The sequence below is a fragment of the Sabethes cyaneus genome, chromosome 1 (genome assembly GCF_943734655.1).
Source record: "Sabethes cyaneus chromosome 1, idSabCyanKW18_F2, whole genome shotgun sequence".
Taxonomy (NCBI): Eukaryota; Metazoa; Arthropoda; class Insecta; order Diptera; family Culicidae; genus Sabethes; species Sabethes cyaneus.
This window is the reverse complement of record NC_071353.1, coordinates 145,698,336-145,762,584: the sequence shown is the minus strand read 5'-3', so window position 1 is coordinate 145,762,584 and position 64,249 is coordinate 145,698,336. Positions and strand designations below refer to the sequence as shown.

The 64,249-nt window shown below is 41.4% G+C and overlaps 3 protein-coding genes and 1 long non-coding RNA gene across 5 annotated transcripts; 3 read left to right on the top strand and 1 right to left on the bottom strand.

Moving 5' to 3' along the window:
- Positions 1-30,783: 30,783 nt before the first annotated feature.
- On the top strand, positions 30,784-31,749 carry LOC128745621 (uncharacterized). 2 transcript variants are annotated; one of them, XR_008412537.1, is made up of 3 exons: positions 30,784-30,914; positions 30,988-31,343; positions 31,399-31,749. It is a non-coding gene; the product is annotated as an uncharacterized LOC128745621 (long non-coding RNA). The 2 variants fall into 2 exon arrangements; XR_008412538.1 differs by having other exon boundaries at positions 30,969-31,343.
- A 3,299-nt stretch (positions 31,750-35,048) lies between these two features.
- On the top strand, positions 35,049-37,181 carry LOC128742320 (oocyte zinc finger protein XlCOF6.1-like). The gene is made up of 2 exons (XM_053838654.1): positions 35,049-35,310; positions 35,419-37,181. Exons 1-2 carry the CDS (start codon positions 35,084-35,086, stop codon positions 36,482-36,484), a joined length of 1,293 nt encoding a protein of 430 aa, XP_053694629.1. The 5' UTR covers positions 35,049-35,083; the 3' UTR covers positions 36,485-37,181.
- Positions 37,182-42,840: 5,659 nt separating this feature from the next.
- On the top strand, positions 42,841-44,382 carry LOC128742310 (gastrula zinc finger protein XlCGF46.1-like). Its single transcript, XM_053838643.1, has 2 exons — positions 42,841-43,197; positions 43,302-44,382. The coding sequence occupies exons 1-2, from the start codon at positions 42,917-42,919 to the stop codon at positions 44,362-44,364; spliced, it is 1,344 nt and encodes a 447-aa protein (XP_053694618.1). The 5' UTR covers positions 42,841-42,916; the 3' UTR covers positions 44,365-44,382.
- Positions 44,383-44,911: 529 nt separating this feature from the next.
- Positions 44,912-58,061, bottom strand: LOC128742300 (uncharacterized). Its single transcript, XM_053838632.1, has 14 exons — positions 57,708-58,061; positions 57,320-57,611; positions 56,399-57,243; positions 56,220-56,335; positions 56,114-56,161; positions 55,721-56,043; positions 54,676-55,650; positions 54,153-54,612; positions 53,838-54,088; positions 46,676-47,488; positions 46,135-46,612; positions 45,778-46,082; positions 45,078-45,723; positions 44,912-45,015 (listed from the first exon to the last, which is right to left on the bottom strand). The coding sequence occupies exons 1-13, from the start codon at positions 57,920-57,922 to the stop codon at positions 45,541-45,543; spliced, it is 5,304 nt and encodes a 1,767-aa protein (XP_053694607.1). The 5' UTR covers positions 57,923-58,061; the 3' UTR covers positions 44,912-45,015; positions 45,078-45,540.
- Positions 58,062-64,249: the final 6,188 nt, after the last annotated feature.

Here is a 64,249-nt window from a genome sequence, read left to right as displayed (position 1 = left end):
TCGGCCGGCACAGAATGTTCCGGTAGATGAAAGCGAGAACTCTGTCCTCGTGGGAGAGATTCTCAGGTTGCTCACTAACGTACAATTCTATTTTCTTCGGTCCCAGCATATCGAGAATTTGATCAACTAGTTGATATGGTACCACCAAATCCGGTCTGGGTGGCGACTCTTCAACCCCCTTTGGGGGTTTGTCACCGGTTGCTGATCCTGGTTCTGGCTGCGATTCAGATGCAATTTTAATGCATTTACTGTGCTTCTCAGCGTTCGGATTGAACGGAAACAATCCGCATGTGGAAAATGCTTTAGTTATGGCACTGGTTGTGATTGCCAGCTCAAAGGTGGTCATTAATAACGGTGCAAAATCTTTGAATTCCAGCCCATACCTGCTGTTTGCCGCTTTCCATTTTTTGACCATGTCATACCATTTGTTTTGGAGTGGTCTAAAAATGTCGACATCAGCGGGCTGTAGCATTCTGGTGGCATCAGGAAAAAGAGCAATTAAAATAATGCCCAATTGTTCACAGGCATCAGCCGCTTCTACTGCCATCTGCGACTTGTGAGAATCGACAAAATAAAGGACTGGAAACTTAACCTTTTTCTTAACCAACCAAGGATGCAGAGTTTCGGTGACATATTGTACAAAATTGGCCGAGTCCATCCAACCATTATTTGATTGACCACATCCCCAGTTTTTTACTGGAAAAGTCTTCCTTACGTCCTTTCTCGGCGCCCATTGTGGAAGTACGACGTACGGAGGGATGACACTGCCGTTAGCACCGAAAGTAAACATCACAGTAATGCTCCGGCTTCTGCTGTCCGCGGTCAGTGATGTAGCAATCACCTTGTCTGAACAGGGTTTCAGGTAGAATCCGATTTCATCTCCGTGCAATACTCTTGAGCGATCACCCAGTATATCAATCAACCCGTGATCGATCAAGTAAGCCTTCACTGTTTCGAACCAGTCACGAATATTTTTATCTGATACTTTCGCCGACGACTCCCGTGATCTAATCGTTATTTCAGGATAGCGGTGCGAAAAGCTATCGAACCAAAATCTTCCTAAAATCAAAAAAAAAATTATTCTCATTCATAAATTGGTTTCTAGCGGCCTGGTCCTACCAGGTTTGTTGTTCTTAAATGGGGTTTTCCTCGGGTTTGCCTCAAGGAACGTTGAAATCTTGTACGCTAGGGCGGCGCGAGTCATCGGAAATCCCCTTCGTTCCATAGTCTTCATCCAAGATATAAAATATCGTTCCTCTGGCGCTGCAAAGACTGGAGGCGCGCCCGCCGAACCTTTGTGTTTGTAGTTGGTGCTTAGCCGATACTGGAGTGTACCGCGTGGTACTCCAGACAGTATCGATGCTCGTCTCAAAGACAGTGTTCCACGCCGTATGCTGGCGAGCAGGTCTTGCATTTTACTTTCCATGACGGGTTTACGCTTTATTCTTTTAGCGCGTTTTTTTGGTTGACTGGATTCGGTTGAGTTGGTAGCTCTAAAAAAGAAAAAAATAGCATAAACATCGTTTTTAAAGTCATATAAGATTAGAGCGAACATAACTGGTATTCAACGAAGTATTTTTGTCCGACGAGGTCTTACTCGGAAAACTCAGCAGGCAGTAACAGCCAAACAAGCATGATCTGGACCCAATGTACCTACCTAGTTTATTAGGGGCTGAATGTTCTGATTCCATGGCATCGCTTCGCGATGCATAAAAATTCACAAACCACTGACCACTGACTTTCTAGTATTGAAAAACAAACCGGACGCGCAGGGATTTTGTTTGACTCACGGGCGAAAATTCTATCGCATCCTTGTTATTAGTAGCATAGATGGTACTATGCCGTGTACGAACTATTGTGGAACTGTGAGACCCTTCGAACCACAAACCCGTATGATAATTTTGATAAAAGCATCTTACGGCACTTCGGCGGTTTGTGGGAGGCAGCAGTTAAGAAATTCAAATACCACTTTGTTCGCGACACACTTTATACTACATTGTTTGGTGGTGCAGGGCCAGTTTATCCGCACGTAAAGCAGAAGAACACATCGCCTACGGGGCATGAAAGAGTGACCCATGTTTTATAGTGCCTTCTGTGCGTCGACAAAAGCTTGTGGTAAAATTCTTTCTCATCCTTCAAACATGTTCCTTCAGTCGGATCTCAGAATTCTTTTTTGTTTGTTCGACATAGATTTTATCACAGTGACTACATCAAATTTTGTAGACACCTGCTTTGCTTAATGTATCGATAGGATCTTTTGTGGTCCCTAATCGCGTTTGGAGCGCGTTAAAGTTAAAGTAAGATTATTGAAACATGTCAAACTACGCATCATCATATTCAATACAGTAATCTATGGGCTGGTCATTCATTACAACCTTTATGAGCAGGCCTTGTACTTATGAACCCCCGTCCACGTATTTTCAAAGCGACCATTACATTCAATAGAGAATTGAATTTGAATGTTTTCCCTTCCCTTTTAAAAATTCAATTAAATAATGGCACTAACAGATTCTTATTAACTTACATATGCCAGAAATGCAGTTTACATTAGTCCTTGATCTAATGATCTGATATAGTCCTACATCACCCTTTCGTACAACCCTTAGAGCTGTATACCTTGTGGGTATTTTGCCTATCATTGAACGATTCCAATGATTGGACAGCGTCCAACAAAACGCTAATTCTAGAATACATATATGCTCAAACCCTATCAAAGTGCACGAGTTACTCACTTTGATCAGTTGTGGATCATTTCATATAACAATAGCGTTACATAAGGCTAGATTTAATAACAAAAATTCAACATTGTCATATACAATATGGGCTATGCTATAACCATCAATTTTGTTAGCATTTCAGGTAAGAAACATGTCTCACTAATTAACGTTTAAAATAATTATATTACCATATCATGCTGTACACAGCTAATGATATTCATCTATGCACTATTTGTCAACACTTTCAAGCAAAATATTTTTTTATAGTTTTTAAAGTATTAAAATTTGACTGTTTTATCATTGGACACTAAAACAATGATTGTCCTAAGCTTGTACAAGAACTGAAATAGCATGAAAAAACCGCATTACTTCTCATTATGCATGTGTATTTGACAGTTTTGACAGGGTGGCAACTGGATACGAAAAACCAAATTCCCTGATTTTTCCAGGTTGTTCCCGGTGTTTAATAAAATTTTAGGTTTCATAGTGCGATATAATTTAAACTGAAAATGTGTTTCGATCATTGATACTTGAATTGTTTATCAATCTACGAGGTATTGAGAAAAATTTCCCCACCTACTCTATTTCCCTAGGCGAATTCTTCAATCACTTTCTCTTATTCTGCCGACAAGCAAATTACACTCCTCCCGTGAGTTTTTCATCTCTTATTTGTCCCGCGCAAGTTTATTCGCAAACTCAGGCGCAAGCGGAGTTTTAGTGCCCTGGAGTTGCAGCTAGCTCTCGAACCCGCCGTGGTGCTTTCCTGCCAGCCACGCGGAAATGTTCGTATGTTTAATTTTCGTTCTTCAAGCCATAAGCCATGCAAAAAAGCAGTTTAATTGAGCTAATTTTTAATGTCGCTTTACCACTGGTGGCTGTTCTACTTTCTGACCAACGCGGCTTATTTCACTTTGCATGGATTGATTAGGATTTACTCTTCCGGGTCCAAGATAGAGCCACAAATTCGTAACGTGGAAGGTAGGGTCGCTACACCCGCATTTCGGTTTCAACTTGTTACAACAGTATGGCAAGTTTATGTACTGCCGTGAGTCAGTGAAATTTCTCCAACATTTTTCTCGAAAACCAGTAAAAGCACTATCAGAAAAGCTGTGCTACACTACTAGGTAGATACAAATATAATTCCATAAAAAATTGCTTCATAGAACTAATGATACTATTTTTCACTCATTACCGCTTGTTTACTCTACTAAAAATGATTAACAATACTTTTGACCAACTTTTCGGCTCACTGCACATCGGAGTATTTGAGCCGAAAAGTTGGTCAAAAGTATTGTTAATCATTTTTAGTAGAGTAAACAAGCGGTAATGAGTGAAAAATAGTATCATTAGTTCTATGAAGCAATTTTTTATGGAATTATGTTTGTATCTACCTAGTAGTGTAGCACAGCTTTTCTGATAGTGCTTTTACTGATAATAGTTGAAGAATGGAAACTTTTTAGAAATTGTGTGAATAAAGAGAGAGATATATATGAGAGAGAGGTAAGATATAGAGAGGGGTGAGGGAGAGAGGTGAGATTTTAAACACTTGACTTCATTTTCCTGCGCATGCTCTCGGTCCATTATTGAATCCCTTCGATGGGTGACCCTCCGGAAATTATCACAGGAAAACCTAATCCAGATCCAGGATGTACTTATTCTTCTTACAAAACAGGCCTTTTGAATGATAACATGCTTATCGAATGGTTTGCGTAATGAAGAGATTCAAAGCAAGCCTACAAGTCCGTACAATAAACAATTAGTGGATCCTGATCGCACTGTGGACAGCACCATGGAAGCTCCCGGCCCTCCCAACCCAGTCGAGCTAATCGCAGCCTGCGCTCATCATAGTCGTCCCGGTCCTGCGGTTGGTTGTGGTGTGGGAGTCTTCCAATCGGTAGCCTCAGGCGAGTATCCTTGTAACCCAAGAAATGAACTTCCGGTACCTGATACTCCGATTTTTAGTTCGTCCAATATGCAATCAAGGCCGGACCTTGCGCGCGGTGATGGTGCCAATGGCGATGTGCTCATCTACTACCAAAACGCTGGAGGGATAAACTGCGACGTGAACGAGTACCTCCTGGCTGCATCTGATGGCTGCTACGATATCATTGTACTAACCGAAACCTGGCTCGGCTCTCGAACTCTCTCGTGTCAGGTGTTTAGTCCCGAATATGAAGTTTTTCGATGCGAGATGCGTGGGCCCAGAAATAGTCGGAAGTTAATGGGAGGTGGCGTGCTTGTCACGGTTAATCAGAGACTGAAAGCAAAACTGATCGAAAATGATCAATGGAGCAGTATTGAGCAAGTGTGGGTGTGTATCGAGTTCACTAACTGCAGGTTGTTCCTGTGTGGAATTTATATCCCCCCCGATCGAGTACGAGACGAAGGTCTGATCGACGTTCACTCCCGCTCGGTTATGTCAGTGATCGACTTGGCAACCATCCAGTAATGGTTTTCTCCATCCGGATCCCGATCACTCCATTGTGCACAGTGCAGCATTACGGCTTCTAGACTGCTACAGTTCTGCCATTTTGCGACAGATCAACTACGTGACCAACGAGAACATTCGCTGTCTGGATCTCTGCTTCACCAGCGCACAGGATGTTGCTCCAGTCGTTTCGCTCGTTCCGTCGCCACTAGTTAAGCAAGTGAGGCATCACCCTCCACTAGTGCTTACCCTCAGCAATCACCAGTCGAATCTAACAAAAACTATCCCCTCTGTTTCGTATGACTTTCGAAATGCTGATCACCGAAGCATTGCCGAATTCTTCGCCACTATCAACTGGTTTTATGTTCTCGACGGAAACGATGCCGACAATGCCGCCTTGACTCTTTCGCACATAATTGTGCACGCAATCGATCGTCACGTACCCAAGGTAGTACATTCGTCAAACAGCAAGCCCTGGTTGACATGCGAAGCTCGCGGGTTGGTCAGTTGAAGACTGAAAAAAGGGCTGCACTTAGGATATATTCCAAGTTTCGTACCCGCTCACTGCGTGATCAATAGATAAAATTAAACACCGTATACAAAAGAACCAGTCGGACATGCTTTAGACGACACTTGCAGAGAATCCAGCGCAATCTGAAGGTGAAACCAAATACGTTCTGGAAGTATGTTAGCGATCAGCGCAAGGAATCAGGCCTTCCATCAACTATGATTCTCAATGGACAGGTTGCTTCGGAGCCCCAGTATGTCTGCCAGCTCTTTGCCGATAAATTCGCCAGGACCTTTTCCGACAAAAGCATCCCGGACGACCAAATCTCCCAAGCTGCTTGCAATGTTCCACTAGTGACTATGAATACTCTGTGTACGCTCAACATCGACGAAGAAATGATCTCTCGAGCCGCATCAACGTTAAAATCATCGACTAAATCCGGCCCAGATGGTATTCCGTCTGTGCTTTTAAAGAAGCACATTGAAGACCTGTTAATCCCTCTCCAACTCGTGTTTGGTCTATCAATCACAAGCGGAGTGTTTCCGCTTGCGTGGAAAACCGCCCAAATGTTCCCTGTGCATAAAAAAGGGAATCGGAAAGATGTCAACAACTACCGAGGAATTTCGTCATTGTGTGCCATTTCCAAGTTATTTGAGCTTGTGGTCATGACTCCGCTGCTGTCGCACTGTGAACATTACTTGAGTGACGACCAACATGGATTCATCGCAGGCAGATCACCACTACAAACCTCCTTTGTCTCACAATATATGTTGCCGAAAGTCTAGCGGATCGTGCTCAAACGGATGTCATTTATACTGATTTGTCTGCGGCGTTTAACAAAATCAATCATGCTATTGCGATTGCTAAATTGGAGAGACTCGGTATCAGCGGCAGTATGTTGCATTGGTTCAGTTCGTACCTCGTAGGTCGCCAACTGATTGCGACTGTTGCAGGTTTTGAATCAAATGCGTTTCCGTCCCCATCTGGAATCCCACAAGGTAGTCATTTGGGACCGTTAATCTTCCTATTGTACTTCAATGATGTCAACTATGTACTCAGAGGTCCTCGTTTATCCTTCGCCGACGATTTGAAGATGTACTTGAAGATACGTTCCAAGGACGATGCAATTTGTCTTCAACAAGAGCTTGAGACTTTTACGAATTGGTGCAATCTGAACTGCATGCTCGTCAATCCTGAGAAGTGTTCCATTATTTCTTTTGCCCGGATCAGAGAACCCGCCATTTTTAACTACAAGCTACGCGGTACAGAAATCCAACGTGTCGACCAGGTAAAGGATCTCGGCGTTATTTTAGATAACCAGTTATCGTTTAAACGGCATATTTCTTACATTGTGGACAAGGCATCCAGAACATTAGGATTCGTCTTCCGCATTGCTAAGAGCTTCACTGACGTCTATTGCCTCAAGGCATTATAGTGTGGACTCGTCCGTTCGACTCTTGAGTACGGTTCCGTTGTCTGGCATCCATATTACCAAAGCGGGATGCAAAGGATTGAATCAGTTCAACGCCGCTTCTTACGCTTTGTTCTCCGTCGTCTACCATGGCGAAATCCGTTCCAGTTGCCGAGATATGAAAGTCGTTGCCGATTAATACATTTGGAGACACTACAGACACGAAGGAACATCGCAAGAGCTCTGTTTGCTGTCGACACGTTGCAGGGAAGAATTGATTGTCCTGCTATTCATGGGGCGATTAATCTAAACGTGCGTCCCAGGGCACTGCGGAACAACTCAATGCTGAGGGTACCTTTTCAACGCACCAACTACGGACGAAACAGCTCATTGACTGGTATACAGCGAGTTTTCAATCGGGTTGCATTCGCTTTTGATTTTAATTTGTCACGTGAAACGGTCCGTCGTAACTTCTCTGTTTTTTTCAACAAATGACGACTAAGAAAATTGTTAGTGTTTGTAATTGTATTTTCTTGACTGTGATTATTATTAGATTAAGCTACTTATCCATCATTGGGACTATAGTCTGTTGATGTCGACTTAATAAATAAATAAAGCATGCGCAAATTTGATAGAAATTAAAGAAATTTGGCGAATTTCTCTTTTAATCCTAAAATTTCTTGTTCAATTACTTTATAGAGCATTCCTCTGGTGTTTCACAAGCACAATCTTTCAAATGCTTGAAATTTCATGATAGTATAATTTATCATAAGAAAATCATAAGAAGTTGTAAACACAATTTCAATATTATTAACTAAGTAAGAACAAGTTCTTAAGGGATTTTTAGGTACATGCTAAAAGAAGGTATAGCTTAATTTAGAGACCTGCTAAAAGAAGGAATTTTACTACTAGTTCAATTTTGAAAAAAAGTAGACGTTATTTTACTCCACTGGTTTTTATTTACTCTTTTCTTGGCGTTATTTTGTTGATTTGTCAGCAGGACTTTTACTCTTTGAATACGCTTCACTTTAGGTGAAGGTAAAGAAGGCAACACATTAAATTAGCCGGTAAGTAAATTGGAATCATCGAATTTTGATTCCGCTAGATCCATATTTATATTGATTGTGTTATTCGAATGGCACTTGTTGGCTTCTTTTGAAGTGAGAGGCTCTGTGTTAGACTAGACAGGATGATCTCAGATTCAGGGATAATTTTCATTACAGGTGTACTCTATTTCGAAAAAGACACTGATGAAGCCTGCAAGTCGTAAACGAAATGCGTATCTGTCAGAATAATAAAAAAGTTAGTCAAATTCAACAGGAAAAAAGTTGGTTTTTCATTCAATATTTTTATAATCTATTAAGACACTAAACAGAAGAACTTTAGGCAATTATGAGCACTATGACGTATGGCCCTTTTACCCCGTGAAAATGGCCCGGCTTACCCCTAGTTAACAATTTACATTATTTTACTTTTATCTCTCAATCCGTACTATTTTATATACCTTTTCCGCCACACACAGAACAAGAATTGCCCAATTAAAGTCAGTGGTAAGAGAAACGACCAAATACTTAGCTTTTTTTGCTGAATAACCTTAGATTTTTTGCTGCTGAAATTATATCGCATGAAGACACTGCGAACGAAAAGTTTGTTTTGATTCTAGTTTTGACGTTGAATGCGGCCGAGTGCCACAGGTTGTCTCGAAAGTGTTTAGATAGGCTAATAAACAAAACATACTGGGGCATTTGTAGAAAATTTAAGGATTTCTTGACGAAATCGATGTGGTCCCTTTTACCCCGCCGGGCCTTCTTACCCCTTGTTCCCCTACATGATCATAAAGGCAAAGCAAGGAATATCATCTTCGATTTGAAAACTGGATACAACTCAGTTCATTTTTGACTGCCATCTAGTGGTAACAGGAACGCTTTTTACACGGAAAAAATTATACCACTTTCAATAGACCTGCCAAATATTCTGGTATAAATTAACGATGTGCGAGATAACAGGATCACCCTTGTAAAGCGGCTTGTGTTTTGTGTGAATTTTTTTTTTGTTAACGTTTATAATTTTTTTCGCACCACTACTTCAATCCTACCAAAAGCATAATGAATATACCGTGACCGCCCCTAATTCTGCGCATTTTTCTTTATATGAGTACTAGCTGACCCGACAAACTTCGTATTGCCACAAATTAGCCTGTGTTGTACATAAATCATGAATCTCGGATGATCTTTGTCACAATCTCGAGTTTTGCAAGCCCCCCAGTGGGCGGCGCTTCCGACGGCGGGTCACCGGCAACACTCGCGACCGTCTCGTCCTGTATGATCTAGTGTTACTATAGATAATTTTTGTGGTCTTGTATTGACTAATGTTTTATGGAAGAGTCTCGAATTTCTCGAGTTCGATTAGTTTTTGAGTTTCGCAAAAATTTCTGTTTTGTATGAAAGTCCATATCCCCCTACCACAGGGGTGAGAGGTCTCTAACTATCGTAAAATAAATTCAAGACTCCAAAATCTCCCACATGCCAAATTTGGTTCCATTTGCTTGATTAGTTCTCGAATTATGAGGAAATTTGAATTTCATTTGTATGGGAGCTCCCATCTTAAAAGGGGAAAGGGTCGTAATTCACCATAGAAAAAATTTCTGCCATCTAAAACTCCCACATGCCAAATTTGGTTCCATTTGATTGATTAGTTCTCGAGATAAGAGGATATTTGCATTTCATTTGTATAGGAGCCCCCCTCCCTCCTAAAGTGGGTAGGGGTAATTCATCATAGAAAAAAATTTTGTCTCCAAAAACACCCACGTGCCAAATTTGGTTCCATTTGCTTGATTAGTTCTCGAGTTATGAGGAAATTTGTATTTCGTTTGTATAGGAGCCCCCCCCCTCCTAAAGTGAGGAGGGGTCCCAGTTCATCATAGAAAAAATTTTTGTCTCCAAAAACACCCACGTGTCAAATTTGGTTCCATTTGCTTGATTAGTTCTCGAGTTATGAGGAAATTTGTATTTCGTTTGTATAGGAGCCCCCCTCTTAAAGTGGGGAGGGGTTCTAATTCACCATAGAAAATATTCATGCCCTAGAAAACTTTCACATGCCAAATTTGGTTCCATTTGCGTGATTAATTCTCGAGTTATGAGGAAATTTGTATTTCGTTTGTATAGGAGCCCTCCCTCTTAAAGTGCGGAGGGGTCCTGATTCACCATAGAATATATTCTTGCCCTCGAAAACTTTCACATGCCAAATTTGGTTTCATTTGCTTGATTAGCTCTCGAGTTATGAGGAAATTTGTATTTCATTTGTATAGGAGCCCCCCCCCCTCCTAAAGTGAGGAGGGGTCCCAGTTCATCATAGAAAAAATTTTTGTCTCCAAAAACACCCACGTGTCAAATTTGGTTCCATTTGCTTGATTAGTTCTCGAGTTATGAGGAAATTTGTATTTCGTTTGTATAGGAGCCCCCCTCTTAAAGTGGGGAGGGGTTCTAATTCACCATAGAAAATATTCATGCCCTAGAAAACTTTCACATGCCAAATTTGGTTCCATTTGCGTGATTAATTCTCGAGTTATGAGGAAATTTGCATTTCATTTGTATAGGAGCTCCCCTTCCTAAAGTGGGGAGGGGTCCCAATTCATCATAGAAAAAAATTTTGTCTCCAAAAACACCCACATGCCAAATTTTGTTCTATTTGCTTGATTAGTTCTCGAGTTATGATGAAATTTGTATTTCGTTTGTATAGGAGCCCCCCCTCTTAAAGTGGGGAGAGGTCCTTATTTACCATAGAAAATATTCTTGCCCTCGAAAACTTTCACATGCCAAATGTTGTTCCATTTGCTTGATTAATTCTTCAGTTAAGAGGAAATTTGTATTTCATGTGTATAGGAGCTCCCCTTCCTAAAACGGGGAGGGGTCCCAATTCATCATAGAAAAAATTGTTGTCTCCAAAAACACCCACATGCCAAATTTGGTTCCATTTGCTTAATTACTTCTCGAGTTATGAGGAAAATTGTGTTTCTTTGGTACAGGAGCCCCCCCTCTTAAAGTGGGGAGGGGTCCTAATTTACTATAGAAAATATTCTTGCCCTCGAAAACCTTCACATGCCAAATTTGGTTCCATTTGCTTGATTAGTACTCGAGTTATGAGGAAATTTGTATGGAAGCCCCCCCTTTTAAAGAGGAGAGGAGTTATAATTTCCATTATAAAGAGGGGAGGGGTCTCAATTTACCATAGAATAAATTCTTGTCACCGAAAACACCCACATGCCAAATTTTGTTCTATTTGCTTGATTAGTTGTCGAGTTATGCAGAAATTTGTGTTTCATTTGTATGGGAGCCCCCCCTCTTAGTGGGGGGAGGGGCTTCTAACCATCACTAAAACCTTTCCTGGCCCCAAAAAACCTCAACATGCATATTTTCATGCCGATTGGTTCAGCAGTTTTCGATTCTATAAGGAACATACGGACAGACAGACAGACAGAAATCCTTCTTTATAGGTATAGATTGCATTCAAAGTTGCTGGCCTTCAACTGAATATTTGATAGAAAAATTCAAATGACTGTTTTAACCCTGACCTGTTTTAACGGGTCGTCATGATGAAGTGAAAACCATTTCATTGACGCTGATTGAAGCCATTTTTGAAACGAAGCTTCATTGATGAAGTAATGAGTGACGATTCGTTATTTGATAGCTTCGAATAATTTAGTGGCTTTTGAATATCAAGTTATTCAAAAATAAATTAAAACAAGACTTCTGGCTCATACAATGAAACATTTTTACAGCAAAGATGCTCTACTGTGCCTTAAACGGGTTCAAGAGCTATAATTATATGACCCTCAGTTGCAGTTCTACTTCATTCCCAGTGGCCGAAGAGTCTCATCAGCATTAACACCAAGTTGTTTTTCTATCAGTTTTACAGTCTTCTATCAAACTTAGTTCTTCTTTGAATAACGAGTTTGAAAAAACTAGGATCTTAGAAAATACCGGAAATACCGGTTTTTTGCCTTACCAAAACCGGTATTTCGGTATCCAATAATTGGTCGGTATTACCGGTTTCGGTACTACCGGTACTACCGGTTAGACAGCCCTAATAATATAGCTCCAAAGCAGTTTGTAGTGGTCAGGTCCATCATGCTCACCTAATAGAATTGTTTTGTTCGTTGAATTCTCAGCCCTCTTTTCCCAAATTTTTCAGTATCAATTCAGCAGTCTAGCTTGTAGCTTGACATCTCCTATAATACATATAGCCTGGCCTACTACGTGAAATAAAAGAAAAGTGTCATCGCAATCAAGACATAACAGCTTGATGTACCCTCAGATGTAGATGTAACTTCAGATTCCTAGCGGATTTCAGCGAAGCCCCACAGATGTCACATTTGAATGGTTTCTGGTCGACGAATGTATGAGTCATATATTGCGTTCTACATGCACAAATAAAATTTAGGCGGCTGCCGAAGTGCCCGTCAAACCACCTACCCTTAGGAGAGTAAAAAATATTTGCCACAAATGTCGCTTTCAAAATTCTTTTCCCCTGCGTGCAGTGCAGCGTTCTGTGGCTGTCCAGTTGGTGTAGGAAGTGAACAAAGCTTCACTATCACAGGTCACACTTGAATAATCTTTCAGTGGTAGGATTATGACTGTTCTTGTTCTGACGCTCGCTAGAACAGAAAGAAAAGTGACTGATAGTTTGTTGAATGAAAAACGACCGCATTTCCAGTGTCTTTCCGCTCGCTAATGGAGAAATCTATTCAGTACATTTAAGGTCTCTATTTTCGGGTGGGTAGTTGAGTTTTTGATATGTATAGAATGAATAAATTGATTTTATTTTAACTAACTTAAGCAATTTACGATTTACAGCTTACATAACTATTCAACAATCTTAACACTCCTCTGTTTTACTTCTTGCTCTCTGTCTTATTTGACATTGTCCTCCGTTTTCCGTCTCAAACTCTTCATCCATTTTCATCAGTTTTACCTTCTTAAACCGCTCAACTTCGTCCTGTTGCTGGTGTGTGTTGAGAACTATTTCCTGCAACCTTTCAGCAGTAGTTTGGTCGGTTTTGGGCTCCTCTCCATCAGAACAACTACTTTCGGACGTTTTAGACATCACCCTGTCGGCGTTGTTGGAAGCAGCTGAAGTTCGGTTCGGCCGGCACAGAATGTTCCGGTAGATAAAAGAGAGAACTCTGTCCTCGTGGGAAAGATTCTCAGGTTGCCCACTTACGTACAATTCTATTTTCTTCGGTCCCAGCATATCGAGAATTTGATCGACCAGTTGATATGGTACCACCAAATCCGGTCTGGGTGGCGACTCTTCAACCCCCTTTGGAGGGTAGTCACCGGTTGCTGATCCTGGTTCTGGTTGCGATTCAGATGCAATTTTAATGCATTTGCTGTACTTCTCAGCGTTCGGATTGAACGGAAACAATCCACATGTGGAAAATGCTTTAGTTATGGCACTGGTTGTGATTGCCAACTCCATGGTGGTCATTAATAACGGTGCAAAATCTTTGAATTTCAGCCCAATGTACCTACTGTTTGCCGCTTTCCATTGTTTGACCATGTCATACCAACTGTTTTGGAGTGGTCTAAAAATGTCGACATCAGCGGGCTGTAGCATTCTGGTGGCATCAGGAAAAAGAGCAATTAAAATAATGCCCAATTGTTCACAGGCATCAGCCGCTTCCACTGCCATCCGCGACTTGTGAGAATCGACAAAATAAAGGACTGGAAACTTAACCTTTTTCTTAACCAACCAAGGATGCAGAGTTTCGGTGACATATTGTACAAAACTGGCCGAGTCCATCCAACCATTATTTGATTGACCACAGCCCCAGTTCTTTACTGGAAAAGTCTTCCTTACGTCCTTTCTCGGCGCCCATTGTGGAAGTACGACGTACGGAGGGATGACACTGCCGTTAGCACCGAAAGTAAACATCACAGTAATGCTCCGGCTTCTGCTGTCCGCGGTCAGTGATGTAGCAATCGCCTTGTCTGAACTGGGTTTCAGGTAGAATCCGATTTCATCTCCGTGCAGTACTCTTGAGCGATCACCCAGTATATCAATCAACCCGTGATCGATCAAGTAAGCCTTCACTGTCTCGAACCAGTCACGAATATTTTTTTCCGACGCCTTCGTCAACGACTCCGGTGATCTAAACGTTATTTCAGGATAGCGATGCGAAAAGCTAACGAACCAACCTTTTCCTAAAATCAAAGAAAAAAATATTCTCAGTCATAAATTGGTTTCTAGCGGCCTGGTCCTACCAGGTCTGTTGTTCTTAAATGGGGATTTCCTCGAGTTTGCCTCAAGGAACTTTGAAATCCTGTACGCTAGGGCGGCGCGAGTCATCGGAAATCCCCTTCGTTCCATAGTTTTCATCCAAGATATAAAATATCGTTCCTCTGGCGCTGCAAAGACTGGATGCGGGCCCGTCGAACCTTTGTTTTTGTATCTGGCGCTTAGCCGATACTGCAGTGTACCGCGTGGTACTCCAGACAGTATCGATGCTCGGTGCACAGACAGCGTTCCACGCTGTATGCTGGCGAGCAGGTCTTGCATTTTACTTTCCATGACGGGCTTACGCTTTATTCTTTTAGCGCGTTTTTTTGGTTGACTGGATTCGGTTGAGTTGGTAGCTCTAAAAAAAGACAAAAATAGCATAAACATCGTTTTTAAAGTCATATAAGATTAGAGCGAACGTAACTGATAGTCGGCGAACAATTTTTGTCCAACGAGGTCTTACTCGGAAAACTCAGCAGGCAGTAAACAGCAATGCATAAAAATTCACAAACCACTGACCACTAACATTTCAACTTTGGAAAACAAACCGGACGCGCAGGGGTTTTGTTTGACTCACGGGTGTTATTAGTAGCATAGATGGCACACAAATATAAAAAAAAATCTATTATTTTTGGTACAAATTTTTTGAATATTGTTTTCGTTCAGAAATCTACTATGCCGTGTACGAACTATTGTGGAACTGTGAGACCCTTCGAACCACGAACCCGTATAATTTTGATAAAAGCATTTTACCACACTTCGGCGGTTTGTGGGAGGCAGCAGTTAAGAAATTCAAATACCACTTTGTTCGCGACACACTTTATACTACATTGTTTGGTGGTGCAGGGACAGTTTTTCCGCATGTAAAGCAGACGAACACATAGCATACGGGAGCATCGTTTTTTCCTAACTTTTGTTACTTCTGAGACAGTCTCCTTCAGTCGGATCTCAAAATTCCTTTTTGCTTGTCCGACGCAGATTTTTTCAAAGTGACAACATGAAACTTTGTAGACTTCTGGCGGGACGCTCACCAGAGGTGAAGCGGAAAATTGCATTGTTTTCGTGTCTCACCATACACCTGAAGATAGTACACTCTCCGTCCACGGACGGAGCCAGTCGAGAACTCGAGCAACAGTTGTCGGAAGGTTTCACTAACGCCAACGCAAAATCGATTTTCAATCCTCCCTCAGTGCTACATATGGGAGGTTCGTGGGAGCGGTTAGTCCGTTCAATGAAAACCGCTTTAACTTGCAAGCAATTGAGCTGTCTGGTGGTTGAATTATGGCAACACTGGGTTAGGGAGTATCTTAACAATAACATGTCGCAGTAAATGGGTAGAAAAGTTTAAGCAGCTAATTAGTAGCCAGTAAACTCGCCTAATATGACTGAGGCTCTTCCGGTATTCGACTCAGAACTGCAGCAAATGGTTTTAATTTCCAATTTGGAAACAATATTGCAGTTACTTTGAAAAATTATTGAACTTATCACAACGGGTACGGGTACGTTTAAGAATTTTCGAACACATGTCTTTACTGTTTGATCGATAGTAATAGATGATACAGCAGTATGGAGAAAACGAAGATTTAGGACTATTTTATTGCGAAATATAAACTTGTCATTAACTTTAATACGTAAAACAAGAAACAATATTCAACTCAATGGTCGGTAGCTATCATGGCTGTAAACAAGATTGAGGCTCGGCGGATGTGTGGCTCCGGCTGTGGAAGCTCAGATTCCTGGCTGATTAGCACGAAAAGGCGGAGGTGTGCCCTTTCCGGTGTTTACGTAAACTACTTTCCCACTTGTAGGACGCGTGGCAGATGCCGCATCGGAACGGTCGTTCCTCGCTGTGAATCCGCATATGGCGTGCCAGCAGATAGGAAACAATGAAACTTTTCCCGCAAACGGTGCACTTGTGCGGATGATCCAGCACCGATGTGTGAGTGTTCCTGTGGGTGGTTAGACCGTTCAGTGATCTGTACGTTAGACCGCAGATCTCACATTTATGTTTTGGCTCAACGGATGAGTGGATCCGCTTGTGAACGGACAGACTGGTAGCTGACTTGTAGAATAAACCGCAGATGTCACATTTGAACGGCCGTTTATCACTGTGACTGGCCATATGCCTGGAGAGTGAATAATGAACGGATATAATTTTTTCGCAAATCGGACACTTCTGCGGGCCATTGGAGCTTATTGTGTGGATTTTCCTGTGAGCACGTAGACTTGTGTCGGACTTATACGAAACATCACAGATGTTGCATTTGAAAGCTCGTTCCTCGCTGTGAGAAAATCTGTGCCTTTGGAGGTTTCGACGAATTTTGAATCTTTTCCCACAAACCAGGCACTCATGCGGCCGATCAGCGGTGCTAGTGTGTTTTTTCCTGTGAGCGCCCAAATTACTGGACGACTTGTACGATGCACCGCAGATCTCACATTTATACAACCGCTCAACGCTGTGACAGCGCATATGCTTTTTGAGAATAGAGCGAAGTATGAAACCTTTTCCACAGATTGAGCATTTGTGCGGGTAATCTTGCGTGTGGTGTCTCATGTGGGCCTTCAGTCGTTGTTTCAGGGTAAAATTTTTGCCACATATTTTACATTCGAAGTTCTTCTCTCCTGTGTGGACTATTCTGTGGTACTTTAGTCGGTAAAGAAACACAAACGATTTCTGACAAATATCACATTTGTAGGGACGTTCATCAGGGTGACAACCGCGGCGGTGTCTACGGAGCGATTTTTTTGTTTTATATCCTTGTTCGCAAATATCGCAAATGTATTGCTGCTTGTCACCATCAACAGAGTGATCCGTTTTTGTAACGTCCACGTCACTGGAACAGACAAATAGTAACTAAGAGAATGTAGCAAAAACAGGTTCACGATTTCCGATGGATTACAACTAAAGAAACATTCAGCTAGATGCTAGTAGAGCTACCAACTTCGAGCAACACATCGCCAGCTTCCAATATCAGAAAATGGTTCAATAATCGAAAAGAATGGATGTCTCAAAAAAGAACTGCCCGCAAACATTAACACCTATATAATAACAGGGTATGTTGCTGCTTGGGCGTAATTGCCTATTCCCGTTCTATCCAACACAAATTATTAAAAATATCAGTGATTTTTATGACACACAATGCAAAATTAATTATTCCTCATTATTTTAGTTGACTGTCATACGCGATCAATCAAAGTGAGCTGAGATCTATTTAAATGCTTTTTTTTTCATTAAAAAGTTCCTAGCATCCAAATTTCCTACGTTTTTTTTTGTGCGACGAAGAAAAAAATGTCGACTAATCGTTTCAATTTCCGTTATTCATGAAATGAAAATAACTCACGCCAAGGCACCGTCGTTATTCTGCAGCCGGGGAAACTTACGTGACCAGCAGAAAATTGTGCGACGAAGAAAAAAATATCGACTAATCGTTTTAATTTCCGTTATTCATAAAAAGAACATTACTCACGCAAGGCATTGTCGTTATTCTTTGTCATGCCGTCCTACGCAAATACATGCGCACTAGCTTCGTTTGTAAACACTATTGAGATTTTTAGTTCGGACGGTGAAAAACTTTGATGGACGGATTTTAAAACGGTACGACGAATTTAAGATGTAGTATTTTTCCCCAGCAGAAACCATTTTTTCACCGACATTCAAAAGGAAATCTTATGTATTGCCCACTAATGTCATATCCCTTCAAATTATAAGTTTCGATTAAACCAGGTGTGCTGATTGGCCATAATGATCATAATCAAATAAAAATCAGTAACAATATACAACCTTCAGTTAGATTCTAAAATGTGAAACAAGAAAACAATGCTATTAAAATTACCTGGAACTGGAAGCCGCCGCTTCGCCGTCAGCTGCCGCCGTCGTCTCCAAAGGAGCCATGGTCCCTATTTGTTCATCAGCTTCATCAAAGGGGTCTTCCGTTTTTATAACAGCAGTTGCCATTATTCCATTAACCACCGGTTCGGCATCGGTGCCCGGAGCATCGACTATCGAAATCTCTTCCACTTTTATTGTAGTACAATCTTCTGGTAACATTTCCACTTCCATTTTTATCGTAACCGATTCGTCCGTTTCCATTTTCACCGGTGTGTCTGGAGGATACTTCTTTTTAAAGATACAATTTTGTAAACTTTTAACTTCTACGCGGATTTGCTTTTTGTCGATCGACGCCGCACACAAAAAAAAATGACTTCTTCAACTTTTCAACTTCAACGCGAACTGTCAAACGAAAACGCATCATGTAGGTATACACGGTAAAAACTTTTCACTCTAATACTAGGTTAAAAAACAGTACGGAATAGATTTAACACATCATTACCCAAGCAACCAAAAGTTCGAATATTACTTGACACGCGAACTCGAAAGTTCATAATTAGTTCAGTTTCAGTTCCGTGGAACTTTCTCGCTTTATTAGTAGTGTATATCAAGTATACGTGGAACTAAATGCCTTAAGAAGTGCTGCGGGTACTTCATAGATACTTCAAAGCTATTAGGATGCTACATGAAGTTCTGAAGTAACTTTAGTTGCTAACAAGTTCTGCGTGCTGCTTTTTTGTTTATATTTCTGGTGATCAAACCAGCAGAACCTGAAACTATTGGAGATTAATTATTTTTATTTCACTTGAATAAATTTAATCCTCGCACATTTCTAATTACAAATATAAATTAGAATGTAATGCTCTTCATTATTGTGTTGTGTTGTGTTGTGTAGCATATGCTGTCGGTATCTCACAACTATAGTTAATTGCCTGGTTCCAAATTTTATGTTCTATAATTAACTCGCGCTGCATAAAGCTGCTGCAAGTTCTAAAACGAACTTTTACTTAACAACTCATTGGCAAAATTCACATCGCTTGTATACGACAAAGGTGACGCAGTGGATCGGTATAGGTTTACAACGCGGAACACCCGGGTTCAAACCCAACAGCAGGCAAATGCAACGAATATAGAAGTTAGGTAGAAATATAAAAATAGAACATAGAAGTGCTGCTAAATTTGTTTTTTCTTAGTTTTTGACAGTTTATTTTGAAGCTGCTTAGCGTTCTATGCAGTGGACCCAAGACAGCTTGAAAGTTCGGTTAATTACTTAAAAGTGACGCTGCTTAGCAAGTTATAGATTGATATACATAAAGCTGTTTAACCCTTGTTAGACACCATTATTCGAACTCTTGGTTACTTGGGATAAGCCCCACACTTTTCCCAGCAGGGATTCGCGTTGACGAACGTAAGCTGCTGCCACCTCCAAAAGTTGACTGTAGGGGTGAAGCGGAATAAGAATTTCTTAAAGAGCGCAAGAGATCGAAACATTTTGGCAGATTTTCACCCACACGTACATACGAGCATTTCTATGAGTGTGCAAGGGATCGTTTAATGCCGTCAACGCGAATAGAAAGCTGAAACTTTCAGGAAAATTTTCTTTTAGGTAAACTAAGAAAAAACCGCTGTCATATATTTTTAATTTTGACCCTGTGTTCCGCAACGCTACACTGATAAAAATAGACACGGCGTTACCAAGAGATCTTACACATGAATTTCAACGTCCAAATATTGATAATCTTGTTGCATTTGTCAATCATTCGGGTATCAAAAGCGTTTCCCTTCGATTTAACGTGAAATGAAATATTTCATATGGGAAACACGTTAAACAACCATGTTTTTCCAACAAACCTTCAATCAACATGGTATAGTCACTGCTTTCGCACTGCAAATCCACGTGTTTTAGGGTAACTAACCGAATTTGGATCCCTAGAGGAAGTTTATTGGAATAAAACGTGAGGCATTTATTGGAATAAAACGTGTATTAACCTTGTTTTGCTATGCAAATCATGCAATACTCTCTTTTAGAACAACTTACCTAAAAGTGTTGTAGGATCTTCTATTTGTCGATAAAAATGAGCTACAGACATTTTTATTTAGAATGTAGTTTTCATATTTTGGACCCTCTCACTTTATTTTAGACAGTGTCCAAAATGTATTTTGGACACGGCAAATATCAACGAATATATTTTGGACACTCTAAGATGCATTCGACCAGAATACTAGTGCAGTTTATTTTTAGTATTTAAATTCATTTTAAATGAGAGGGTTAGAAGGAAAGGGGTGTAAGTGACAAAATTGAAAAAATCGAGATAATGATAGGAAACGATACTTTGAGCATGGTTTTATGCATGCTAGAAAATTCATGTCAAAATTTCACCGTTTAATGACTTTTTTAGAAACATGAAAAAAAAGAGCAAAATAAAAGTTGGGTTTCGCTTGGAAGGAAAGTGGTGTGTAAGTGCAAATAACATTTTCAAAAATATCTTATAAATCCCAAAAATTAAAATGATTTTCCAAGATTACAATAGAAATTAATAAAGTGAAGTTAACAGAACCATAGTGCGTCATTAGTTTTGTATTTTAACCTGACGAATTTTCTAGCTGACTTCTAGTTTAACTTTGGATCCGATTTTCTCGAAATTTACTTTTTGTCACTTACACCCCTTTCCTTCTGAGCCACTCAAATCAAAAATTTATCATGGGGTGGGATCAAGCAAATTTCAATATAAAGTCAATCACGACTTTATATGGTTTAAATACGTTTTTAATTTATGCTTGTTTTATATTTTCAACACAATTGGATTACTGTAGATAAAAAAACTCTCCGTTTATCATATAACATAACAGTAATCAGTCTTCATGTTTATTGATTACATCTGACGTGAGATTAAAATATACGATATAATATAGTTGGAACGTTAGAAAATATCCTCAGGCAGAGGGATAAAATATTTAATGTAAGTGAAGTCCAAATTGTTACATTCTCGGTATCGTTTTCGTCGAGAAAATCGCATCAAGTGAAGTATTTCTTCTGTGTCAGATTGAATTACTAAAAACGCTTTCAGGGAAGTTTGAGCTATAATTTGCAGCTCACTACCACTCTCGATTTGCGAATCATTCCGTTCATGAAACGGTATTTAGTAACAGGGTATCCCTTCCGAGCCATTTTCTTCACTTATTCATCAAACTCGAGTTCGTCGGCATGATCAAGTGCTAGTGCAGCTCCAGGTCTTGACCGGTTTTTATATTGATTGCTTTGCCGAAACTCGTTCGTCGGTCCTGGAATACCGATCTGGCGACAAACTGTTTTAATTTCCACACCATTTCTGACTTCCTGCAAGCACTCATCAATTGCCTCCTACGAGCGGACCACTCTACACGGTTTTATTGTATTGTGCATGATGTATTCCCTGATGAACAAAAAAAAATTGAATAATAAAATGTTTTAAATGTTTCTTCTGCTTAAAATTCAACCAATTCAACCAAAAATAGATGAACGATTTATGGGTATATTCAATTTTTTATTTCCACTGAATCTTATTAGGTAAGCAAACTGTTGTCAAAAATCCAAATTCAGGGGTGTCCAAAATCTGATGGTAAGAAAATTTTCACGATACAATTTGGACACTATTTTTTTGTGGTTTTCAATTAAAATCTTGAGAAGAAACCTTCAAAACCACATAAAATATGTCTTTCAGAATAAAACTAACTGATTTCATCAATACGAATTCATTGAATTCAGCTATTAAAACCAAATTGAAAATGTGTTGCAAATATCGTTTCGTCTTCACCTACGTCAGATTGCGAGCGGTATATGGCAGTACACTTTATGATTGTAAATTTTAGCTAAATAATAGTAATTTAAAGTGATCCGAAAATATTCAGGTTTAGCAAAGAATCCAAAGAATATTATTACGGTATCAAACCAATCGAATTTGGAGCTGCTACGTAGTAATGTGGCTAAATAAGTTGAAAGGGTCCAATTCATGTAGGGGTCCAAATCAAGTTGGTTACCCTACCATTAGATCGTATCCTGTTGCAATCCACATGAAATTAAGGTGAAAGTTTTTATAAATATTTCACTGGTTTTACACGTCGAGTTAAAGGGTAACTCTGATGAAATGTCATTCTATTTGAAATTCTCGTGGCTTTCACGATGAGTTGATGTGAATATCAGGTCATCTGAAAGTGTTTTACCCATGGTTTTAACATTGAATATGATTCATGTGTTATTCCTATGAAACTGTAATGATTGGCACCAAGAGAATATCTATGTGATCTGCACATTGAACGCGTGTATAGTTTTTTCGGTGTAGGGTATTGTCGTTATCGTCGGGCCACTGTTATGGTCGGGCCATCACGAGTTTACAGTTTTAGTAACTCATGATATCTATGATACAATCATTGTAAAACTTCTTACTGTGATAGCTAACTTTTCACAATATTGTGAGTCTCAATCGTGTATTCAAAACACCCGTACTGAATTCAGTGACGAAATTTTCCAAAAAAAAGTTTTCCACGCGCAATGAACTTTTCTTCAGGAAATGAACCATGAAATGCAATTATCGAGATAAATTTTGAAAATGTATGAAGTGTGTTGTGCTGCACACGAAGACCATAGAAAAATCGCCTCCAGTAAGGTGTTTGGGAAGGTTAAGGTGAAATACTAGAAAAGCGCTATTTGTACAGGTTGGGTCACTTGAGTAGTCATGGTTGGGCCACCACAATTTTAAGCGCAGAAGCGCATAAATCGCTAGAGAATGTCAGTCACGTAAAATGTGATGAAATGAAGCAAAATTAATACGATAAATACTTAGATTTTTGTTGTTATTTCATTGTAGTTGTACAATTCGGAAAAGGCAATTGTAGCAATACTGATTTTACAAGATCGCCAAAATTTCGCAAAAATGCAATTAAAAATAGGGTATTTGTGCATATATGAGCCGTTGTTCACGGAATTCATTCTTTTCATGCCTCTATATAGAATTTCAATACGTATGTCTTAGATTTTCTGCGGTGGCCCAAGCTGTACAACATGGCCCGACTATGACAACATTTTTTGTCTTCACGTAAATGCCTATAACTTTTTTATTTTACAAGCAATCAGTTCAAAACTTTCCGGAAATATACCTTATTCTTAGACCTTTGCAACGATGTATTTAGATTTCCAAAATTCCTTTTGAAACGAAAGTTATGGGCGAATTCCAAAACGTGGCCCAACCACGACGACACTCCCCTACGTTGCGAAAACGCAACGCTAGGCGTTAAGGGTATACCGTTTTTGCATACCTTCATTATTATGCATTAAATGCTTCATACTTCCCAGGTAACCAATAAGCATTTCCAATGCAATTTAAAAGCTAGCCAATAAGCATTTAAGATGCCTTAAATGCTACTTAAATGCTATTTTGGCAAAATATGCGGCTACTTTACTGCTAGCCCTCTTATAGTGCTGACAATGCTTATTTGCAGCTAGTTACCGACAAGAAGAATTTAAATAGAATTGTGGATGCCAATTTACAACAGTTATGCAGTCAAAAAGCTGATAAACAACAACCTGCAATATAAAACGCCAGGGATGCTAATAAACGGCTGATTTACTGCTTATTGGTTACCTGGGTTTTTAACCGTTAAATCAAATTTGGGATTTTTTTCGTGAAATTGAGTATTAATAAAGATTAAATGAACGACTTAGAGTATTACATGTTATGTTTTATGATAGATATTGAAACATTTAGGTTGGAGACCATCTTTGCACTTCACGCATAGTATGCAGTTCGAATGCTAAATGCATGCCATCGCAGATGATTAAATGCCCACCAACACGTTCCGGAAAGGCTGTAACATTAAATTTGGGTCCATGAAACTGTCGTTGCCGTCACTAAATTCGTCCAGACATTCCGGAGGCAAACGTACTTTAACAATTTTATTACGCTCTTATCACAACGGCTTCTCCATCTGCCATCAGTGTTTGAAGCTGCGAATTCAATGTTATGTAAACTTTTATAATGTTTCCGGGATATTTTTAATAAGCGAAAGATAAGATTTACATTTATTGGTTTACTAAAAAGCAACGACGTCAAATGAAACACCGCAGCGAACGAACGAAAACAAACGTTCCCACTGCAAATTTTGAATATCGTTTCTTCCTAGCGTTGCGTTTTCGCAACGCAAAGCTTAAAACCTATCTTAAAATTACAAAAATAATCAAAATTATGAAACAAAGCTTTTTTTGGCAAGCAACCGATTCTTACTAACACTGATTGATAGGTCAGTTAATAGAGGTAAATTCGAGTTTTATTAGCATTTTTCCTTAACTGTCTGAAAAATACCAAAATCTGTTATTTTGTCACAGCTGTAATTATGTTACATCTAACATCTGACCTTTGCGCAAAAACAGGATTTTTTTCCAATCTTTCTTTGTTTCTCAGGGTCCAAGTTGATATCTTAAATCGGGCCTTCTCTAGAATCGAATGAAAGTGCGTTGCGTTTTCGCAACGCTGGAAGGAAATGGGTTAACTGGTGAATCTGGCTCAGTATACATATTACGAAGCGGCATTGTATAATACGTGATAATACCTTACCACAAGAATGTTCAATAAATAATTCAATTGTTACACAAATATTTCATATAGAACAGCAGTGCAATATATAACATCGAGTTATCTACGTTAAGCAGCTATTCTTGTTTAAAGTTAATGAAAACCACCTTTAGGGCCCGTACAGAGTAAAAGCAACTGAGACGCAACGTGACTTCGCTCATAGTTCGGGTGAACGGTTGGTAAACGGCTGAATAATGCGTACCGTCGCACAGTGGGACGGATTAAAAAGAAGACGGACATCGACATTTGTGACGAAACTATTAAAGATATCACCTTACTGTCTTCTGCAAAGTATTTTAACTTTACAAGAACTTTTTTATAGTACAGTGGACTCTCGGAAAAGTTAATTGATTGGGGAATGGGTCGATTAACTTTTCCGAACTATTAATTTTTCCGAGCAGTCCTAAAATCATTGAAAATGATAAATACAAAGGTGAAAAATGCATTCCGGGATATAGGATAAACATTTTTATGTATTTGGAAGTTGTAATGGAAAGAAATATTTAGCAAGATCTTTATGAAATAATACTTAGTTCAGTAAGTCATTGTCACACTAGTTACACTAGTTTAGTTTTGTTTTTTCGTGTAGTCTGCGACTACGTTTTAATAATGTTCGCGCTTATTTTTAGTTCCTTGCTGTTCCTTCTTTTGCATTTAAAATTCAATCTGAGTTTGCGCTTTTCCAGTATGTTATCAATAATCCTGAAGTAACTATGTGCTCGTATTGAACTATTGTTGCGACAATAATTCAATTTAATTTAATCCCAGTTATGAGGCGACTCTGTTTCAAACTGTGGAAAGGCGACAATAAACCGAAAAATGAGAAATAAAGATAAAAGGTAAACACACGTGTGTGGACGTTCGACTTAGACAACCAATAAATTCAAACTCTCAGAAAAGTTAAGGCAAAAATTAACTTTTTAGAGCGTTGCATGAGAGCTGATATTCGCTTAACTTTTCTGAACAATTAACTTTTCAGAGAGTTAACTTTTCCGAGAGTCTACTGTATTAGAAAATTTGGGATTAAGGGGATAACATAACAGACAGAAAAAATAACTTTTTGGTTTCAAGCTTAACGTCTTCGATTGGTAAGAAACATTTGTAGATAATATTATTTTGAGCAACAACACTGAAGAAAGAAAGTGGCTATCTCTTAAGGGAAAAAAGTTACGGAGCGAAACTAGCGGGTACCCCCTTAATGTGGGCTTTTTCACATAGCTCTTTTATTTTATTGCCCCTTTTATGACTATTTAGACTACTGTGATTATCATTTAATGCAACGTACCGCATTTTGCACTGTTAATCTGACACTAGAGTGGCTTTTAGTATGATCTACTAATGAATTTGACTTCTTTTTCCTTCTTCTTCTTCTTTTTCATTCCATTTTCTTTGAGCGAAATCGTGTGCGAGATTCGACTGTGATAATCGTGTAAATCGGGGTAGTCTAAATAGGGGCAAATGTCGCAATAACTCCTATAAACATGAAATACTCTGCAAAGTTGTAGACAATGATAATTTGCACATTTTTGTAGAATGTGTGGAAACTCTACAATAGCCGGTTTTCAAGTTGTTTAAATTTTTTGCTTTTTTATTGTAAACTTTTGGGGATATTTTTTAAGTAGTAGCAGAATGTAGCAGCTGACTTACAATGTTTTTGGAACATCTACTCTTCATGTATAAGAATAAATGACAGCGGGATCTCATGGGTCATATGAGTAAACTGCATTTAAGTTTATCAATTTTACAGCACAAAAGAACGTTTGAAGCCCTATATATCTAATTTTACCTTAAATTAGTTGATTTCTTTTACTAAACATGTCTTATATACACAAAACCAACTTTAGGCACAAATGCCATAACCAGGGTAAAAAGTAAAATACAGCCTAGGTGCTATTTACGAAACTAGGCCCTTTGTTTTTTATTAAGAACAGACTTCACAGCCAGTAGTAGCATTCAGGACAATTGTAGGGATAGTGCTGCATTCAGGACAATTGTAGGGATCGCAGCATCTCCCAGTCGAGATTCGAACAGGCGACTATTAGTTGATATTATTTACTTTGACTCTCTAGCAAGTAACATCGAAAATAGGTACGTTCGAGCTAATGACTTTTTTCCATGTTTCCTGTGTCTCCAGCGCTGTATCTAAATATTTTTTTAAAAATCAAGTGCATTACGAAATTTAAATAAAGCGTATAAACAACTCACAAAAATGTTGAGGTCGATTAATGTGTTCTAAATGATCTTTTCTCTAGAAGTAGACGGAATAATCTTTTTACAATTCTCATGAAATCTTGGTTTTGAAAGATGATGATGATCACTCTCAAATGCATGGTCAGAATTTTGTTGAAATTCTTTTGTAAACAAACTTTTGATATTGTTCATTCAAAACAAATTTCGTATGTTGCTCTAGGAACTTAGGTCCACAGGCGGTCTTTCTCGTTGGAGGGTTAAATCTTCAAAACTGAAAAACTTAAATGCAGTTTACTCATATGGCCCATGAGATCCCACTGTCATTTATACAAATTCTTATACCTAAAGAGTGGATGTTGCAAAAACATTATAAGTCAGCTGCTACATTGTGCTACTGCACAAGAAACATCCGCTTAAAGTTTGCACTAAAAACGCAAAAAATTTAAACTTGAAAACTGACAATTGTAGAGTTTCCACACATTCTACAAAAATTTGCAAATTAGCACTGTCTATAACCAGGTTTGGCATACACTTTTCGCTTCGATTTTGCTCTTTTGATTACTGCATCTCAGCCAAGCAAAATTTGAAAAAGTGATGTGTGGGGCGTTTGTAGAATTTGTTATTATCTACAATATTGCTGAAGTAAGCGTTACTGTGCGTTTTGTATTTATGACGCTCTAAGGCTGCTACCCTCTTGGTAGCAAAAAGAGCGCTCTTTTTGCTACCAACGGCATTGCTGCGCTACATCGCCGTAAATACTAAAGATAGAACTTCACTTTCTTCAGCAATATTATAGATAATTACTTGCTCTACATATGCCCCATACACTACTTTTTCAAATTCTGCTTGGCTGAGGAGCAGTAATCAAAAGAGCAAAATCATATGCCAATATGTGTATGCCAAGCCTGTCTATAACTTTGCAGAACATTTCATGTTTATAAGAGTTGAAATAAAAGAGCTATGTAAAAAAACATATTAAGGGGGTACCTGCAAGTTTCGCTCCGTAACTTTTTTCCCTTAAGAGATAACCACTTTCTTTCTTCAGTGAAGTTGCTTAAAATAATATTACTTACAAATGTTTCTTACCAATTGAAGACGTTAAGCTTGAAACTTAAAAGTTATTTTTTCTGTTATCCCAAATTTTCTAATACTATTAAAAAGTTCTCACAAATCGAAGAAACATCGCAGAAGACAGTAAGGTGATATCTTCAGTAGTTTCGTCACAAATATCGATGTCCGTCTTCTTTTGAATCCGTCCCACTGTGCGTCGGTGCCTTGTGCAGACAAGCAGACGACCAATCCAACGCGTATGAAGGAAAGAGAAAGAATATACGCATTGCATACTTTTGGGATGACATGTATTCTAATTCACTCTGTATTCTAATTAAATCCAGCAATGCTCATACATTTCCCGCATAATAAAATCTATTGGCAGTTATTTATTGTGAACAAAAATAAAATAATTTTGGGCGAGAAAGTTTGGTTCTAACTTTTTTTTTAGCTAATACGGCTAACACAGGTTAAGTGTGTATGCTAACCGTGGCGTACGTTCACAAAGTGCAATCCTCTTCTAATCTCCACCCAAACTTTTACTTTTTCTGCAAATTCGGCTAATTCAAACCGTTAATAAACGAATCAGCTGTTAGGAAATGAATTGAAAACTTGTTAGGTACAAGTAATATCTTAAATGAAGCTATATTAATTTGTTTTTAAATTTACATTAGCGTATTTGCAAGAATATTAATCGATTTGTTGAACTCGGATGTTTAACAAAACGGATGACTGATCTGAAAGTCCATTTGACAATAAATTAACGATCCCAATCTACCTCGAGTTGGAGGACGAGGAAGCAGCAACTTTGCCGTCAGCTGCCGTTGCTACAGTAGCTTTTGTTTTGTCGTCGACTTCGTCAACGGGATTTTCCACCGTTGGCGGTTCTTCATCAATCACTTTCCGGATACAGTCGCGTATTGCTGTTGCTCCTACCGCTGTTTCGCCGGAACACACATCACTTTCATTAACTAGCACCGCTGGTTTACCTTCCGTTGCCAGAATATCACTTATCATAACTTCTTCCACTTTTATCACCGTACACAATTCCAGGTCTAGGTCCACGGCCAGCTCTTCCATTTCGATATCTGTGCCAGTAAGTGTAGGGTACAGGGAACTTTTCAAAACACAAACTTGTTCTTGTTACTGAAGAAAACGCAAATTCTCGATTTTTATTCGGCTTTACTACCTGCCGGCACCACGAAGTGATAAAAGAAAAAAAAAATCAAACTTGGTTTCGTATCGAATCAGTCAGTAGCTGATTTTATTTTACTGTGAACGCCTGAACGGCAGCCAGCAAGTAAACATTAAACTGTCAAAGGCGCCGCGGTGCGGTTCATATGATACACGCTAATAATGGATTAATGGTTAATCGAACAATATCGAACACACTGTCGAAGACCTGCGAAAAATCGGTGATGCTGAAAAGCCGCCGAAACCGACTCTCCACAGAACTCTACAAAAATGGCCAAGAACTGCTAGCAACGGCACTTCACTAGCACTGGATAACTTCAAGGTTTTGAGAGGAACAGGAACTACCGAAGGAGTGGATGGAAGGCGTAGTTTTCCCCATCTACAAAAAGGTGGTCAACGCCGCCTATAAGATGTTCTCTCCGATTTTGTTGCGTAGTCTATCCCCAGAACGTAGATGTTGAATAAAATGGAGCATTTCAATTTCAGTCCGAAAAGAGCAAAGTTTCCGGTGAGTCGTTCGCCGTTTGCTGCCAAATTACGTGCGCCCATAAACCAGCAGTAGTAATTTCGCAGCAGGAATTTTGGATTTATCCGCACGCAGGCGGACAGATTGTGTGGTGACGAAAAGACGACTCTGCAGCTGGTCAATCCGTATCGACGGAGAAATGAACAAATTTTTCGTCGGAGTTACTATAGCAAGACTAGTTCGATAATAATTGGAAATTATTCCAACCAATCACAAAGCGACAATTTCTAGTACGACCGAGTAAGAGTTATTTTCAATTTTTCAATGACGTGCATTGAAAATCAATAGTTTTCTATATTTTCAATATTTTCCAAATCGATTTTCCGATCAATTGGTGTAAATATGTTGGAAATCTATTAAAAATTGACTGAATTATAAACCGAAGCGTGAAAACGCGTTTCCACTTTGATGACGTCATTTCCAACAACCAATCACGCAGCGAGAATTCTGGTAAAACATAGGTTCATTATTTTCAATTTTTCAATAGTTCAACAGCAAGAATCCATACTTTTCCTCATTTGGGCCAATTCTTAGAAGATTTTCCAATCGATTGGTGTAAGAATATTGAAAATTGATCGGGAAACCACTAAGCTATTAGCACAGACTGAAAACCTGACCACTTTTCGAGAAAGATTTTTTGAAATGACACCCTATCCCAAACCTTGCCGAAAGACGTAGTCCTACGTAAAAAAAATTTAAACGTAATTGAAGGTAAATTAAAATATTGTGCTTTGCAGCTGTACCTGGATTAATCCAGATTATTTTCTCTAATGCCAATGTATATGACAAAACAAAACAGCAACATTGCAGTTGTCTCTCTCTCTCTCTTTCTCACTAACAGCATTCGCATTGTCAACATTCAAGAGCAACATTTCAATAGGGCCCAAGTGCAAAATATAAAAAAACTGGTTTTTTGGTTATATTTAAAGCTTTTTTAAGTATCTATAATAATACCAAACATCATAGCGATTTGAAAACTTTATGAATCTTAAAAAGCAAATTTGAAAAAGCCTTATGTGAAAACTGGCAACAAAGTTTTCATTTTGTGCTTCGGCCCTTCTGTATGAAAAAGCCTATACGCAGTTTGTGTTTTGTTTTGCATTCGGCCCTATTTTTGTTGTGAGATTTCAACGCATAGTGGCGAATAATCACTGGCCATCTCCGGTTAAGTACGTTTAGTAAGTAATAAATACTCAATTTTTGAATTTCCGCTGGTAATCAATTGTTAACAGTGCAAATTAAATATTTTAGAAACAGCCAGTTCTGCAGTTGCTGCTGCGAAGATGATCCCCGCCGTACGCGAGAGACTCGACGGACGACCGAAAAAAACTACGATGCTACCTGCATAAATAACACCACAAACTATACAGACACCACGCGTAGAACAAAAAGCTCAAAATCTAAGGTACCAGATTCATTTGAAGTGAGTGAATCTCGTCCCTTACTTAGCTCACGTATTGTGTGGCTCTCAAGACTACCTTTCTCTCTTACTCTGCTAGAAATCTAAAAATTTACTCACGATAAAACTAAGCAACCTGATAAAATTGTTTATGATTTTCTTCAGTTAATGTCTGCAAAGCTGATTCAATTATTTAGGAAATGAAAAGGTAAATAATTAATAATAAGTTTTTGAAGATAAACGTTTTTCTCGCTACTTTTTAGCTAGAGAAAACACGGTGTAGTGTTTCAAACAATATAATATCGCAGCAGTGAATCCTTAGCGATAAATTTCTATTATAGCAACACAAACATTTGGATTGCCAATTTTTTTCGTTTTACAACGACATGGTTCGGCAATTGACAAAGCTTGATCGGACTGGACCAGGATATCCATCAGCGATAAAAAGATATCAGGACATGCAAAATGGCCTAACGAATAGTGTGGATTATGACGACACACAACCAAAAACTTGGATGGGACTATCATCATCGCAAATTTCTCCTTGTCCAACTACAGCAGTGGCTGAGCTTCGGTCCAATTTGATCGAGATCACAAAAAGGAGTAATAGATGTAACAAGAAGCTTTCTTGTTTATGATTTACGTTCGATTTTATACAGAATTTTTATGGTGCACCGCCTTGTTCTTTATTTCGTGCTAGCTGTTGTATCGAAACTCGGGCTGGAATTCCCCGCCAGAGAAATGTTCCCATTGCTGAGGTTATTCTAGCCGTGTGCCCACTTGTCGGGCTCGTTTGACTTCTTAGAAATCAGGTGCTGGGTTATTGCTGTCTTCCATGGGCACTCCCAGGTTGACTTCCGTTCCGCCTCCTTTTGCAACTTCGCCATTTAAGTGTTCGCCGAAGAACTGCTGCCACTCGCAAGACCATCTCGCGCTTGTTTGTGATTAGATTCCCTCTCTCATCTCTATCATATGTCAGGTTTCATAAATACAAAGCTGTTGATATTGGTTTGGGTTTTGTGCGAGAAAAATTAGGAGGGAATTATTTTTGGGAACATATACACTGAATTTCTTCCGGTTTTCAAATTCCAATGGTGAAAATTTTTGGAGGGTGCCTGGTCCCCTTGGCACCCCCTCTAGCTACGCTAGGCTGACCAGACGTCCCGGATTGTGCGGGACTGTCCCGGATTGTGCGGGACTGTCCCGGATTTGGATGGCTTGTCCCGGATTACCAAGCGTCCCGGAAAATGTCCCGCATTGATTAATTTTTAAATCGTGCCAGTTGAATGCTGAAACGCTCAGAGGAACGCTACAAATGAGTTCTAAGAAGTTTTTAAGAAGTTCCCTATTTATGAATTATTGTTGAGACAAGTGCATTCAACTGAAAAATTTAAGTTATTTTGTAATATTTGCCTCTAAATAACTTTGTTATACCGTGGACCGTCGTACATTTGAACGATTACTCAGCAAACTAACGCGGTTTGTTTTTCATTTGAACAACTGGCGACCTTAAACATGCTGCACTTGTATGAATTGGCCGCCCTGCTATTTGTTATTATTTTGGCGTTTTGATTTAGTTGGCAATTACAGGCGGCGAATATTTCGTTCTCCCATCAAACTTTTATCAGAATCGTCGAGAAAACAAATAAGGAGGACGCTAGATCAGTACAAACAAATTTTTACATGTCCTGGAAAATCAGAACGTATGGTCACCCTACTTATTACCAAGATTAGGCCAAAAATCAAGAGTTAAAATTAGAATATTGGAAAGTTTAAAATATGTTTTATTATCCATAATGAGAAAGTAGTTTAAAGTAGTAGTGCACAACATTCGAGCACTTCTCCTGTTGATGTGCGTTCAAATGACGTCCTTTTGTGCTGCGTATCTTGCCTAGAGCCTTTATCACTTGATATCTTCATCAATGGATGCAAACGTTCCTCTGCTAAAGGGACTCTTAAGCATCAAAGGTGTGCGATAAAAGATCTTTATGATTCCTTGATTTCTTTCTTTAGATTCATGAAAATATACAGTGGACCCCCGTTCGTTTGAACGATTCCTCATGCAAACTAACGGGGTTAGTTTTTAATTTGAACAACTGGTAACCCTAAATATGCTGGAACTTGTGTGAACTGGCTGCCCTGCTCTTTGTTATTGTTTTGGTGGTTTGATTCAGTTGGCAGTTGCAAGCAGCGAATATTCATTCTCCGATCAGATTTCTACCATAAACGTTGGAAAAACGCAATGTGAAACAGATTAAACACGCTAGATCAGCACAAATAAATCGTGTTTATGTGCATTGTCTGCATAAGCAAATGATGTCATATTGAGTATGACGTTTGAACCATTTTTAATTTGCACGTCGTGCAAACCAACGGGGTTCAAATTAAAAAGTGTTCAGATTAAAAACGGTCAAACGAACGGGGGTCCACGGTAGAACTTTATGAAACAGTTTCACTTGGAACTCTACACATTTTATACCCATTATAGTTACTTATTACTCGGAACATTGGTCTCTACGGAAGCAATCAACTCAAAATGTTTCACTTCGCCAATAATTTTTGAAGGAGTTCAGCAATGATGAGCATTATATCCAATTTTTACAAAATATAAAAATGGAAAGAGAAATGCATTAAGCATCTCTTAGCATTTCCATTACTATTGATTGCTGTTTCAGGTTGGTAAGGCAAAATATTTTTATTTTGCACGGTTACCAAAAATGTTTGTTTGGCGTTGCTATATAACATATCGATGAACTAACTCTCAATTAAATAGTGAGAAAAATGAGTGCTTGTGAAGGGACCGTGAGTGACTTTCTCACGTCCCTTCTGGTACCTGGAAAAATCGTTCGCGTGTTGTCTGTATAGTTTGTGATAACACGGTCATTCACAGACACGACATGTTTAGAACTTAAGCCTGCGAGGCAACAAAAATTTAAGTTACTTTTCGGCTTACACGAAAAAAGCTATTTCGCTGTATATTTATATCACCTGTGGAGGAACCGGACAGAGTTCGTTAGTTGCGCGCCCGAGACATTTACTATCGCTGAACTGCCAAGGCGTGATGCACTTGCACGCTGTGGTGAGTTAGAAATGCTAAATGAATGAACTGCTGCTGCTTCACAGTACCAATAGCGACTGCCGCACCTCACGGGTAACACATTACGCTTCACAAACCTGTTCAACGGTGGCAGATTTGCCGGTGAAATTAAACCCCAACTTTTCTAGTAGAAATAATAAAGCTGATCGGTGTCCCAGTTACGAATTTTTAACCTTTTCTAGCCATTGCGCTTCAAAACAACGTGATAAAAAAAGGCCAAACGCGAAACGCTGTCTAAAAACCGGCCCAATACTAAAATCATATCACCACTGACAGTAAATAAAAGCCTCATGTCAAAGGCCCCATCAACAATTGATAATCAAATCAGCCTTATGAAAAAGTCGTATTACCGAATGATCTCCGACAACGGCCAAACGCATATTTTTGCAAATTACAAAGTAAATAAATGTTTTTTCTGCTAGTTGTTGCATTACACATTAAACTATTATGTTTTTGCATCATAATGTGACATTCAATTCTAAGCAACACTGTTTATATCAAATAAGGAGTTTAAAAATGATGCTCAAGTTTCAACATCGATTTTCTCGAAACTGTCAGTTTTGACTTCGGCCTATTTGAAATGTTGCTCTTGAACTCTAATTTGCCAAGCGTTATTGACATTGTCATATTGACATTAGCGATAAGGCCATAGCCGCATATAAGCCCGCCATAGCCCAACTCGAATGAAGTCCAAAAGTATTGAAGACTCACCTCTAGTCTGTATTTCGAACGAGTCTTTATTTTGTTCCTTTCGTTCGGCTTGCTTCGAACGAGTTGTTTTGCCCATTTGATTTTGCTAGTTGCTGGCGGAAATTTCGCTCGAAAGAACTTTCGGTGTAATTTCGGTGAAAATGGAAGAACTATCCGCAATAAAAGTGGAAGAGATTACGATAGTCGATGTGCTAGATAAACTACCGATCACTGAAGGTGACCAGCAGTGTTCCGTTGAGGAGACAATACCGACCACCGAACCACTAAACGGTTCGAGAGTTGTGGACCAAGAATCTTCCTCCGATGATGAAGAAGCCGATGAAATCGAAGCCACTGACAATAACGAAGTAGCAGCGTCTAGCTCCAGGTAAATTAATTGTATCCATTTTAAATTTGTTCCAATGGTTTACCTTGCATTTTTTGAGGTAGAATATTCGTTCAACAAACGACTTTAAAGGAAATTCTTCTGTTGCAGCCATGGGGAAAATTTAGATCCAAATCCAGCTGATTGTGGCAGTGCCACGGAATATCACTGTGATATTTGTGGCAAGCAGTACAAACAAAAGAGAACATTTCTGCTGCACCAGGACGTTCACAAGAGCACCGAGCTGATTCAGTGTGATGTTTGCAAAAAGCAATTTTGCAGCAAGGATGGCTTGCAACGGCACATGAAAGTTCACCGAAGCGAAGAACTATTCGGGTGCAAGATGTGTAAGGGACAATTCACAACAATCAGCAAACTGGAAGCGCACATGTCGACTCATTGGAAAGATAAAAAATTTAAGTGCGACATTTGTGTCGATAAATTTTATCTCGAAGAAAAATTGATTGAGCACCGTAAGACGCACAATTCAAAGCAGCCGTACAAGTGTAAGTTTTGTGGAAAACAATTTCCATTCCTGTCACGGCTAACGCACCACCTTTCCTGTCATGCTGAGGAAAGATTATTTAACTGCGACATTTGTGGTGGATCTTTCAAATCAGATTTTGATTTACGGATTCACAAGAAAACGCACGATTCGGAGCGACCGTACCAATGCGACTTTTGCGGAGTAGGGTTTCTATTCCGGTCCCGGCTAATACAGCACATAACTTGTCATTCGAAGGAGCGGCCATTTCACTGTGATATTTGCGGTGCATCGTACAAGGCAGCTACTGATTTGAGGAACCACAAAAAAACGCACAGCGCAGAGCGGGCTCACAAATGCTCGGTATGCAAGAAAACCTTTCTGAGTAGTCCTGCGCTTACAGAGCACATGATAAGCCACACGGAAGAACGGCCGTTTCCGTGCGATGTTTGTGGCTTGACGTATAAGTCGGCCAAGCAGTTGAAAATTCACAAAAAATCGCACAGCTCGCACCGTCCGCATCAGTGCGAAATTTGCGCCCAGCGCTTTAAGTTTCGTCACACCCTGCAGAACCATATGGTCCGTCATACCGGCGAGCGACGCTTCAAATGTGACATTTGTGGTTCAGCCTATACGGCGCGGTACTCGCTGAGTGTTCACAAGAAGTCCCGTCACAAGAAGCTGAAGAAGTAGATATTGTTTCAATTGGAATTGCACCCATAATAATAGTTGGCTTCAGACACTGACTCCATTCTTTATAGCAACGGTTGAAGTAAAACAATAGTTCGTTTCATTTACACCCGTATTCTGTATTTCAAACGAAAGTGGATGGTATTCTTCATTCCGCCTTGTTCCTACCAGTGATGAGCCTACCCAGAACATTTGCATAGACCTGAGCCCGGTAAAAATTATTTCATTACGAAACTTGTGAATGTAATCAGTTGAACAGGATATTTACTTCAATACAAAATCCAATGCCGAAAAACCGCAAAGCTCGTATACTGTCATTGGCGATCAGTTTACATTTTTCGTTCAGCGTCTGTGAGGTAACATCGGCTGATCCCATCAAAGTTCACGACTGCATAGATTACACCAGATGCAGATATTACCCAGGGTACGTTTGTGTAATATAGATAGCAACATCCTTCTCATCAATCTTTTATCCACGCTCTATAATTAAGCGAATGATCCAGTTCCATCAGTTCCGACAAGCTTCAAATAGACAAGTTTGCTATTAAACGCTATTCAATTCTAGTTCAGTTACTTAAATAAATCAAATAACTAAGTTTACCGCTGCCGTAATGAACCGAACGATGACGTTACGGGAGGCATACGTCTTAGGAAGGAATAAAAACTAATGTTGCAGCACCTTGCCGGCATCGAAACAATCACACAGTCGATAACCGATATTATTAGGTTCCTCTTTGTTTCGTGGTTTGCTGCAGAGTGCAGAATAAATTCCTTACAGAACAGCTTTTCCTGACGTTCTGATTTAGCTGATAAAAAAAGTAAATTTTCGTAACTCTTTTATACATATACGAAATCTCATAAGTAACTGTCACGTGTAGTGAAAATCCCACATATTTCTTTTCCTCTTTTACTTATGTAAAAACCAAAAAAATATCAAAAGCTCTTTTGTAAACAAGCCGAACGATGGGAATGCTACAAAATTTAATGTTTGTTGATACCTTATCAGGGCTGGAAGCGACCTGGTCAACTAAAAATAGTGACTTTAGTGACCAAAATTTGAAAAATAGTGACCAAAAAGTGACCTAAAGTTTTAGAAAAAATAACTTCTTTTTCTTCTTCAGCAGCATAGAGCCGGAGTGGCTCGCGCTGTTTCAAGCATTCGTCTCCATTCAACTCGGTCTTGGGCCACCCGTCGCCAATTTCCTAGTCATCTCAGAAGTCACAAATCGCTTTCGACCTGGTCGAGCCATCGTGCACGTTGGCCCCCCCTGTTCCTGGTGCCGGTGGGGTTGTTGAAGGACTATTTTCGTCGCACTGTCGTCCGGCATCCTTACGACGTGTCCGGCCCACTGTAGCCTGCTAACTTTCGCTAGATGTACGATGGGAGTCTCCCCAAGCAGTGCCTGTAGCTCGTGATTCATGCGTCTCCGCTTTCAGTTTGTACTCCGCCAAATATCGTCCGCAGCACTTTCCGCTCAAACACGGCAAGGGCGCGTATGTCCTCCATAAGCACCATCACGGCTTCAAGTCCATAAAGAACTACCGGTCTAATAATGGTTTTGTACATTGTTAGCTTCGTGCGGCGGCGTATGCTTCCTGATCGTAGCGTTTTACGAAGGGCAAAGTAGGCCCGATTTCCCGCTTGGATGCGCCGCTGGATCTCCTTACTAGTGTTGTTGTCCGCGGTCACCAGCGATCCCAAATACACGAACTCCTCTACCAGTTCTAGTTCGTCGCCGTCAACGGTTACCGTCCGTGGGAGGCGCGCGTTTGTTTCCTTTGAGCCTCTTCCTTTCACGTATTTGGTCTTCGACGCATTTATGTTTAGCCCAATTCTCCTAGACTCCGCTTTCAGTCTGGCGTAGATTGCCTCCGCCGTCGCAAAGCTCCTGGCTATGATATCGAAGTCATCTGCAAAGCCTAGAAGTTGGCTGCCCTTGGTAAAAATCGTGCCTCTCGTTTCGATGCCCGCTCGTCGGATCACCCCCTCAATAGCGATGTTGAACAGCATGCAGGATAAACCGTCACCTTGTCTCAACCCTCTCCGCGTCTCGAAGGGACTCGAGAATGCCCCAGAGATGCGCACGATACACGTCACTCGATCCAATGTAGCTCTGATCAATCGCGTCAGTTTGTCCGGAAAACCGTATTCGTGCATTATCTGCCATAGCTTGTCTCGATCGACTGTATCGTATGCTGCTTTGAAATCAATAAAGATGTGATGCGTGGGCACGTTGTACTCCCGACATTTCTGCAAGATCTGTCGGATAGTAAAAATTTGGTCCGTAGTTGCGCGAGCCCCCATGAAACCCGCCTGATAATTCCCTACGAAACCTTGTGCTATCGGTGACAGCCGGCGTAACAGGATTTGGGAGAGTACCTTGTAGGCGGCGTTTACCAGCGTAATACCACGATAGTTGCAGCAGTCTAGCCGATCACCCTTTTTGTAGATGGGACAAACCACTCCTTCCATCCATTCCTCCGGTAGCTTTTCCTCCTCCCAAATCCTCGAAATAACCCAGTGTAGAGCCTTTGCTAGCGTTTCTCCGCCATGTTTATAAAGCTCTGCCGGTGGGCGGTCCTTTCCAGCGGCCTTATTGGTCTTCAGCAGCCTGATTTCTCGTTTGACTTCTTCGAGATCAGGCGCTAGGACATCACTATCTTCCACACACTTAAACGATTCGGTAAAATTTACCGAAATCTAAACAGCTGAACGTTCGGTAAAATTTTTTATTGCACCAAACATTACTAATGATCTGTAAACGTCGATTGGCACCATCGAAATTTTTACCGAACGTTCAGCTGTTTAGATTTCGGTAAAATTTTACCGATTTCGGTGCTTTTTGTTAAGTGTGCATGGGCGCTCCTAGGTTAATTTCCGTTCCGCCTCCTTCTGCGACTTCGCCATTGAGGTGTTCATCGAAGAACTGCTTCCACCTGTCGACCACCTCGCGCTCGTTTGTGATTAGATTCCCTCCCTCGTCCCTACACATGTCAGGTTTCGGTGTGTAGCCCTTCCGAGTTTGGTTCACCTTCTCATAAAACTTGCGCGTGTCATTAGCTCGGAATAGTTGCTCTAATTCTTCACGATCTCTGCCCTCCTTTTGGCGCTTTTTTCTCCTCAGAATCGTGGTCAACTGGTTCCTAGCTCGTCGGTATTTGGCCAGGTTCTCTCTAGTGGCAATACTTAGATAATTTTTCCAAGCATTTTTTTCTCTTCCACCGCTTGTTGGCATTCGCCATCAAACCAATCATTTTGTGTACTCCGAGGCTCCATATCTAGTGCCGCGGTAGCGGCCTCTCCGATGGCCGAGCGTATTCTGCCCCAACCGTCTTCGAGGTTTGAAGCACCTAACTCCTCGGAAAAAGGCAGTGCCTCATTCCGTACTCGCGCGTAGTTCTCAGCAGCTTGTGGGTTATCTAGCTGCCTGATGTTCAGCCGAGGAGGGCGGCTTTGACGTGTCCGGTATACGGTGGACAGCTTTGAGCAGGGCTTGAAAAGGGATCGCAAGTTGAATGTGACTGCCGTGAATGCGAACTTTCCGCATTCAAACTCCGCTTTTTGAACGATCATTTGACTGTTTTTCTTATCCAGTCATTCTGCTGCTTGCGCTGCTGCCGTCTTACAATTCATGCGGCATCTCAGCAAAAGCAAACAGAGAATATAAACTGCAAACTGACTGGAAGCATACGGTGACGTATTTTTTCGTTTCTCTTTTTGTCTCCAAATCGGCTGCTCACAGTAATAGTTTGTCACCCGGACGTCGGTCCGACGCAAGCAAAATATTCGTTTGTATTGGACGGAGTCCGACCGACTTCTTCCATGCACATGTAGTGGTTGTTTTTTTGTAGTATTGAATCATACGATTGTGCGGTTGCTTTTCGTTAGCGTGGTGATTGCCAGTCATTTGACTATTTTGCAGTCATTCGCTGCTCCAAACGATAAAGGTAACTTGATCGAAACGAAAATGTCAAAAAGCGTTCATTCTGTTGCGTGCATTCGGCGTTTGACTGAGCAAACTGCCAGTTGTTTTATGCATAGCGTTCGTATTCCACCTCTAAACGGACGGTGTGAACTTGAATGCGCGTTGGTGTGACTGCGGTAGAAAAAAAGGATCGGTCGAAGCCCTGGCTTTGAGCGCACATGTACTGCTACTAGGTAATGGTCAGAATCAATATCCGCACCTCGACGGGAGCGTACGTTCGTGATGTTAGAGAAAAACCGGCCCTCTATGAGAACGTGGTCAATTTGGTTCATTGTACGTTGGTCAGGTCCCAGATAACACAAAATCGTAATAGAAAGTTCACATTAAATCGTTTTCATGTCAATTTCATATTGGAGTTGTATAATGATTAGAGTATGTCAAATCGAAGTGAACAATAAGTTGTTTTGCAGTCGTGCGTGTCTTCATATACAATTCATGACTGTGAATTATAAAGCAGGATAGACAATTGCAATATTTGATTATATCTATGTCATATATTCAGGAGTATTTAGTCGCGTGTTATAAAAACTGCGCAAAATAAAATTACAAATAGTTGTCAAAATTTTCGCACGTATATCGCCTCCACTTTGGTACATATATGCTCTTATATGGCGTGAAATATAACTTTTTCGTTCAGATATGATTTTGTATATCTCAGTTGCAATCGAGATATATAAACCAAATGGTTTACTGGGGTGATCTCCAGATGGCTTTGTGGATATCCTTGCACGGGAAAAAGGTGCTTCGGATCACCAGGCCTCGGAAAGCTGCGAAGTTCATACATCGTTGGCCGTTATAGTTTGTGTCGGTGTGCAGGCTATGGGGTCCTACCACCGGTCTATACATTTCCGATCGGAAAATGCAATACAGTGGACCCCCGTTCGTTTGAACGATTCCTCATGCAAACTAACGGGGTTACTTTTTAATTTGAACAACTGGTAACCCGAAATATGCTGAAACCTGTGTGAACTGGCCTCCCTGCTCTTTGTTATTGTTTTGGTGGTTTGTTTTAGTTGGCAGTTGCAAGTGCGAATATTGCATTTTCCGATCGGATTTCTCTCTTAATCGTTAGGAAAACGAAATGTGAAACCGATTAAACACGCTAGGTCAGTACAAATGAATCGTGTTTATGTGCATTGTCTGCATAAACAAATGATGTCATGTTGAGAATGACATTTGAACCATTTTTAATTTGCACGTCGTGCAAACCAACGGGGTTCAAATTAAAAAGTGTTCAGATTAAAAATGGTCAAACGAACGGGGGTCCACGGTATTCGCACTTGCAACTGCCAACTAAAACAAACCACCAAAACAATAACAAAGAGCAGGGAGGCCAGTTCACACAGGTTTCAGCATATTTCGGGTTACCAGTTGTTCAAATTAAAAAGTAACCCCGTTAGTTTGCATGAGGAATCGTTCAAACGAACGGGGGTCCACTGTATCATCAGTTGTATTATCGTTCTTTAGGTAGAACCGATATAGGTCTCAGTTGGTTCTTCTTGAATTTCTATAGTTTTCTATAATTAATTATTCGGCTTTATAATCAAACCTAATATGCTTGTGGTCGGACAATGATTCTTCATCAGAAACAGGCCAATCCACAATCTTTTCTGACAGAAGGTCACTGCAGATCGAAAGATCAAGGACCTCATCACGAATGGAATTTATAAATGTTGGCGAACTCTCTCTATTACATATGTCAATATTGTTGGACGAAATGTAATTCAGAAGAGCTTTTATCTGTTAAATATCACTTCAACCACATCCGCAAAGTTTAAAACAACTATCCCGGCTGTTAGAGCTTTCCGTTTTGAACTCATGAAACAAGTAAGAGTACCTCAAGATGGTGCGTGGAAGATTACCCAGATTTTGAGCGAGTTGTTCCACTTTTTGTGAGCGAAATTTCACGAGCGTGTATAAGGTTTTGCAAGGTGACGTCACGAATGAACCGGAATGAACGCAATTCACCCATTTGACATCCACTCGTGGTTTGTTTACTATTTGTTAGGCGAACGCGATATGCATAAATTGGAGTTAAACGTTTTAAAAGCATATTATCCAGCAGTGTCGCCCTCCAAACTACTCGGAATGGCAGTTTTTGTGCTTTTCTGACTTGCCGTTAAGGCCTTAAGCAATATTCAGTTTCAACTTGTTAACCCATGTTCCAAGTCCATGTAAACAAACCACTGATAGACGTCAAAGAAGTGAGGTTATGCTCGCCCGTGCAAAACCTTATAGTGAAATCTGTCAAATGGTTTTTTGTTTACGTTACGACATTCACGTCTTGTTGATGTTCGGTCTTCGGTGCCGCTGGCCGCTGCCGCATTGATTCGATCCGTGCGCATTAATTTGATATAATATTATTTATGATTGATTGGTAAAGAAAACAAAACTGCATCAAATTAAACTGTTATTCTTTTCCAAAGTGTATGTACTAATAATCGTACTAATGGATAACACAACCGAAAGCACTGTACCGGTTAAAAAGGAGCAGTTATCCACAATAATTAAGGTGGAGGAAGTTATGATATCGGATGTTTTGGACGTTCTGGATACGGAACAGAAACTGCAAAACCCCGAGAGTGGCCAGTATTGCTTCAGTGAGACGATTCGATCGGCAACTGAATCGCCCAACGATCTGGAGAATGAAAAAGCCGTTGTAACCAAACCACTACCCGAGTTGCCGACCGCAGCAGCGGCTAGCGACGAAGTAGCAGTTTCCAGTTTCAGGTAAATTTACTGTCTATATATAAGATTTATTCGTTCTATTGGAACGATCATTAAAGCCGCGGTACAGTACACGCACATTTTCAGCGCTTTCTCTTCTGTTCCAGTCACGCGGAGAATGTGGCGCCAAACTCCACTGCTGCCCATAGGGTAACAGAATATTGCTGTAGTATTTGCGGCAAACAGTACCAACGGGAGCGACCGTTTCTACTGCACATGGACGTTCATACGAGCACCGAATTGATTCAGTGCGATATTTGCAATACCGAATTCCTCAGCAGGGCTGGGTTGGAACGGCACATCCAACGAATGCACAAAACCAAAGTAAGGAGCTGTGAGAAATGTAACAGAAAATTTACCACACTCAGCAGACTAAACTTGCACATGTCGATTCATGAAACGAAGAAAAATTTCAGATGCGACATTTGTGGCTATAGATTTTATCTGAAGGAGAAATTATTAGAGCACCGTAAAATGCACAGTTCGATGAAGTGTGAGTTTTGCGGGAAAGAATTTACGTCGCGTTCACAGCTAAGACATCACCTTTCGTCCCATGCCGAGGAACGGCAGCTCGACTGTGGCGATTGCGGTTCATCGTTTAGGTCAAGTTTCGACTTGACAATCCACAAACGAACGCACAGTGCGAAACTAGCGCATCAGTGCGAGTTTTGCGGAAATCAGTACGAAACTCTTTCACGGCTAAAAGCGCACGCAACGTGTCACACCGAGGACCGTCCATTCCACTGTGACATTTGTGGCTTCTCATACAAGGCTGTTAACGATTTAAAGAAGCACAAAAAAACGCACAACTACACCACAACTGAACGTGCATTCAAATGCTCGGTTTGCGAAAAAATCTTTGCGACCGCTTGCCGTCTCACCGAGCATATGGTTAGCCACACGGAAGAACGACCGTTCGGGTGCGACCTTTGCAGCTCGTCCTTCAAGACGGCCAAGCAGTTGAAGGTTCACAAGAAAAGACACAGCCGGTACCGGCCGTACAAATGCGAAATCTGCTCCAGAGGGTTTATGTTTCGCTACAAGCTCGTAGAGCATATGCCGGGTCACACCGGAGAGCGACAGTTCATGTGCGACATTTGCGGCTTGTCGTACCTGTCGAAATACTATTTGCAGATGCACAAGAAACTTCACCAGGACCCCAAGGAGTAGACCGGTGTGTCTTCAGGAACTCGGATTCGTATTTCGTTCCAGTATTCTTGAATGTTAGGTTGTTTAGTACGATTCTCGGATTAATAAATCGCAGCAGTTTTTCCATACAACTTGAGTAAAACATTTACAGCTGAGTGAACACTATCCAAAAAGTTTTTAGGAAGAGGTAACGACACTTCAATAAAAACTATATAAAAGGCTGATATTTTGTGATTCGAATGGTATGCAAATCATAAAAATATATTCAGAATTGGCTGAGCTATAAGCGTTCAAAATCTATCACTTTGTCGTGTCGCGGTCATTTTTGCTTCTCCAACGTGTCACCCTATTAAAGTAAGACGTAGTCCTACGTCAAAAAAGTCAAACAGCTCGATACATTGCAATGCTACGATCCTTCTGGGTCCACAAGCTATTCAATATTCGGAAGGGATGAGACATGGAACTGAACCGCTTAACGGTTGACTGAAGACTAAATTATATTATTGCTCTGGTTACAAGGATCAAATAATACTCATATTGCTTCTATTCGTAAAACCAACATCTTAAGCCGGTCAAGAATCCAATCCAATTATTTTGTTGGCTCGTTTTCAATTTATGATTTATTTATACTCTTGACCACTAGTTTTATGTTACCATTGGGACCGTGCTAGTCTGTTGATGAAATAAATGAAACCATAAACTTAAATTAATTTAGCTGTCAACACAAATACAACCTAACAGTGGGTGACTCCAACGGTCGGCGGGGTCTCTGTCAATGTTTCTTTTGGAACTTTTTGGCCTTTTTGGATGGGATAGGTAGGGCAACTTCCATGTGTCTATTAGTTGATCCGTTGGTGATAACAACGGTTGATGATAATTTTGTGGTGCATTACCATCTTCCGTGCTGCCTTTTAGCATTGCTAGATACAACCGTATATGAACGTGTCTGAGTTAAAGTTTCCTGAGCGAAGTCACTTTGTTGATTCACAATCACTTTTGTTGATTGCAAAAAACGAACGATATTAAACGTAGGATTACCAGCCTTTTCAATCAATGTAGTTTGGAAATGTCGTCTTGAAACTTCAGTTTCCGCTAGTTGATCGTCTTCACTAATTTGAGTGTGCCGACAAGTTTGTACTAATCACAGTTGTTTATTATAAAGCCTTCTGTTTCGTAGATGCTCTTAAGTGCAGCCTTTCAAAGCCTTAAATCATCCGCTGAAATGCCTCGGTCAAGAAGCTGCTTCTCCGCCAATAATCGAAGCTTTTTATCTTTAATATCAAACGTTGAACAAAACATTTCTTTGCACACTTCAATCCATCCGTTCGGAGCGGGTAAAAAGTACGACCGCGAAAATAGGCGCCTTGAGCTGGTGGAGCGCTGATAAATTAAAAATAGAAAGTTATTTTGGCCCAAAAGAAACTTTCAACCTACCTTTCCCTTTCCAGCGGCCCGAATCACCATGTGGCTGCTTAGGAACCGTTTTTGTCCGGAGCTGGTAAGTTTCAGTAGACTTTCCAACATCTTTTTCCGAACGGAATCATCATATTTTCGGAAACATTTACGCCTCGAACAACCACACGGTGGTTTCACACTGCGTGGAGGCACTAGAACTCCATTAGTCTGCCAATGCTCCAAACCTCGCAGCCGGGCATGTTGTATAAATTTACGTTGATGGGTAAGAGGGTTGCTTGCATCTTCCAACTGCGCTCCAGTCCAGCTGAGCAGTGACGAAGAGTCTGTGGAGGGTTACATTAAATAGTTACTTATAAAGAAATGAAATTGACAAACCTTGATTTTCACCAAAATTGACCGACTTATCATCGTCATTGATTAGAGTTTGATCCTGATAGCTTTCGAAGTACTTTTCAACATTAAATTCTTCAACAATCGCTATTTCATCAGTATCTATTTGTTGGCTATCAGTGTCACTATCGTCGTACACTTCTTGGTCTTCACCAACGATATTTTCATATTCTGATTCAGAATCAATTTCCTTCTTTGGACTCCAAGACATATTACTAGAGTCGCACTCGATGTAGGACGATTCGTCGTCATTACAGTTTTCAATTGCTGCTTTTTCGTCATGTTGAGAATCTGAATCAACCGCTGAAATACTCCGTTCGATTAGTTGCTTGTCGGCCAAGTTTTGAAGCTTTCTATCCGTAACGTCAAACGTTGCCGCAAACATTTCTCTGCAGACTTGAACTTTTCCCTTAGGTGTAGGTAGAAAATATGTTCGTGTAAATGAACGCCGTGAGTAATGAACCTGCGTGAACAAGTTAAAAATTAAAGCTGTTTTTATTTAGAAAAAGCAGAACTTTCGATTTACCCGTGACCGTTTTGTTTTCCGAGTAGTCATGTGGTTGCTCAAGAACTGATTTTGTTCGGCAGTTGTAAGTTTCAGGAGTTTTTCCAAGAGTTTCTTTCGAGTGCCATCGTTAAAGTTCAGATAGCATTTTAACAACGAGCAACTACATGGCGGTTTCACACTGCGGGGAGGCACTAATGTTCCACGGCCGGCATACTGCCTGTACTCCAAACCTCGCATTCGGGCGTACTGCGCCAATTTTGTTGGATTAACTTTGGGTTTCTTCTTTTCCTTGACAGGTTCATCATCGTTGATGATTAGAGTTTGCTTTTGATATTTTTCGAAATATTCTTCTAGATTGAAATCGTTTGCTAATAATGGTGATTCAGTATTTACTTCTTGGCTATCGTTATCGACTTCTTCACGCTGACTGTCATGATCGCCAATATTTCCCCTTTCCGACTCAGAATCACAGTAAGTAATTTCTAGTTTTATGCTTGACCAATTTGGAGAACTATGTCCTTCGCTGGGTAATTCTACATGTTCATCGGAAGCGGAGGAATAGACGGACTTGTTGAACAGTAGTGGATCGCACTCGATATAGGATGCTTCATCATCTCCATCGGAGTCTTCAGTTGCCGTTTTTTCACCATTTTGAGATTTTAAATCCACCGCTGTAATGCTTCGCTCAATTAGTTGCTTCTTCGCCAATTGTCGTATCTTTTTGTCCGTAATGTCAAACGTTGAGATAAACATTTCCCTGCAGACTTTGACCCTTCCATTGGGTGTAGGTAGGAAATACGATCGCGTAAATGAGCGCTTCGAGTTTGGCACCTGCGAAGAGCATTTTGAAAATTTCAATAGGATAAAGTTTATTCTTTTTTACAGAAAATTAAAGGGGACAAGTTTCCCAAGGAGTCCGATTTAACGCCATTGTCAAGTGTGGACAATCAATCTTAATCGCCAAATCTGGGAGTAACGGACCCCGGGAAAGAAAACGTATCTCTCTCTCTCTTAGCCAGTCATACGGCTGGACCTGTTACAAACGACTCGTTTAATTTTACATTTTCAACTACTGTTGCGCTGCACTTGCAAAAATAGTAACCATGTAATAGTAACCGCGACCGTGAGCGTTTTGGTGACTGGAACCTGAATGATAAGCTAGGCCAATACTGTGCGGACCGTAAAAGACTAAGGGCGCTACATCTCCCCCCCCCTCCCCTTTCAAAGCTACAAGTCATCTCAGAAGGCGAATGTGATCAGCAGCTAGCGTAGGTAAAATAGGGAACCACCGTCCTTTGAAGCCTTGTAACGAACCTTGATACGGAATACAATTCATATTAGCGGATCTTAGTCTAATGCATTAGTGATATCCAGGATTCTCGGTTTTGGGTTGCCTGTCTCTAGACACCCTGCATTCCTGCTGCGCGTGCATCTTCCTCGATCGCATACACCCAACGAGATCGTGGTCTACCTCAAAGCTGACGACCTCGCCCAAGTTCTCCTTGCTTACTTACTTATTCAGCCGAGAGCCGGGGTGGCTCTTGCCGTATCAAGAATTCCTCTCCATTGTACTCGGTCCTGGGCTACCCATCGCCAATTCGTTGCGCGTCTCGACGCACGCAAGTCGGCTTCAACCTGGTCGAGCCATCTAGCACGTTGAGCCCCTCTATTCCTGGTGCCGGTGGGGTTCTTGAAGAGAACGGATTTCACTACACAGTCGTCCGGCATCCTTGCGACGTGGCCGGCCCACCGTAGTCTCCCAACTTTCGCCAGGTGTATCTCTCCAAGCAGGGCCTGTAGCTCGTGATTCATACGTCTCCGCCACTCTCCGCTTTCCGTCTGTACTCCGCCAAAAATAGTCCGCAACACCTTTCGTTCAAAAACGGCAAGTGCACGAATGTCTTTCGTAAGTAAAGTTACTGTCTCAAGTCCGTAGAGGACTACCGGTCTGATTCGCGATTTGTACATCGTCAGCTTTGTGCGGCGTATGCTCCTTGATCGAAACGTCTTGCGAAGGGAGAAGTAGGCTCAACAGACAGACAGACAGACAGACAGACAGACAGACAGACAGACAGACAGACAGACAGACAGACAGACAGACAGACAGACAGACAGACAGACAGACAGACAGACAGACAGACAGACAGACAGACAGACAGACAGACAGACAGACAGACAGACAGACAGACAGACAGACAGACAGACAGACAGACAGACAGACAGACAGACAGACAGACAGACAGACAGACAGACAGACAGACAGACAGACAGACAGACAGACAGACAGACAGACAGACAGACAGACAGACAGACAGACAGACAGACAGACAGACAGACAGACAGACAGACAGACAGACAGACAGACAGACAGACAGACAGACAGACAGACAGACAGACAGACAGACAGACAGACAGACAGACAGACAGACAGACAGACAGACAGACAGACAGACAGACAGACAGACAGACAGACAGACAGACAGACAGACAGACAGACAGACAGACAGACAGACAGACAGACAGACAGACAGACAGACAGACAGACAGACAGACAGACAGACAGACAGACAGACAGACAGACAGACAGACAGACAGACAGACAGACAGACAGACAGACAGACAGACAGACAGACAGACAGACAGACAGACAGACAGACAGACAGACAGACAGACAGACAGACAGACAGACAGACAGACAGACAGACAGACAGACAGACAGACAGACAGACAGACAGACAGACAGACAGACAGACAGACAGACAGACAGACAGACAGACAGACAGACAGACAGACAGACAGACAGACAGACAGACAGACAGACAGACAGACAGACAGACAGACAGACAGACAGACAGACAGACAGACAGACAGACAGACAGACAGACAGACAGACAGACAGACAGACAGACAGACAGACAGACAGACAGACAGACAGACAGACAGACAGACAGACAGACAGACAGACAGACAGACAGACAGACAGACAGACAGACAGACAGACAGACAGACAGACAGACAGACAGACAGACAGACAGACAGACAGACAGACAGACAGACAGACAGACAGACAGACAGACAGACAGACAGACAGACAGACAGACAGACAGACAGACAGACAGACAGACAGACAGACAGACAGACAGACAGACAGACAGACAGACAGACAGACAGACAGACAGACAGACAGACAGACAGACAGACAGACAGACAGACAGACAGACAGACAGACAGACAGACAGACAGACAGACAGACAGACAGACAGACAGACAGACAGACAGACAGACAGACAGACAGACAGACAGACAGACAGACAGACAGACAGACAGACAGACAGACAGACAGACAGACAGACAGACAGACAGACAGACAGACAGACAGACAGACAGACAGACAGACAGACAGACAGACAGACAGACAGACAGACAGACAGACAGACAGACAGACAGACAGACAGACAGACAGACAGACAGACAGACAGACAGACAGACAGACAGACAGACAGACAGACAGACAGACAGACAGACAGACAGACAGACAGACAGACAGACAGACAGACAGACAGACAGACAGACAGACAGACAGACAGACAGACAGACAGACAGACAGACAGACAGACAGACAGACAGACAGACAGACAGACAGACAGACAGACAGACAGACAGACAGACAGACAGACAGACAGACAGACAGACAGACAGACAGACAGACAGACAGACAGACAGACAGACAGACAGACAGACAGACAGACAGACAGACAGACAGACAGACAGACAGACAGACAGACAGACAGACAGACAGACAGACAGACAGACAGACAGACAGACAGACAGACAGACAGACAGACAGACAGACAGACAGACAGACAGACAGACAGACAGACAGACAGACAGACAGACAGACAGACAGACAGACAGACAGACAGACAGACAGACAGACAGACAGACAGACAGACAGACAGACAGACAGACAGACAGACAGACAGACAGACAGACAGACAGACAGACAGACAGACAGACAGACAGACAGACAGACAGACAGACAGACAGACAGACAGACAGACAGACAGACAGACAGACAGACAGACAGACAGACAGACAGACAGACAGACAGACAGACAGACAGACAGACAGACAGACAGACAGACAGACAGACAGACAGACAGACAGACAGACAGACAGACAGACAGACAGACAGACAGACAGACAGACAGACAGACAGACAGACAGACAGACAGACAGACAGACAGACAGACAGACAGACAGACAGACAGACAGACAGACAGACAGACAGACAGACAGACAGACAGACAGACAGACAGACAGACAGACAGACAGACAGACAGACAGACAGACAGACAGACAGACAGACAGACAGACAGACAGACAGACAGACAGACAGACAGACAGACAGACAGACAGACAGACAGACAGACAGACAGACAGACAGACAGACAGACAGACAGACAGACAGACAGACAGACAGACAGACAGACAGACAGACAGACAGACAGACAGACAGACAGACAGACAGACAGACAGACAGACAGACAGACAGACAGACAGACAGACAGACAGACAGACAGACAGACAGACAGACAGACAGACAGACAGACAGACAGACAGACAGACAGACAGACAGACAGACAGACAGACAGACAGACAGACAGACAGACAGACAGACAGACAGACAGACAGACAGACAGACAGACAGACAGACAGACAGACAGACAGACAGACAGACAGACAGACAGACAGACAGACAGACAGACAGACAGACAGACAGACAGACAGACAGACAGACAGACAGACAGACAGACAGACAGACAGACAGACAGACAGACAGACAGACAGACAGACAGACAGACAGACAGACAGACAGACAGACAGACAGACAGACAGACAGACAGACAGACAGACAGACAGACAGACAGACAGACAGACAGACAGACAGACAGACAGACAGACAGACAGACAGACAGACAGACAGACAGACAGACAGACAGACAGACAGACAGACAGACAGACAGACAGACAGACAGACAGACAGACAGACAGACAGACAGACAGACAGACAGACAGACAGACAGACAGACAGACAGACAGACAGACAGACAGACAGACAGACAGACAGACAGACAGACAGACAGACAGACAGACAGACAGACAGACAGACAGACAGACAGACAGACAGACAGACAGACAGACAGACAGACAGACAGACAGACAGACAGACAGACAGACAGACAGACAGACAGACAGACAGACAGACAGACAGACAGACAGACAGACAGACAGACAGACAGACAGACAGACAGACAGACAGACAGACAGACAGACAGACAGACAGACAGACAGAAATCCTTCTTTATAGGTATAGATTAAGACAATATTTTGTCAGATGAATTTTATTCAATAAATAATAAATAATAAATCTATAGATAAATAAATCTATAATTCATTTCTTTCCACTGACTCGTACGCTGCCTTAAAATCCACAAATAGATGGTAAGTGCGCAAGTTGTATTCCCGAAATTTGTCACGGATTTGACGCAAGGTGAACATTTGATCGTATAGTCGATCTTCCTTCTCGAAAACCACACAGGTAATCGCCGACAGAATTTAGAAGTGTAATGCCCCGATAGCTACTACAATTGAGTCGGTGTCCCTTCTTGTATATCGGGGAAATGATACCATCAAGCCAGTCTGAACTTTCAGAAGTTCGGCCGGAATTCAGTCCTTCCCAGCAGCCGTTCCGTTTATAAGCTCTTCTATCACCTTTTTAACTGCAACTAGTGTGGGTGGTTCCACAGCCTGACTATCTTCCCCAGTTCGTATTCTGGGTCTGACACTTTTTCCATTACCTATACCATTCAGAAGCTCTTCAAAGTGCTCTTTCCGCCTGGTAGCCACCAGAGCCTCGTTAGTCAGCAGGAGCAAGGACGGAACCTTGCCGTTGCACATCAATCGCGTCTTTCCTGGCACAACCACCTTCTACCTCACTGCAGCTGCTCCTGGTACTCACACTTACGACGCCGATGGGTTCTTTTCTCTGCTGCTTGTAGCTCTTTATATCGTTCCCTGCGTGTTGCCGCAGTGAGCATGCGACTCCTAGCCACGCTCTTCTCATCTGTCACTCTATGGCACTCTTCATCAAACCAGCCCTTTCTTGGTAGGCTTGTTCCGATACCCAGTAGCTCAATGGCTGTGCTTTTTAACACATCATGGATCCGCCGCTGTTGCTACGCCCTTAGCCGATAGTTGCTTGATTTTCTGCCGCATAGCTCTCTGTCTTCTGGAACTTGACAGCCTAGCGCGAATCTTGCACACCACTAGATAATGATCAGAGTCTATGCCTCTGAAGGACCTGACGTCTATGACATCAGAAACGTGTCGGCCATCAATTAAGACATGATCGATTCGGGAGCACGCTGCACCATGCGGGTGTCTCCAGGTGTGCTTTCGAAGTATTAGCGTATTATCAGCGGAAGTCGTGCTTACTATGGGCTCCTCAAGCAATTGCGGTCTAGCAGACTAAGTTCCCGTACAAAGTGCACCCTGTACAAGATGCTTATTAGACCGGTTGTTCTCTGCGGGCATGAAACATGGACAATGCTCGAGGAGGACCTGCGAGTGCTCGGAGTTTTTGAACGACGAGTGCTAAGAACGATCTTCGGCGGCGTACAGGAGAACGGAGTATGGAGGCGGAGGATGAACCATGAACTCGCGAGGCTCTATAGCGAACCCAGTATCTAGAAGGTGGCTAAAGCTGGACGGATACGATGGGCAGCGCAGGGCAGGTTGCAAGAATGCCGGACAACTACCCTGCAAAGATGGTGGTCGCCTCAAATCCGGTAGGAACAAGACGACCAGGAGCACAGCGAGCAATGGTTAGACCAGGTGGAGCGAGATCTGGCGGAGAGTACTCGGTGTCCGAGGAATTGGAGAGCGGTAGCCCTCAACCGAGTTACATGGAGAAACTTTGTTCAACAGGCTTTGTCTTAGGACGGCAAGCCACCTAAGTAAGTTGAAACACGCAAGAGACTTCGACAAGGCGATAGTATTTCCTGTCTCCGGTGGAACATCGTAATTTTTATACAATTTTTAGAAAACCTTCTGATCGACTGATACAAATATCTTTCGAGTTGGTTGAGAAATGACCAAATTATTAGCGTTCAATTACCTGCGACCGTATAGTGGTTCGAATAGTCAAGTGGTTACTCAAGAACTGATTTTGTCCGCAAATTGTTAGCTTCAAAAGACCTTCCAATAGTTTCGCTCTAGTAGCATCGTCCAATTTCAGGAAACATTTGAACTTTGAGCAACTACAGGGTGGTTTGACACTGCGAGGAGGCACCGAACAGCCACGGCCGGCGTACCGTCTATAACCCAAGCCTCGCATTCGAGCATACTGTGCAAAGCTTCGGTAAGAATCTGTAAAAGTGCAAAACCGGCATTAGTTTGTTACGAAACATAGAATACTGTAAACTGCACGCACCTAGATTTTCCTTAGCAGCTTGAGCTTGACACTTATCGAAACGTTCTTGTATATTAAAATCGTTTATTAGTGATAATTTAGTATGCACTTCTTGGCCGTCGTCGTCGTCGTCGAAACCTTTAAATTCCGATTCAGAATCAGAGTTTGCAATTACTGATTTTGGACGCGAAGTATCTAGCACACTGTCTCCCGCACTGGGCAACTCTGCATCGTCAGCGGAAGCGGAAGAGCAGATGGACTTGTTGAACAGTGGATCGCACCCGCTGTAGGACAATTCGCCTTCATCAAAGCTTTCAACTTTTACTTTTTCGTCATGCATTAGTTGCCTCTTGACCAAGACTCGAATTTTTTTACCCTTAACGTCAAACGTTGACATAAACATTTCTCTGCAGACTTGAACTCTTCCGTTAGGTGTTGGTAGAAAATATGACCGCAAAGATGAGCGCCTTGTGTTGAGAAGCTGCGCGGAAGTGATAGAAATAGAGTTGGTTTTTATTTAGAAAAAGCAAAACTTTCGACTTACCCGTGATCGTTTTGATTTCCTAGTAGTTATGAGGTTGCTCAAGAACGCATTTTGTCTGGTAGTTGTAAGCTTCAAGAGATTTGCTAATAGTTTCTTTCGAGTAGCGTCATCAAACTTAAGGAAACATTTGAAATAAGAGCAACTACAAGGCGGCTTCACACTGCGGGAAGGCACTGAAATTCCACGGCCGGCATGCTGCCTGTACTCCAAACCTCGCATTCGAGCGTACTGCGTCAGTCTTGTTTGATGAATTCTGGGCATCTTCTTTTCCTTGACCGGTTTAACATCGTCGATGATTGGATTTTGTGTATGATACTTTTGGAAATATGCTTCTATATTGAAATCATTTACTAATGGCAATTCAGTTTCCACTACTTGACCGTCGTCGTCGATATCTTCGCGCAATTCTAGGTAGCCGTCGATACTGTCACATGCTTCAAAGTTATCGTCATCGGTATTTTTATACAATACTTGGTAATCGACGTAAATATCATCATTCACTTCTTGGCCGCTGTCATGGATACCTTCACGAACTTCTTGGTTTTCGTCGTCGCCATTGTCCAGCACTTCTTGGCCGATGTCGTCGCCATTGTCCAGCACTTCTTGGCCGACGTCGTCGATATCTTCAGATATTTTTTGATCAACGTCGTCGATACCGTCCAGCACTTCTTGACCGCCATCGTCGGTATCTTCACGCATTTGTTGGCTGTCGTTATCGATATCTTCACATTCCGGTTCAGAAGCAGAGGACGATTCGCTTTCGTCAAAGCCTTCAACATTAATTTTTCCATTGCGTTGCGTTTTCGAATCATCCGCTACAATACCTCGGTGAATTAGTTGCTTCTTGGCCAACAGTCTAGTCTTTCTATCCGAAATATCAAACGTTGAGGTAAACATTTCTTTGCAAACTTTAACCCTTCCGCTGGGTGTAGGTAGATAGTATGACCGCGAAAATGAGCGCCTTGAGTTGAGCACCTGTGCGGACCGGTTCGAAACAAAGTTTTGTCATTTTTGATTAATTTAAATATTTTTCTATCAAATTTACCGTGTGCATTCTGGTTGTCCGAGTAGTGATATGGTTACTTAAAAACTGATTTTGTCCTGCGGTCGAAAGCTTCAAAAGGTTTTCTAGTAGTTCCTCTCGATAACCGTCTTCAAACTTCAGAGAACAGTTTAACTTTGCACAACCACACGGTGGTTTTACACTGCGGGGAGCTGACGAAACCCTACGGCCATTTTGTTTTCTATATTGTAAAACTGGGGATTGAGCGATTTTTTTCTGATTGATTTCATGCTTTTTGGACGGAACGTTATGTGTGTCACTTTCGGCACATTTCAAGCGTTCCTCTTTAGACCGCGATAAAGAATCTGTAAAAGGATTTTATTAATATATTTAATATAAGGGTTTTGAACAAACTAAATGTGAAAGAATACTCACAAAAATCGACTTCGGCGAATCCATTTTTATTTGATTTTGCATGGCCAACTGTGAATGAAAATACTAAATTAATATTACCAAAGAACATTGAACGAAATTGACAAACCTTGACGTTGATTAACGTTAACGCGTTCAACGTGGTCTTCAACCTCGCTATTTTCACATTTTGATACGGAATCAATCTCCAATGCCATTTCTGCTGTAGCCTCAAGGGGGTCAAATCTAATGGAAACGAGGGACTTATTTAGACGATTTAAACAAATTTTAATTCCAAAAAATCTGCACCTGAAACTGGAAACTGCAATTTTGTCATCAGTTAACGTCTCAAATAGGTCAATCGACGACTCGTCGCCTTCATTGAAATCTTCTTCTCCGCATTCGGATACTGAATCACCGGCTGAAACATCTCGTTCAACAAGTTGCTTCTCCGCCAACAGTCGAAGCTTCTTGTCCGTACAATCAAATGTTGCTAAAAACATTTCCTTGCACACTTCAATCCTCCCACCGTTCGGTGTAGGTAGAAAATATGATCGCGAAACCAGGCGCCTTGAGCTAACAACCCGTGACTGCTTCGTTTTCCGAGTGGTCATGAAGCTGCTTAAAAACTGCTTTTGTCCAAAAATTGGCAGCTTCAGTAGATCTTCCAACAATTTCTTTCGGCTACCATCATCGAACTTCAGGAAACATTTGAACCTCGAACAACTACACGGTGGTTTCACACTGCGGGGAGCTCGCATTCGAGCAAGCCGCGCAAGTTTCCGTTCGTCATCCTTAAACAGTAGAGTTTGATTCCGATACTTTTCGAAATATTCTTCTACGTCAAAATCGTTTACCAACGGTAATTGGTTCACATGCGGGCTTCCGGCATCAATATTTTTACATTCTGATTTAGAATCACAGTTTGCATTAGAATTGGATGGCGGGGTTTCAGGGTTGGTCTTTAAACCACGCTGAGATCGCGAACTTTTCGCCCGAATGCCACGACCAATCTGCTTTTTCTCCGCCAACAGTCTAGTCATTCTATCCGTAACATCAAACGTTGACATAAACATTTCTTTACACACTTTAATCCGTCCGTTCGGTGCAGGTAGAAAATACGAACGCGAAAATGAACGCCTTGAGTTAAGAACCTGTGGACGAGTCAAAGATGACAATTTCAGCTTGTTTAAATCTGATTTATTACGCAGAAAAAAAATTTAAATTTACCTTCGGCCTTTTAGTTGTCCGCTTAGTCATGTGGCTACTCAGGAACTGATTTTGATCTGCTTTTGGGAGCTTTAAGAGATTTTCCAACATTCTTTTTCGAGTAGCATCGGCATATTTCTGGAAACATTTAAATTTCGCACAACTGCACGGTGCTTTTACACTGCGGGGTTCATTACGTTTGCTGCACCGAAAACCTCTCACGGGCACTGCCTTGTATTGACCGTTGCTATCTTCACATTCGGATTCAGAGTCAGAAGCTGCTATTTCTGCGTTGGACTCCCGCCTGTCAAGTCTGATGGGAACGGAAAATCAAATGGAAACATTGATTTAGAAATAATGTTTATTCCTGAAACACACAAAAAATAGCTTCAAGGTTAAAAAAGAATACCTAAAGCTGGACAGCCCGATTTCGTCATCAGCCGTTGTATCAATTATATCAATCGCAGGATCATGTTTCACGTTACTTATGTCTTCGGTCAGCATTGACTGCTCATCGGACCAGCCATCCTCAAAGGCTAGTGAGTCGCCGAACTTCGTATCCAGAAAATCGGGTATTATAACTTCTTCCACCTGTATTGATGAACCGCGCTCTTCCATATCCATACTTTTTTCAACAAACGATAAAAATCACTTCTACTATCCGGTTCACCTGATTTTGTCGTTGACTTGGACTTGATGATGAAGAACACGCCGGAGCCGGAGCGAGGAACAACCGCAACAACACGCACGGCACGCCGTCGATCCGGGATCAGGCAACTTTCAAACCAAAACAATTCATACACGCTAAAAACGTTTACACCTTGAACGGATGAAAGAGTAGCACAGAATTATAATATCAACTGTGAACCTGTGGATCACGTTTCACAAGATTTTTATTTTTCACCGGTGTAAACCGCGCAAGCAGGATTGATCTATTTATTTATTTTATTTATCAATCCTGTCGTGAATTTCGTTGTTCCAAACTCTGAACTGATCTCTGATGGTGGATGTCGGTCACAGAGAACAGATATTTATGTTCATATAAAATTTCATTCAAATGATGTGTAAAGTTTTGAACAAACCATTAGCGACATCTATCTCAGGGTGCACCAGTCGCGCTTCGTCCATGTTCCCATATTCAATATATTTTCTTGCGATATTCTACATATTTGAATAACTGGCAACTCCAATATCAGTCACTCTAGCAACGATGGTGCTTGTTTATTGAAAGACAACAAACATGTTTTCTTATTCTTTTTGGGCATGGTAAAAAGTGTTTGATATGAGGTAGGTAAAAAGAAATATTTTATGTTCTCATCAATTAATAGCAGTATTTTTAACTTTTTCTTCATAGAAACTTATCACATAAGGGATTATCAAACGTTAAGCCTTCATTGCCATGAAAATACAGTGTAATAAAGTTGGATATGTTGGAACTAAGAACATTTGAAGTTCTGGATACACCAGGGTCGGAAATGCTTTCGATAAAAGCGATGGTTGTAGAACTATTGCTAACGAGCGGAAGAAACATCGTTGACAACGAATACAGTGCTGTTACTTTATCAATTTGATAATAGCTTGGTATCAATTTCGTAGCTCAATATACAGCATAAAAATATGGTTACAGTTCTTGTTTATTTTTAAAGGTTGACTTACTATAGTTACTGTAGCAACGCTGTCCGTTGTAATGTTTTGTACGAATTCAAAGCTAATCGAAGTAATCAAAGCTCGTTCTGTCAGCGATAGGAGCGCCATCTAACGGGAACATTACCACATACTTTCAATATGGCGATTTTGGTTTTTACACATCCCGCGGAATTAAGATGAATGTCTGTTCTCTGTGTGTCGGTGTCGCGTATTCGCAGAAATAAAATGGACCGCACATTGCTCGTCAGCCTCTTATCCAGCAACCCCTAATTCCTACCTCCTCGTAGTTCCTGCCGGCATACGAGCAACCTTAGTGAAAATCGGGTAACCAATCCCGGTGCAAATTGAGGTCGTTTACCGACAGGGAAGGAATTAAGGAAGCCTTGGCGTCTGTTTTCATGTCAGGGGTGGCTTTTGACGGTTTGCCGATTCCTCAACCAAGTGTGCGGTTGTACAGTGGACCCCCGTTCGTTTGAACGATTCCTCATGCAAACTAACGGGGTTACTTTTTAATTTGAACAACTGACCACCCTAAATATGCTGAAACTCGTATGAACTGGCCGCCCTGTTCTTTGATATTGTTTTGATGGTTTGATCACAGAGAACAGACATCCATTCAGGAACAAACTTTTCGGGAATTCTTGGATAAAATTGCAAATTAAAATCAGCTAATATGCTAGCGTCACCACCACTATAGTTTCCCAACTAAATGATTCTTTTGATTTGCACACTGACAACCTTTGGCTCCTCTGGCGCTAGTATATATGGACAATAAGCGTTATGCTAGCGCCAGAAGCTAGCTGTTGTGAGTTTAGTGTAGAATTTTATGCGCCTTCAGCGACATCATCACTATAGTTTCCCAACTAATTTGACATAAGTTTTATCCAAGTGGGGACATTTCGCTTGGATGTCTGTTCTCTGTGGTTTGATTTAGTTGGCAGTTGCAAGCAGTGAATATTTCATTCTCCGATCGGATTTCTATTATAATCGTTGGGAAAACGAAATGTGAAACAGATTAAACACGCTTGGTAAGTGCAAACAAACCGTGTTTATGTGCATTGTGTGCATAAACAAATGATGTCATATTGAGAATGACATTTGAACCATTTTTAATTTGCACGTCGTGCAAACCAACGGGATTCAAATTAAAAAGTGTTCAGATTAAAAACGGTCAAACGAACGGGGGTCCACGGTACTTCTCCTAGGAACGGCTCACGATAGCGTTTAATCCTGAGCGGACGACTGAGTCAAGAAAGGCGGTTTCTCAGCAGTACAGCAAAGATAGCAGCCCCATCACGGCACTCGGTAGCGTGGCCCTATAGTAAGGCAACCTATACTTAAACTCACAATTAAGAAAATTCCTAGCGGAACATTCGGCATAGACATAGGCTAAAATTTTTGAAGCGTTTTAGTAGAATACGAAACCTGAAATCAAATTAAAAAGGCACTGAGGAATTGAAGGCTTCGTAGGGGTCGTATGTACTCGGCCGTAGGCGAAACGTATCTGTGAAGAATAAATATGCATACCTAATAGAATTTAATTGGAAAGTTTTCTTTTTAATTTGATTTCATGGACCTAGGCGACATAGGTGTGGATGATTCGTGGCAGCAAAGCCTAATTTATTGGCCTTCGGGATAAAAGTGACCCGCACTTGTCGCCATGCTGCTGGTATATGGCCTATAGTATCAGGCTGAACTGATAAAGGTTTGTCAGAATAGGTGTTAAAAACGCCTTGCCTAACCCATTTAAATGATCTTTAGCGAGGATTTTCTGCAATCTTGCTGTTGCTGGAGTATTTTCAATGTTCTCACATGTATGCCTCCAGTGAATCCAGTGAATTGATCTTCGTATTTCCTTATTACAGGCAGTGAGGGTTTGCTTATATGCTTCCCACTGTTGTGTCCGTTTGGCCTGGTTGAACAGTTTCCGGGTTTTCTTCCGAAATTTATCTAAGGTTTTATTCCACCAAGGTACATCTCTATTAGTAGAGCGTTCCTTTGTAGAACAGCTTTTATGATACGCTTGTAGGATCAGGCTTGAAAGTTGCGTTCAGTTGTTTTATAGCTCTTCATACGTTTTTGAGCAACCTTTCAAGCTATTGACTCCTACTGTGAGATTCAAATCATATTGCTCCCAGTTTGTTTTCCTAGGATCTCTTATAATTTCCTTCAGTTGTTGATTAGCTTCGTAATCAAATATAATTTGCTTGTGATCGGACAGGGATTCTTCGTCCGAAACATGCCAATTCTTTATTCTAAGAACCTCTTGTCTTATTCTATTTACGAAAGTTGGTTTGTCCCCTTTATTGCATATATCGATTTCATGCGATGATATAAAATCTAAAAGGTACTCACCTCTCTGATTGGTATCTGTTCTGCCCCACACTGTATGATGATCCATCATGATTGCTACGGTATCTTTTGTAATTAATTCTGTAATAGGAAAGAAATTTGCTCTTTCGTTTACCAAAATTGCAGCTCTGGGCGAGAGCTGGCTCTCAGCGTAAATCAACTTACATGAATTTGTAGGGATTCCTTGTATCCTACTTTTATTAGTCCATGGCTCCGCCATGATTTGCCAGTTTCGACTTTTGTGGTACGAGCAGATTGCTGCGGGTTTAGTCCCGCATATTGGACACCACTTGATCCTGGGATATCACTGATCATTTCAGTATCACCAGTTTCTTCGTGGGTCTCAGAGACGCTAGGGTGACTCCTGAGCGCGGACACATCACTTAATTCGCAATGACGGCACCGCACGACCTCTTTTTCACTTACAGAACTGTCCGGTGCTGAATGCGTGAAAATTATTTCCGACATGTTTCTGTCTTTTGCACTCTTCAACAAATCGCTATTCTGCTTCACGCATACTCGAAACTAATGTAGATGTCTCCACTGCGGCGCCGTCATAGCGAATTGTTTGTTTTCTTCGCCTGGCTTCGTTTCCGTTAGATTTCTTTTGTGAAACTTTTTTCTGATTTGTGCATTCCCGAATTTGATGTCGAGCACAAACTCACTGCTCTTGATAGAGTTCATAGAGACTCCATCGACAGTAAAAATTAGTTCCAATTGTTGATTTACGATGTTGCGTTGGAGTATTCTCCACGCATCAACCGCTAACCATCATTCTGGCTCTCTAGAAGTGTTAGAATTCTCTCATTACTGTCTTCTTCACTCCATGGGAAGAACCCAATCAGTATTTCTGGACGAGGAATATCTTTCTCGTCTACTGCTACAAGTTCTGCTCCCTCCCAAGGTTTAAGGGACGGAACGATAGTTTTTAGCCAGGTTGCTGTTTCTTGGTTTTTGCAAAAGATCACATGATAGCCCGATTTGAACGCACAGTGTCCAAACTTAGGTTTTAGAGTATCTTTTCTTTGCTTTTCTACTCTAATCAAAATTTCATTTTGCGTAGCTATTAATTGTTGTGAGGTGAGTTCTATGTTTGGAAGAATCACTTCTTGGAAGAATACCTAACTGTACACCACTGACAACATCTCGGTATAATGGTTGCATCTTACCCTCAGTTCCTCTTGAATGCCCTGAGTGTCTAATCATATCGATGCGTTGCTGTACAGAAGTGGATGCTGAAGGAATGTTAGCTTTCCAATTCTGACGTCGTATTTTTTGTGGACGAGGATTGCCACTAGTGTTTGACCCATTTAAGTCGAAATTCCTGGGACGTTTGGTTACGCCGGATTGTTCTTGTGGGGTTCGAGCCATTCGGAGTGCCTCCTGCCGGCTGTACCAACTATTGATTAGACCACGATACAGTCCAGCGTGAACATCTATGGTAGGTAATGCCCTAGAACGGTTTCCCGGACAAACTGACACAACTGATCAAAGCTACCCTGGAGTGAGAGATATACTCAGTGCGTGTCTCGGGAATACTCGCGAGTTCCTTCGAATCGCGCAGAGGTTTGCTGCAAGAAGATGGACTGCCCTGTAATGTTATTCACTGGAAGTGGTTGATGAGTTCATATATTTGAGATCACTGATCATCGCCGATAACAATACCAGTAAGGAGATTCAACGACTCATTCCGGCTGGAAGTTGAGTCTACTTTGCCCTCCGCAATACGATTCGACCAAGGAGCATACACAACAGCCTCACAAAGCTGACGATGTGCAAAACGCTATTCAAACCGGTAGTAGCTCTGCGCTACCTGGCAAGGTTTACACAGGGCACAATGTGCTAGGTGCCTCGACCACGTTGAAGCCGACTTGCATGTGTCGAAACTCTCCATAAATTGACCGAGTAGCCCAGGGTCAAGTACAGTGGAGAGCAATTCTTGATACGGCAAGAGCCACCCCAGCACTGTGCTGACAGAAGTAAGTAAGTCGTGGCATTCCGGGTCGGGGAGATATTGCTGACCAAGTGGAACAAAGGCCCGCAGCTGGGCTCTTGGTTCCAAGGCGCACAGTTTTTGTACAGACCAGAATTTGAGATCCATGAAACCAAATGTAGAAGAATAGATGCGAACAGTGTTCTTTTCACACGACATCGAAGTTCAAGCTCAGTTGGTGGATGTATTGAATTTTCCAAATCGAACGTGCTAGTCAGAACGCTGGCATGCTAGAAGAGGGTTCATATCGACAATCTATGGGCGAAGTAACCAGAAAAGACTGTCGAAACTGTTCCCGTACCAGCCAAAGTTAAAGCGTTGGTCATGAAGAAGCACTCGATGATCGAGAAACCATTGATTGACACGAGAGGGTACTCCTCAAGTAGCAGACAGAACACTGTTGAAACTAGCTCAAGTTGAAAGGAACCGCGCGGTTCGAGTTTTGCAGAGGAATCGTCAAACAGAGGATCAACTGGAGTCAAACTCGAGAAAATCAGTGACTTTCTTCGAGGCTACCCACCAGGTGGTACGTTGTTTCAGCGAGCAAAGCGAAAGCGTTGAGAAATAGCCACAAGCGGTTGTTAGGGGCCAAGCTTTGGCAAAGATGGTTGTTAGAGTACTTACCGTATATCAACCAGCAGACCAAGTGGTACGACAATCAAGAACCGATCAGTCTGGTGCCATGGGTTACCTTGCGGACAATGAGAATAGGAAGACGTGGGTTCGAGGAATCGTGGAAAAAGTTGGGAATCATAAATATGGGGGCTGTTACGGCACCACTGACAACCTTGCCAGACATCAAAAGTGCTCTCCAATAGTTAGAGAGAACCGTCATCGAAGGAAAGGTGTGAACCGAAGTAGAGAGAACCAAAAGAGGTTACATTGAGAATTTATGCTTAACCTCTTAATTAACCCAGAAATCTAATTTGTACTATTGTAAATATGTATGGATGACAGTT

Coding starts and splice junctions, on each gene's coding strand:
- LOC128742320 (XM_053838654.1), top strand. CDS start 35,084: ATGGAAGAACTATCCGCAATAAAAGTGGAAGAGATTACGATAGTCGAT. Junction 35,311..35,418: donor GTAGCAGCGTCTAGCTCCAG/GTAAATTAATTG, acceptor CTTCTGTTGCAG/CCATGGGGAAAATTTAGATC.
- LOC128742310 (XM_053838643.1), top strand. CDS start 42,917: ATGGATAACACAACCGAAAGCACTGTACCGGTTAAAAAGGAGCAGTTA. Junction 43,198..43,301: donor GTAGCAGTTTCCAGTTTCAG/GTAAATTTACTG, acceptor CTTCTGTTCCAG/TCACGCGGAGAATGTGGCGC.
- LOC128742300 (XM_053838632.1), bottom strand. CDS start 57,922: ATGGATATGGAAGAGCGCGGTTCATCAATACAGGTGGAAGAAGTTATA. Junction 55,651..55,720: donor GGACAACCAGAATGCACACG/GTAAATTTGATA, acceptor CGGTCCGCACAG/GTGCTCAACTCAAGGCGCTC. Junction 54,613..54,675: donor GGAAATCAAAACGATCACGG/GTAAGTCGAAAG, acceptor ACTTCCGCGCAG/CTTCTCAACACAAGGCGCTC.